At 43.5% G+C, this 71,080-nt stretch overlaps 3 protein-coding genes and 1 long non-coding RNA gene across 5 annotated transcripts; 1 reads left to right on the top strand and 3 right to left on the bottom strand.

Annotated features, from left to right (window-relative positions):
- Positions 1–1,006: 1,006 nt before the first annotated feature.
- On the bottom strand, positions 1,007–18,023 carry RAB9B (RAB9B, member RAS oncogene family). The gene is made up of 3 exons (XM_031944323.1): positions 17,699–18,023; positions 15,885–15,958; positions 1,007–4,461 (listed from the first exon to the last, which is right to left on the bottom strand). The coding sequence occupies exon 3, from the start codon at positions 4,417–4,419 to the stop codon at positions 3,814–3,816; it is 606 nt and encodes a 201-aa protein (XP_031800183.1). The 5' UTR covers positions 4,420–4,461; positions 15,885–15,958; positions 17,699–18,023; the 3' UTR covers positions 1,007–3,813.
- On the top strand, positions 16,727–31,513 carry LOC116420180. Of its 2 annotated transcripts, none has more exons than XR_004230456.1 (3): positions 16,727–17,528; positions 27,579–27,631; positions 29,044–31,513. It is a non-coding gene; the product is annotated as an uncharacterized LOC116420180 (long non-coding RNA). The 2 variants fall into 2 exon arrangements; XR_004230457.1 differs by lacking the exon at positions 16,727–17,528 and adding an exon at positions 17,632–17,685.
- Positions 31,514–52,061: 20,548 nt separating this feature from the next.
- Positions 52,062–54,688, bottom strand: TMSB15B (thymosin beta 15B). Its single transcript, XM_003775033.4, has 3 exons — positions 53,662–54,688; positions 52,826–52,930; positions 52,062–52,533 (listed from the first exon to the last, which is right to left on the bottom strand). The coding sequence occupies exons 1-3, from the start codon at positions 54,413–54,415 to the stop codon at positions 52,496–52,498; spliced, it is 897 nt and encodes a 298-aa protein (XP_003775081.4). The 5' UTR covers positions 54,416–54,688; the 3' UTR covers positions 52,062–52,495.
- A 5,763-nt stretch (positions 54,689–60,451) lies between these two features.
- On the bottom strand, positions 60,452–65,907 carry SLC25A53 (solute carrier family 25 member 53). The gene is made up of 2 exons (XM_012553468.3): positions 65,711–65,907; positions 60,452–62,170 (listed from the first exon to the last, which is right to left on the bottom strand). The coding sequence occupies exons 1-2, from the start codon at positions 65,800–65,802 to the stop codon at positions 61,219–61,221; spliced, it is 1,044 nt and encodes a 347-aa protein (XP_012408922.2). The 5' UTR covers positions 65,803–65,907; the 3' UTR covers positions 60,452–61,218.
- Between the last annotated feature and the right edge of the window lie 5,173 nt (positions 65,908–71,080).

Genomic DNA, 71,080 nt, shown 5'->3' on the forward strand with positions numbered 1-71,080 from the left:
CTGGGAGTTCTAGGACGTGGTTCACTGTCATCTCCCAGAGTTCTTTCCCTGGGTGTAGCTGGTTCAATTCATTACTGCTCTATTGGAACTGATTTGGTTCATCTCATTGTTGAAGAGGGCCACGTCCAATTGATGGTACCTTGATGGCATTTTGGTTCATACCTAGTGATCAATTAGAAAAACAAAGTGATATAGGCAAGACCAAACAAAAAACTTCACATGGCTTTTGGCTGCTAGATTGGGAGTCAGAGAACCTGGCTTTAAATCTCAGCACTGCCATTTACTATGTGACCTTGAAATATCAATTTTAATTGCCATTAAAAAAAGTCCTATGAGCATGTGAACTTTTAGGAATTAAAAAAATAAGCCGGTAGAATGTTTATATTTAATAGTGCATTTCTATTTTGTAGTGATTTAATATTTTATTTTAAATTATACTAAAGACTAGGAGAAGCACAGCTTTGCTTCCTAGATTAGAGATCTCAGAGACTATCTAAAGTTCTCTTTTTACAATTGAGGAAACTGAGGCTCAGAAAAATTAGGTGACTTGTCCAGGATGACACAGCTAGTAAGTCATAGAGGCAGTATTTGAAACAAATAGTGTTCTTTCCACCACACCATGCTATCAGTCCATATCCACTGACTGATTAGGGAACATCATAAAATAAATCTCAAATACCCCCCTTTTTGGTTTCCTTTCCTGTGGGCTGACCGATAAGTAGCTATTTGTCCCGTGTGGTAGAGTGGAAAAAGTGGCTTTGGTGTCAGAAGGCCTGAGTTCAAATCCCACCCGTGTGACCTTGGGCTTGGAATAATAGTAACCTTGTGGGGTTTCAGTTTCCATTCCTGTCAGATGAGATCGGATTAAATATGTATAAATTTTATGATTTTCAAGTTAAGGCGACGTTGCTTAGGCTTTCCTGCTGCTCAAAAAAACCGAACTTGAACAAATTTACTGTCAAAGCCTTGGTTATTTCAAATGTAACAAAAACACAAGATTGCACAATTTCACTTTAACACAGATGAATTTTAATAGCTGAATCAAAACACCTGAAACACAATTCTTGAGACTTAGCAGCACCAGCAACAAGGAGTGTGGATTGCCATAGGGCAAAAGTGAGATGGCCAAGGCAGGCACAAATTGAATTTTGAGGCCCCTGGAAGTTTCTTCTAATACAGAAAAATGAACTAAATAAAAATTTGGTGTGACATTTTAAAGGACCATTAAAAAACAACAACCAACACCTTATATGTAGTTCTAATGAGGAATGTCTCATTAAAAAATCTAATCTTCTTTCAACACAAAAGCCAAACCAGGAAAAAAAAAACCCACCCCACACCATCAACACTAAATATTCCAGGGTATATCATCAATCACTAGCCCTTTCTGCAGTTTCTGGGGCTTAAATTAGCCTTTCTTTACATTAGCCAAACTATACATAAGTAGCCCACTGGGTGTCACACAGCAGAATGCCACTGCTTGAATCACAATTAAGTACCTTTGTTAAGAGATCATGAAATGACTTGACAGGAAAATTGGTATGGCAGCGGCAAAGAAAAATGAGTCTTCAGTCGATCCATCAAGACGATTAATGTTTTTCTTGGGTAGAAAGCAGGCCCAAGAACATGAAATTTACGTGATTGTTAGTCAACAAATCATACGCCACTATAATAGAAGCAAATCCTTTGGGGAGGATGTCCATGTTGGTCTTCATAAAGGCCTAAGATCTACAAAGACAAGCGATCATAAACAGAATGCAAGTAGAAAGAAGATCCCATATCCCATGCACTTTAAAAAAATGATTAACAATGACTAGTTCTGACTACAGCAACTTGAAAATTTCCACCTTAATGTCACTGCTGCAGTCCAATCACATGACTTGAAAAACCAGCATTTATGGCTGTGGGTAAGGTCAACACAGGAGCCTAAACTTAAGAGCTGGGAGGAAGGGAAGAGGGCCGGTTCTGATTCTGATATTCAACATCAAGGCTAGTCTGGGTAATAGGGCCAGACCTATACCTTAACTGGAGATTTGCGTGTGGTCAGTTCATTCCATTTTCATGTTTTGGGAAGTCTTAGACTTTTGGGCTAGGTAAACCTTTCTGCATAGGTGAATGTTTTTGTGACTACCACAGTTGTGAAAGTTGCTCTTGGGGGAAAAAAATCCCTTTACTAGTAGTTTCTGCCAGTGTTTCACCATTTGGGATTAGATATTTATCAAAGAGAGTATGGATTTACAGAACAACAGCTACATGAGACAGATGGATCAATCAATAAAATCTAAGTTCTGGACTATAAATTTCAATAATGTGGTTTTAGATCCAGCAGCCACTGTGACCAAAAGTTGGCCAAGCCCTCTCATACTTCTGTATTTTCTTTTCATAATGCTTTTAGTAGGGCACATTAAGATTACACAGAGTTCTAGACTTTCCCCTGCCATTGTCCAAAAGCAAAAAAGAATTAACTGACCAGTTGCTGTTAAAAGACAAGCCACTTTAAAGCAGTATTTTAAGACCAAAGCAGACTAAGACATTAGCACATCACTCTCTGGGGCCTGAGCTGCCAGCCCACGACAAATCTGTAACTACATGGCACTGAAACATACATTATAGACTCAGAGGACTTTGAGTTGGAAGAGAGCTGAGAGGTGATGGAGTTCAACCTCTCACTCAGTACAGGAATCCCTTCTATAGCATCTCTGATAGGTGATTACTCGGCCTCTGCTTGAATGCCTCAATGTTACAAAGCCCTCCCAAGGCAATCCAGGCCACTGGTAGACAGCTCCCATATCAAAACCAGTTTTTCTGCTTCTTGTAACTTTTACCCTTTGGTTATAGTTTTGCCTCTTGGAGCAGCAGGACAAGTAAGCTTCCTCTTCTATGTGGAAAGATCTCCAAATACCTGCAGTTAAAGAACTTTGTGAGGGAGACTCATTCCCTCATTTCTTTCTAATGGCCTTCCCGATGAGCTTGTTCTGGTAGCCACAAGGACCACCTGGGTCAAAAAGTGAATTATGACCAAAGACACCCATCATTAAGAAGATCAGACAGAACTCTTCAGCTGATGAAAAGCTAACATAGAAGCAGCCTCTCTATGCAGCAAGGGTACAAAGTAAAGGCAGATCAACCATTTTTCTCCAAAGAAGGTTGGAAATTTGCACAGACTCTATTCATTTCAAATAAAAGGAGTATACTGTTCCCAGTGGCATGAGTCTGTCTTGCATTGAGGTGGTATTCTTTGAAAGGCTCAGAGCAGGAGAAAAATATAGAGAAGGGTTTCAACAAGGCAACATACATTGCTACAAATCTGCATTCCCAGTCATGCCAGCATCACAACTTTTGTTGAAACACAGCTCAAGACTCATGTCTTTCCTTTGGCAGAAATGTAAGAAACTACTTTCCAAAGAGTTTGATGGAAACCCTTTTCAGTTCATTAATGGATACACTTTCAGTGATACCTGTAGCTCTCCAACTCCATGTTGCCGAAAGCCTCATTTTCACAGCGGTGTCTGGGTTAATACTGCAAATGTGAAACTATTTAATTCACTCAAGACCTAAATCTTCCTTGAAGGCCCTGGTCGATATATGTGGGAAGGGGAAATAGCAGAAAATCACACACAAATACATTTGGCTTGCTCCCCATAAAGCTTTTTCTTCTCAACTCCCAACTTCAATTTGAAAGGCTCTGATTGACAGTCAACAATAACATCTAACTACCCTTTTTCTGGACACTCTTAGATGTGCCTGGAAATCATTTCTCCTTATACTATTGACAAATCGATGTTGGGGTATACTTTTCTAGAAGCTGTTGCCTTAACAGCATGAAGATCCAGCTTTGGAGCTGCTGTTTAGGTCAACGGTGTGGCCTAGCAAGCAATGCTCCAGCTGCTCCTCCACTGCCAGAACCTGCCTCACTGCTTCTTCAAAGGCCACCGTGACATTGGTGTCATCTTTGGCACTTGTTTCCAGGTAGGGGTAATCCCCGTGCTCCAAACACCAAGCCTTTGCCTCTTCAGTGGTCACTTGTCTTTCGACTTTGTCTACCTTGTTCCCTAGGACTACAAAGGGGAAGTGGTCAGGGTCTTTCACGTCTGCGTAATAGATGAATTCTTTCTGCCAGTTGCTAAGATTTTCAAAGCTCTGCCTGTCATCCACACTAAAGGTCAAGAGGCAGCAGTCTGCTCCTCTGTAGAATGGTGTTCGTAGACTCTTGAAACGCTCCTGACCTGCAGTGTCCCAGATCTGGAGGGTCACAAAGCGACCATCGACTTCTAAATCTCGGTTTAGGAATTCTACACCTATAGTGTGGAAAGCCTGAGAATCGAATTTGTTGGTTACATAACGGTTCATAAGGGAGCTTTTCCCGACTCCACCATCCCCCAGGAGAATGACCTTTAAGAGCAGGGACTTCCCACTCATTGTAGCAACAGCAGGTGGGTATGGGCTTGTGACCAAGACAATCTGAAAAAAAAAAGAGAAAAATAGGAGGGAAAATAGTTAAACCCAAGCAAACTATAAGCAATTCAACACTGAATTCCTCTGCATTGCAGTGGAAGGCTCTCTACTTTAACTGACAGATTAAAGAAAGAACGTGGACAAGAGTTTCACAAGATGGGCAGGCATAGATTGACTGCCATCTGCACCGGGACAGGGAGTACCCATGTTGGTGACATCGCAGAGCCATTGAAAGTGTCATTTTTGCATTCAGCTCTTCTAACAGTACATAGCAAAAAGAACAGACTCTTCATGACACATGAAAAAAGCAAACTTGCTTTTCTACCATTTAATGTTGCTACAATCTCTGATAATGTATTGAATATTGAAGCCTGAATATGTTGGCAAGGTAGCATTTCACCCCTAATGTGAGATGGTTTCAGTTTTGGCCCAGCCTTGGGACAGCACAAGCAGCAGAAGGAGCATTGTGTAACTTATTTGGGCTCAGAGATCTGCTGATGAGAGGTTCAAGGAAGCTGAGGGAGGAAAGGAACCTGTACTGAAGTAGAGCTCTAGTCCTACAAGGTCAATTTTGTTAAAGAATTTATAGTCCTGTGGGACTTGTTGATTGGTGAGGGATCTACTACGATATTGACTTTTCTGAAACTGATAGCATTACAGAAGTAATGAATAAGAGGCAAATAAAAATGGAATTTCTCAGTAATTTGGGGGAGGGTCCATGGCAGCTTATCTCCCCATGGAACACCCAGAAGGTATTTTAGAGTAGTTACATGATGATTGGGTCATTGTGGAAGCTAAACAAATGTTTGAGAAAAACGAAGTTAAAGGGAATATTATGATAGCAAGAGAAAAAAGAGAGATGGGAATAGAGCCACTAATTTAGTGCCTTTGCCAGAATGCTTCTAGAAACATATACATTACAAACTTAATGACACACTAAAAAGTCTTCTCCCTCTAGCCAAAACTCTTTGATATGTATATGCCATAACCAAACATTATATATAATAGTGTGTGTGTGTGTGTGTGTGTGTGTGTGTGTGTTTCATAGAAATACTTCTATAAAGGTATCTCCCTATCTGGTTCTTTTTTCATGATTTTAGTCTTTTTCTTCTCCACTCCCCCCTAAAAAACCTTAGGAAACTGAATTTCAAAAGTCTATAATAAAACACACCAGGAAAAGAAAAAAAATTAATAACAAATTCAACTTCAATCCACAGCACATATTTAATATACACAATTAACACTCCAAGACAAAATTCAAGCTCTACCTTGTCCCAAATAGATTTAATTTGTATTCTTAGTGTGATAACCTTAAAGAAAATAGCCTTTGATAATAAAATAAAGCAAAACTAGTGGAAGATATTTAGTAAAGGGAATGCCTAGAGGGGCCTAAACTATAGGGAACAGCTACACTAGAACTAGACTTCCTCCTATTTCTTTCTATTAAAAGCCCCAAGTGAGTTGGATTTTTTAGAATGGGCATTCAATGGGCATTGCTTCAGTCAAATTGAGACTAGTTAAAGACCTTAGCTTAAAAAGACCAAGGTCTCCCACCCATCCAGTTATCCTGATCTATGTCTTGTCACTGGACCCGGACAGTTCCAGAGGAGAAAGTATGGCAGGCGACCTTGTCCAGCCCTCTCTCACTTCGATCCAAATCACTTGCATCTCCCCCCAGTACCCCAGTACAGGTACCCCAGTAAAAAGTTAATCTGCTCCAGACTGTCGTGCCAGCTAATGTTCACAATTAGGTGAGGGACTGGACTGATGATTTGTTGAGACAGGGAACTCCCAGAAGAAATACAAAACTTTGTGAAATGATGACATTTTCATTTCAAGAATAATATTCTTAAGGCAAAACTCTTCAATATACAATGAGACTTAGTTGACATGAGTATAAACAAAAAAATCAGTTAGCAGATGGGTCTCATCGTTTACACTGTTGGAATATAAAGCAACTTTTTCACCCTACTGTTTAAGAATTTAATGTTATGAATGTCAGAGAATACAAGCTAAAAATAATGGATTAATTCATCAATGAAGATATTAATTGCTAAGTCACGAAGCACAGCCCTTTTTGGGTTTTGAAGAGGTAGGTGTAATGTCATCAGTGTGAGGAACTCCCTTGTTGTGGAAACTTCCTCTGCTAATCTAGTCTGGGAACATGTCTCACAGAATTGACTTGGGCACTGAGAATTTCAGTAACTTGCCATATGGATGCGAGTTCGGACTTGAAGCCATAGTGACACTATAGATTTCTCAAGCACCTCAAAATTACAAAAGCCCTACTTTTTACCCTCTTCTACTTGCAATCTGAAGCTCTTGAAACCAGCTGGATTCGATAAACGCTTCTTTAAATGGAGATAGAATAGCTGTTAGCATACTTTCTTGTTCATTGTGTGAATCTGAAAGACAATTTTAGGAAACAGGACTCTTGACATCCTATGATAGCAATCAATGGTATGTGTGAAATGAACTCGGTTGCACTTTCAGCAGACTGGTGATCATATTATCAAACTCATTAGGGATAATTTCCCGGCTGCGGATAAGCTCAGTACAATGAAGGGCCAATGGAGTGACTATGGAAACCAAACTATCAGAAAGCTACAATTACAGTAGACGAGTAGGAAGGACCGCATGGGAAAGCAGACTGCAATTATTTGTACTTTGCTTTGTGAAACACACAAATGATTTTGAACCTATACCTTTTCATTAAAAGTAATTTTACTAAGTTTCACTAATTGTCTGAGACAATTAGATCCTTACACGTTATAGTTCCTTTGCGGCAATCACTTCCATTATTTAGCTCAGAAATCCTGCTAGTATGCCGTAGGATCCAGGGCCATACAATCTTGTGTTTCATGAAGACAAGCGTACTCTCCAGACTAGGGAGGTTATAAGTCCCTCTGTACTCAACCCTAGTCAGACCATATATGGGAAATTATTTTCAGTTCTGGCATATTTTAGGAATGACTTTCAAGTTGAAAAGCATTAAAAAGAGGGTCTTATGTCACATGAAGATAAGTTGAAGGCACTCAGGACATTTAGCCTGGAGAAGAGATGTGTGTGTGTGTGTGTGTGTGTGTGTGTGTGTGTGTATGTGTGTGCACGTATGCGCGTGTGTTTAAAATATCAGCGTTTAGGTTTGACATAAGGAAAAACTTCCTAACAATTCAATTAGAACCATGTAGAGATAAAAATGGGCTCTCTGGAGTAGGGGATTCCCTCTGAAGACTGGATGGCCACTTGTTGGAGATTCTTTTTCAGACATGGCCTCTGAAGGCATATCTATCCACTTCAGATTTTGTGATTCTCATTTGATCCGCATGTCATCCCTGTGAGGTAAGAATTAGAATTAGCATTATCCCACTGAGGAAACTGAGGCTCAGAAAGTGATACCAACTTGCCCATAATCAAATAGCTATGAGGTAAAATTGATTATCCAGATTTTCTGCTTCCAGATTCAGTTCTTTATTTTCTGCACTGTTTTCTCTCCATATATGTGAAATATAGACTACTGTATAACCCACAGAATCATAAATTCAGAGGACCTCAGGGGTGGTAATCATCAAAGGCAGGGGAAGGGCTTGATGCCAGAGCCAGAGCTCTTTCCACTATACCAAGCTGATACCTGTTGTTGTTAATAATAATGATGGTGATGATGTTGACAATCATGGATTGGACTTTGAGAGGGTAATGATGAGAATGATGAGAATGATGATAATTACTGAGAGGAGGCATCAATAAAAGAGGCAAATTTGCCTTTTTCAGAGCTCATTTACAATATAAGTACCTCATGACTATATCTGAATAGAAGTTATGGATGACTTCTACACCCTGAAATTGACAATATTTTTATTCATATTTCTGGAGGATAACATTTGTATTATTAGGATATGAAACAGCTCAAAATCCTTTTAATCTCTACTAATTCCAGGTTTTACGCACTTGGTATAAGCTACATGTGTTAAGTTTTGTTTTTCTGATTGAGTTTTTCAGTAATCAACTCCACTAGGTCAGGCCTCCTCCATTTTTGTGGAAGCCTTATAGGAGGTTCAGTGGATAGAGCCCTGAGCCTGGTGTCAGAAGTCTTGACTTCAAATGTAGCCTCGGTCATTTATTAGCTGTGTGACTAGACTAGTCACAAAAACTCTGATGAATTTAATTCATTGGAGAAGAAAAATGGCAAACCTTTTTTCTAGTAACTTTGCCAAGAAAACTTGGGGATATGGTTAACCAAATAACGAAGAGCACCACATGACCGAATAACAAGTATACAAAGCCAAGTGAGGGAGGATTACCTCCTGAAATAGTGACAAAACTTCTTGTGGGTCCCAGGCGGAGGCTGGGTTTCTTTACCTTGTGGGAACAAACATCAGTAACAAACCTCAGCTCTAGCAGTACTTATCTACCCCCACCTCTGAGAGGTTATATAAACCTCTACCATAGGAAGAAGGCTTTGAGTTCACTCAGGGAAGACTTGGTGTCCTGACGGCTGCCTCGGGTTCCCAGACTGTAAGAGTCCTGCCATCGCGGCCAGATTTGGGAAGCTGACCCACCACCTACCTGTTCCTGTGTATCCTTGCAAAAAATTTTAATTCACTGAAACTAAGTCAGTCTTGTTTTGTCATTTTCTGAGCTCTGTGATCTGAACCCTATGACTGATCAGCTTCTCTGTCAGACTAACACAAATTGATATTGGAGTTGGATATAAGAAGTATACTTGAGCTAGGGTGAAGTCAGGGCAGACGGGGCAAAGGAAGAATATGAAAGGGAAGGAGAAGGAATTCCCTGTCCTTGATTGGATGACCAAGATGAAAGAAAAAAACAAAATGGTGATGTAGACAAACTCATTTCCCTCTTCATGAAGAAAGCAATAATTAACAAGGAAAGACTCCAATCTGACAAAACAGTCCATTGTGAAGATGTGGAGGAGAATGGAGGGGGCAACTGAAGTCAAGAGTTGGAGAGGAATAAAGAGAATAGTTGGTAAAGACAAAAAAGGTAGTGCTCCCTTTCCTCTCTCTTAAGTCTGATTATATTGAAAAGAGTTTGTGAGTGGGGGTGGTGGGTTGGGAGAGCATAGAGACGAGAAAAATCAAATCCAGGAAAATCAAAAGAACATATTTGGAAATACTGTTTAAAGTTCAGTGTCCTTTAAGCAACTGGTGACTCTTCTTTTCTTTTCCTTTTTTTGGGGGGGCAATCCAGCTTAAGTGATTTTGCCCTTGGTCACACATATGGTAAATGTCTGGGGCCACATTTGAACTCAGATTCTAACTCCAGGTCTAGGGTTCTATCCGCTGCACCAACTAGCTGTCCCTGTCTTTTTCTTTAGTAAGCAACCCAATGCAAAAGACCTTGGAAAAAAAAATAATTTGGCATTTGACTGTGCATGTGCTTATGTGTATATTATGTGTGTGTGTGTGTGTGAGTATGTGTGTGTGTGTGTGTGTGTGTAGGAGTACAGAAGATAATGGTTGTCAGAGAAAAGAATTTCAAACAACTCTGGAATCAGGTTCTTTGCATTAGTCATCTAAAATTTATAAAATTTTGGATTATAAATACCTGCCTTATCCCTTCACATTTGGCCAGCACTGGGGGATAAATTCAGCACAAAATGAATTGTGAAGGATTATGCAGACACCTGTGAATGGGGGTTGAAGTAACTGAATTCTGCTTTCCAGTAAAAGAATAGTTTGGAAGACATAAATCCAATCACGATTTTGTTGACCATAAATTTGATGCAAATTATAATGGGAAGGAAATAAAGCTTTCATATGATTCTATTGAAGGGCAGCTAGATGGCACAGTAGATAGAGCACCAGAGTTAGGAGTTAGGAGGACCTGAGTTCAAATGTGGCTTGGGGCACTTATGGCTTATTAGCTGGGTGACCTTGGACAAGTCACTTAATCCCAACTGTCTCTCCTAAATTAATAAATAAAAGTGAAAAAAACAAAAACTATTCTATTGGGGGCACTTCTGCAATGTCTGGCATGAAAATTGGTATCGATAACATTGCATGTACACTGAATTTTATGTTTTTCTCTGTGGTGGGTTGCTGGGTTCACCTACCATGGAATGTTAAATTGTGGGGATGAGGATATTGCCTCCAGACTTCCTTCCTGAGCTACCCCACCCCTTTTCTGCTGCTCCCTGAAACCAGGGATGGCTGAGGGGGAAAGAAGGAAGGAGCTCTTCTCTTTTGTCCTTTTCTCCAAAAGGGCAATTTTGGTGCTGTTTCATTCTCTTTCCCTGGCTTGAAGAGGAACTCAAACAACATTTGCTCCCTACTCTACCCCTTTTATTTCTCTGCGATCTTTGTCTCTTTCAAGGGCTGAGAGACTCAGACTCTGGCTTCTTCTGTCCATCCAGACCTGCCAAAGCACCCCAGCAAGACCAGACCCAGAAAACGCGTCTGTTATCTCTCTGCTAGTTCTTGGACAGTTATTGAAAGCTGCAGCTTCTGATTCTCTTCCCAATTTCCTGTCTCCAGATATTTATTCCCTCTCATGAATTTCACGTTTAGGCAGCTCCCTACTTGTCTGCCACAGTATGATGTGGATTGCCTACTGAAAGTTATTAAAGCTAAGTTCCCCAAACAAAGTACTTATCTGATGGGGCTAAGGCCTATTCTGATAAACAGTGACTTGCATATTTGTCTTTAGGCTAAAATCTCAATATGATCAGTTTAGCAATGTGCATTCCTTTTTTTTTTCAAAGAAATACCTATGAGAATGTGAGTTGTTGGGTACAATCTATGAAGACATGCTGCTACTAAAACTAAATGACCCCAAAAGTTCCTAAGACTCTTAGAATGTATATCAGAAACATGTATGCATTTGTATGAACAATGTAGAGAACACAGGCAGATAACAATCATGATTCAATTAGTTTTGCGTGGATTTGATCCAACTTTGTATTTCTGAATGTGCACGGATGCAACATTTACTTGTGTAAACTGAGAAAAGTTATGAATGCTAAGTTTGGGATGTTTAAGTTATAATCTGGAAAGCAAGCAAATATCTCCTGTATAAATGTAAATTAAATCCAGAAGTCCTAAGATTTAAAAAATATTGTATCTAGTCCCTGTGAATAAGGCACCGGAAGAATTTAGAGTTTTAGCTTTATGATATCATGTCTATTCTTCCCTCTGGTTGTACTTTTATGTACTTATGTACTTTTATGTACTTTTACTTTTTATGTAACTTATATAAGGTTAACGTAAACTATCTTGTAGCTCCATTATCTTCTCTAGGAAAGAAATCTGGAATAGCCATTGGTTTTGTAACTGAAGATTTGGATCTTGCCTGAAAATAATGCAGGTTTCTTTTTTTCAATTAATTTATCTCCCTTTTGTGGCAGTTGGTGATCCCCAAAGATCTTAAGATTATAGCTTTGAGCTGGAAGGGACCTCAGAGATCAAGTCTGTAATGGGGTCGTAGGTGCACATATAGGGCCATGGTCGTCAGGGTTACATTTCACCTTACATATGAGATTAAATAACTTGCCCAAGGTCTTCTAGGTAGTAGGTGGCAAAGCTGGGGTTCACATCTAACTCCTTTGAACCCAAATCCAATATTCTTTTCATTCTATCACCCTGATTGGCTCTAAACTTCAACTCTTCTACCTTACCATGCTGGCTTCCTTTATGGTTACTGGCAGCTCACATCTGCCTCCCTATACTGCAGGTAGGCAGTTAGACCTCATTTCCACCAGAATAAAAACTGTTTTCCCCTCCCCATGTGGCCCAGTAATCCAGAGCACACTTCAGGGAGTTTATAGTCCCCTCTATACTGGAATGGCCCAAGAGAAACCTGTATGGGAGACCCTAATAATTTACAAAATGGATAATTTGGTCTTCTGAAAAGGGAATAAAAAAGCCATACATTCTCACTTCCTTTACTCTTGCTAGCCCTTGAAGTTAAGATTCCAAGTCTTTTAATTCACAAATTTTCATGACTCTACCATGATTCTGACAGCTCCTAATAGTAGGCCCCTGTTTTTTCTCTCTCTCTTACAGGAAACCTGCAAGAGCCCTTTTTATATAAATTTTTTGGGGGAATACTAAAATTGGGAAATTTTGGGGGAAGTTCAAAAGAGGACCAAAACACTAGAAGTTTCAAGTTGTAGCAATTCTAGTCTTTAGAAAGCATTTTTAGTCACAATAATTTGGAAGTGGCAAAGTAGAAGAGTTTTTATGATTGATTTGCACATATGTAAGACTAGTTTGAAACACACATTTAGTCAAATGCTTTGATACAGAACAAAACTGGAATAGAAAAAGCTTATAGTTATAATAGCATATAGCTGAGAAAATATTAAGGCCATGCTAAAGTGCCCTCCCCCATACTACCAAAAATGAAGTTGAAAATAAATAAATGAAAAGAATACTCTTGGTGATCTATTCCTGATGCAATAATCTAGTAGCTAGAATATTTTGGTATTAAATATGGGATTATATGTCAAGCTCTTTATAAACTTTAAAGTACTACATGTTCAACATCAACTGTTGTTTAGTTATTTTTTTCTTTTCCATTGACTGAAGAATGATAGTTCTATAATTCTTATTGCATCTGAAATCATGTATTCCAAAGCATATAACAAACAGCACTAAGTCAAGGATATCTTGCCCCCTATGAAGTTCCACAACAAGAGAAAAAGTATGCTGGGCCACCTTTGAAGATATCACAATAACAGTATAGAACAAAAAGGATTTCTTGAAAACAACTCACGCTCTTTCTTCATTGCAATGAAAATATAAGATTGGAGTGGTTATGTAGCATTTAAGCAAATCTATCACCATCAATATTAAAGATGAAGTGTGGAATTTGAGTTGTCATCTGGGGTAATTTTCTTATCCAGAAAAAGTTGCGTACATTGTGCACTCAAATGAGAATAACCAGGATCTCTGTGTTTTGTTTTCTAGAAGCTTGAACATAGAATGGATTATGTATACAGAGACCATTTTTGTAACTTCTACAACATCGACTCATGAGAGTATATGGTTGGAGGATTTTATTGTTTTAATAGTTTCAATTTCTTTTAAGCACTTCTGTTTACTCAATAGTAGTGTATCTCATAATGTTAGGATTTTTAATGTTATCATTTTGTCTATATTGATGTCAAGTTTGATTTAGATTGTATCATAATTATCCAATATGACTTATTTGGATGAGATGTAGGACTGAAACTTAGATGAAATGGAAAAGAAGGAAAGTTAGAAAAGAGCTGGAAGCTTTGGAAAGACTCAGCAGGAACTTAATAGGTATTGAAAGATATATCATCCGCCGACTGGTTCATGCAATGTTATAGCTACAAGCTAATTGAGTACTTGCCAGTTTTGATGTAGAAGGCAAGATACCTGACTAGCTGTTGGCTGCGCTGTCTCTTGTGATGAGTGTAAATAGTGGAACTTACTGTGCAGGGAAGAAACCACTGGGACTAAAGTTGCTTCTTACAACTTGATTATGATTCTATTTTGATCTTCTATTACATGCCAGATCAGAAACCTGATAAAAGACTTACCAAATTATAAGGCTAGAAATTTTTATTGATGTGAGGATTTGCTGATGGATCTGTAACCAACTATCCAGGGGAGACTGTCAACAGGTTGCTTACTAGAGTGCTCATGAAAGAAGCACTGAGGACATAAGAGTGGTTCTGAATAACACATATTAACATGGGTCCCAGGTGGTTATATAGGAGTACAGGTAAAAATTGGAGAAGCGACCTCACAAAGGTGGTGGCAGGACTTTTGTGATAACCCTACTGTTTTCCTCCCTTGAAAGGGGCAGCCTCCACCTGGTTGACCACAGACCTGGCTAGCGTACCCCTTGGATAGAATGGAGATTTGTATCAAGAACTGGCAATTCAGCATACTTTACTCATTATAAAGACAATTAAAGAAACTAGGCCTAGGAAAACTATGCAAGATCAGTCTGTGATTTCTGGACCAATATCACCACAAAAATGTCTTTCTCCCCTCTTGCAGTAAGTTCCTCTAGTCCTTAAAAATATACCTAATGGTTTTATAATGATCATTTGTGTAGCTATATAACTTGGTATAAACAGAAGAAAAAAATGTTTGTAAAAGTTGCTTGAAATGAGAAGAGACATACTGTAACAAAAGACAATTTTAAGATACCCCTACTATGGGGATAGAGGAATGGCATGTGGAAGAGTGTATCACAAGAATAATCTTTTAAGTTTCCACAGTTTTATGTTTTCTTCCTACCTTTATAGCTTGTTTGTTGATAGAAATTGTTCCCATAACCCCTTAGGTAGACAATTTTTTCTTGGGGGAGGGGATAAAACACTATTCCACTTTCACTTAGGTTGAAAGTTATTTGTCTCTAATTGTGGAATTCCTTTTTTGCACCACCAGGATAAGTCACTAAAGTCACAAATGTGGTGATAAGCCTCATTGCCTCGGGGAAATGAGGGTTTTAATGATTGGTATAGTCTGGTAAACATCAATGGTAATCATCATGCCAACAAAAAACACAAGTTTATCCATCTCTATCCTCTCTCAACAAACCAATATGTTATTAAGACTTGAGTGTATTCCTTCAAAGACAGGAGATATAGAGGAAAATTGTATTATTGGTCTCTGAATCAATTCCAAAAGTCTAGATTTTATATACTGACTCTACCTTCTGTGCTAGTGGACAGCATGTCACATTATCCTTAAGTTTTTGCTTCTTGGGAATCAGCTTTTCTAGCTTCCGCTGCCCCTATTTTTGCAAATGAACTTGTACAAGCTAAGGAAAATGTCATCCTAAAATAGGGATAAGACCCCTAAAAGGATCATAGGCTCAGGCTATTCCCCCTCTGTGAAAAAAAGCCTCTGTAATGAAACCCAGATATGCTAATACTTTTCCAATAAGCCCCTGAGGGTGCTTTGGGGTTTATTCACAAAAAGGCTGGTATCCCAACTTGTGTCTCATATTTTTTTGGTTCCCTATAGTCTTCTATGTACCCTAGAACTGAGATGATTTATGTGTCTATTGTGGTTGTCTGCATCAGGGTTTGCAGTGAATGTACTTGTCTAAGGTCCACTTGATTGCCACCTGTTCCTGTGTATACTTGCAATAAAATCTCACTTATTTCTGTAACTATAAATCAGTCTCATATAATCATTTCCTGTAGCCTATGATTTGAGCCTGAACTCTAATCAGCTTGTCTACTCAGGCTAACATTATCACCTTAGTTCTCGATTCTTTCTTATACCATTATTACTTTAAAAGTGGCATGTAAGTGCTACAGCACTTTTCAGATAAAAATCCCTGGGTAGAGTTCCATTTGTGGAAGTCATAGAATCACATAGACTGTTAAAGCTGGAAGGGATCTTAGAAATTTTCTAGATCAACATGCTCATTTTTTACACAGAAGGAAACTGAGGGCCCAAAAGCAGAAGGAAACTTGCCCAAGAGGTTAGTGGCAGATTCTGTCCAAGAATTCAAGTCTTCTCACTTCTAGTCCAGTGTTCTTTCTCTAATTCTGAAACACAGAAAAATGTTTAACTGATATGAGTATTGTTCCTTTCCTAAAACAAAAACCAAAACCACCCATAATGGTCCCTGAAATAGTAGTATTTCCATTATCATGTCATCATGACTGGCAGAGGAGAGAGATGGTCTTTTAGGAATACTTTGAGAAGAAATTAGCAAAGTACAAAGGTTTAGAATAAAACCACTCTCCCTCTCCCAAGATGCACTTGTTGCAAAAATTTAAATGATGCTATCCAAGTGTAGCAACAAGTTGTCAAAAGGAGCTTATGAGGCCATAAACATCTAAGTCAAAACCTTCATATCTAGGTCCCACAATGAGAAGGGTATTTGTAGCCAGAGAATTCGGATAGTAGCCGGTCCTACAGAAAATCTGATTCAACAGGCATCTAGAAATCCTGATATTTGATTCTTTCCCTTATTTTCCTTCAAGATGCAGACTTGGAAACATCATCTAGGAATCATTTACCCATTTCATTCAATGTGGTGCTCCGACTCATTTTGTGCCCAGGATGAAGAATTCACTAGAGCAGTATTTCCCAGCAATTTGCACACTGCAACATTTATATACGTGTTGATTAAAATTGGGGAGGAGGGGCCGAAGAGGGAAACAAGAATTAATCCTTTGGAAAAAATAGATTTTATTATGATCGTGGACAGAGGAAGGAGAAACTGACACAGGACGTGCCTCGGTTGCCATAAGAGCCTCTCCAGTTGGGAATTCCGAGTTTACCTGAAGCCGATTTTGAGTGGGTTCTAATATCTGGTCACAAGAAGGGAAGGGAGGAAATAGAAAACAGGGCTGTCCTCAGAATACATGGAAGAGAGTGGCTCTGGTGGCAGTATGCGCCAAGGAGGAGCCCAGCAGCAGGGAAAGCCCGGCTTGCTGTGACACAGCAGTTAGGGATCTATCACACTGAGTGGAAAACACTGCACTAGTGAGTGGGGAGAGGGCTGCTTCCATCTCCAGTCGCAATCGCCTCCAGAAAAAGACCGGCCACCAACTGGCGATGCCTTGGCTTAGTTCACAGCATAGCCATTTCTGAGATAAGAAACTTGTTCTTAAAGTCCTCAGAATATCCTCCCCCCTCCCCTCGCCCCCACCCCTCAGGCGACAGCAGCAGCAGCAGCCGCAGCCACCGCGATGATGCTCTGGAGAAAAACAAAAGGTCTCTATTCCACTAAACTCATCTTGCAGTGTTGACAGGTTGGTCGCCGTGCCCATGCTGAGAGCCCAGATGCCAACGCTGCCAGAACAGAAGTCATCGCTGGCCCGGGGGGAGCGGTTCGCGCCACCAGCATTCCCAGCATCTCCTTTGGCTTCTCAGGTCCCGACCTCCTCGTTTGCGAGCTGAGGCCTGGGAGACTAAGGGCACGGCTGCCCGTGATTGGGCAATGCCCACAAGGCCGCCGGCTCTCTCCCCGGGGGGGAGGCAAGGATGGAGGGCACGATGCTGGCAGCTGCACAAGGAAGAACGGACCGAGGCCGGAGCAGCTGAGCCGGCGCGGGACGCAGGCGGTGGGACCCCGACCTCCCCGGCTCCCCCACCCCCACCCCGAGGGTAAGCGGGGGCTGGCGTCCCCCACTCCCCGGGGCGGCGCGCATGCGTTCCCCGCGCCAGCCGCCCCCGCCGCGCGCGCGCCCCCCCCCCTCCGTCCCCTCCCCTTTACCCCCGCCCGCTGCTGACTCCCAGGGCGGCTGGTCCTCCCCACAGCCAGGTAGGCACCTTACCGGGGGCAGGGGCGGGAGCCGGAGGCGCCGAGGGAGCTGCGGGCCCGGCCGGCTCGGTGCTGCTCGCTCTCCCGGTCCCCGTCAGCGCCGTCACCTCACCGCCGCCTCACCGCTGCCGTCACCTCCGCCTCCTTCTCTGCGCCTCGTTCGCTTGACAGCTGCCGCTCGCGCCCTCCGCGTCTCGAGCCCGCGCTTGCGCCCGAGAGATGGGGAGTGGGAGGGGGAGGGAGAAGGAGGGGGGTCGGGGACGGAGGCGGGGTTGGGCCGCCCTGCCTCGCGCCCCGGCTCCCCAGGGACCCCCGCGTGCGCATGCGCACTCCGCAGCATCTTGCTTCACCCTCCCTCCTCCCCCCACTTTTCATCTTCCAGCTAGCGGTCCCTCAACCTTCTAGAAGCATCTGGAAATCGGGTTGGGGCGGGGGGCTCCACCCCTCATCCTGGCAGAGGATGTCTGGGTCCTGGTTTGAGAGTCACAAAAACCCCTCCCAGTGTTTGGTTGAGGTCATCTACTCCAACTCTGTCCTACAGATGGGGAAACTGAGTCCTACCCAGGAGCAGGGGCTCATGGGCACAGAATGCCAGAGCTGGGAAGAATCCTAGAGGGCCAGCCGGTAAACACGCTGGCCGGAGGGGCAAAAGTGCCTTTTGCTGTTCCCGGCCCCTATCACTCCCAGTCTAGAACGTGGCCAGGCAGCAACCCGGCCAGCCGCCTTCTCCATGGAGCCGGGCACCGGCTCCGCCCTTCCTCCACTTGTCCCACTGGGAGCCGCCACCCAGCAAATATCCCCTTGTCCGTCTTTAAAATCACTAAGAGACGGTGCCATCCACAGTCTGGGAACAGGTGGGAGGTTGGGACTGGCGCTTGGGGAGTCTTCCATGGCAGAGACCCCTCAGGCGCCATCCCAGGGACGCTGGGTGGGTCAGAAGGTCACCTTTCCCCGGTGTGATGAGTTTTCCCTGCTGTTCCAGTCCCCCTTCCCAACCACGCCCACCCTGCCCATCCTTTCCCTCGCCACCTTCAAACAGACATTTCCCTGGAATGGACAGTGGGGACGTCCCCCAGAAGCCATCCCCTTTGCTGCTCCATCTTGCCACCTGACCCAACCCTACTCAGAGCATCTTGAAATGATGGCTGAAGCTAGTCCCTTCTTTCTTGCCAGGAACTTCTTACTCATTCAAACAAAATCCCTGCTACTGGGCTTTTATTTCTTTTCGTTTTTTACTTCTTTCCTCCCTGCTGGTGGAAAACAGGGCCATTATTATGACTAATAATCCTTTATTTTCTGGAAAGCTGCTATTACATTTTATTCAAGTCTCTACTTTGAGCTAAATAATCTTGAACAGTTTTTCATGTGTACTATTCTCCAAGCCTTGATTTTCCTTACTGACTCACCTTTGCTAGATAGACTGTTTGCCTTTTAGTCGGTTTCTGTTTGAAAGCTGCAATTTCATGGTGTGAGGTGTACCGGGTGTGGAAACTCTCCCGAGTTCCTTTGGAGATCCTGGCTTTCTCTAATGACCGAGGCCATCAGGAGATTCAGCATTTTGGCTTTGGTTGCTCACCTGGTATGTGCAAGTCAGGGCTTGAACTTCTCTTCCCTACTCTAAGACTGGTTCTCTATGTGCTGGACTGTACAGCATCTTGTCAGTAAGTTGATTTTTAATCAGGTCCGACTCTCCGTGATCCCATTTGGGGTTTTCTTTGTAAAGACACAGGGGAGGTTCGCCATTTCTTTCTCCAGTTCTTTTGATAGATGAGAAAACTGAGGCAAACAAGGTACAGTGACTTGCTCAGGGTAACACAGCTAGAAAGTGTCTGAGACCAGATTTGACTCTGATTCCAGTGTCCTATTCAATGCTCCACCTGGCTATTATGCTACCCAGCTATGCCGTAAGGGGGGAAACACTTCACATAGATGGGGGAAATGGGGTGCCCAGACAGGTCTTTTAGAGAATCATTGTCGTAGGAGGAGAGTTTATTGAATCCAGATGGAAATTGCATGAGCTGCCTGTCATTTGTGATGATGGACTACTATTATGTATCAAGGACTAGGTCTTTCCATCTCTTGCCAGAGGAGGAGACAGCTGCCAGCATGCAGACACTCACAAGGGGGAAATGCTGCAGCAGGAAATCCAAAATGTGGGAGGCTGGCAGCTAGCACCATGATACAGTGACTGGCTGGGAAGGGTTTAGGGGAATCTGGGAGGAATTTGAGCAGAAGCTCTAACGGCCTGCCATGCTCAACTCAGGGTGTTTCCATCAGCCAGCCCCACGTGGGGGTCACTTGGGGAGGGGGCAGTGGCAACACTAGCTTCATGACCTTGGTCTAGTCATTCTCCTTGAGGCTCATTTCCCTCACACGTAAGGTTAAAATCAGACTCCATCTCCTGACTGCCTTAGAACAAACAAACTCATATTTGGAAGAGAGTCCTCATAGAGCTGTGAATCACTATGGCCACCTACAGAGCAATAGGGCCCATGCTCCCTTTACATCTGAGTGACAAAAAGAACAGAATAGTCATTGACTCCTTTTCTGGTCTTTTGAGCCTCACATCAACCCTGGGAGGTGGATATTATTCACTCCTGATTACAGATGAGGAAATCAAACTTCAGGGAGTTTGTGCAGCACACCCCACGTTGCTCACATAGCTCATGTCAGAGGGAAGATTTGAACCCAAGCTTTATGATTTCCAATCCTTCATTCTTTCTACCACAATCCTTAGAGGAAATCCTCACACAACAGGATAATCTTTCCCCAAACTTACAAATCTCAAAGTACCCAAAATATATAGACTGTCCCTTAACTGATGAATTATTAAAGGATCAAAATGGGCAGTTCTCAAGGGAAGAAATCTAACTTGTAAGAATATTTTAAAGTAATATTTTAGTTTTCAAAATACATTCAGAGATAGTTTTCAACATTCACTTTTTTAACTTGCATAATGGTTTATTCTCATTTTTTATTATAGTTTTTTATTTACAAGATATATTAATGGGTAATTTTCCAGCATTGGCAGTTGCAAAACCTTTTGTTCCAATTTTTCCCCTCCTTCCCCCCAACTCCTCCCCTAGATGGCAGGTAGGCCAATACATGTTAAAGTATATCAACATTCACTTTTGCAAAACCTTTTGTTCCAAACTTTTCTCCCTCTTCCTCCTCCCAAGAAGCAAGCAATGATTAAACACGTGTAATTCTAAATATATTTCCATATTCATCATGCTACGTAAGAAAAATCAGATCAAGTGGGGAAAAACGTGAAAAAAAAACAAGCAAGCAAACTACAAAAGGATGGAAATCCTATTCTTTGATGCACATTCAGTCTCCATAGTTCTCTCTCTGGATATGGATGGCATTTTCTATCACAAGTCTATTGGAATTGCTTTGAATCACTGCATTGTTGAAAAGAACCAAGTTCATCACAGTTGATCGTCACATAATCTTGTTCTTACTGTGTACAATATTCTTTTGCTTCTGCTCACTTCACTCAGCATCACTTCATGTTAGTCTTTCCAGGCTGTTCTGAGATCAACCTGGTCATCATATGTTATAGAACAATAATATTTCATTACATTCATAGATAATAACCAGCCATTCCTCAACGGAGGAGAATCCATTCAATTTCCAGTTTCTTACCACTACAAAAGGGGCTGCTACAAACACTTTTGCACATATGGGTCCTTTGCCCTTTTTTTTTTTAATTTTTTTTTATTTAATAGCCTTTTATTTACAGGTTATATGCATGGGTAACTTTACAGCATTAACAATTGCCAAACCTCTTGTTCCAATTTTTTCCCTCTTACCCCCCCACCCCCTCCCCTAGATTCCTTTGCCCTTTTTTATGATTCTTTGGGATACTGACCCAGGAGACACACTGCTGGATCAAAGGGTATGCACAGTTGGAGAGTCCTTTAGGTATACTTCCGATTTGCTCTCCAGAATGGTTGGATCATTTCACAATTCCACCAGCAATGCATTAGTGTCCCAGTTTTCCCTCATTCCCAACAACATTTGTCATTATCTTTTCCTGTCATCTTAGCCAATGTGAGAGGTATGAAGTGCTACCTCAGAGTTGTCTTAATTTGCAGTTCTCTAATCAATAGTGATTTAGCAAGGTATAAGAACCTATAGCCATTAGAAAGCAAATATTCCAAATCACTAACAATGACAGAAATGAACATTAAAATAACTCTGGGTTTCCAACTCACACGTACCAGATTGGCAAAATTGACAGAAAAGAATAATGACAAATGGTGGAGGGGATTGTGGGAAAATAGGCACATTTGATGCACTGTTGGTGGAGCTGTCAATTGGTTCATTCTGGAAAATGATTTGGAACTAGGCCACCAAAGCTACTAAACTTTGCCTTACTAGTAGGCAAATACCCAAAAGAAAATTTTTTAGAAAAGAAAGAAAGAGAAAAGATCCCACGTACAAAAATTGATTATAGTTTTTTTTTTAGTAGCAAAGAACAATAAACAAAAAAATACCCTTTTGTACATGAATGCAATTGAATACTATTATACTGCAAAAAATGGAGAATTTCATAGATGCCCAAGAAAACTTTGCACAAACAGATGCAAAGTGAAACAAGTGGGACCAGGAGAAGGATTTTTTAAAATTTAATAGCCTTTTATTTACAGGTTATATGCATGGGTAACTTTACAGCATTAACAATTGCCAAACCTCTTGTTCCAAATTTTCACCTCTTACCCCCCACCCCCTCCCCTAGATGGCAGGATGACCAGTAGATGTTAAATACATTAAAATATAAATTAGATACACAATAAGTATACCTGACCAAAACGTTATTTTGCTGTACAAAAAGATCAGACTCTGAAATAGTGTACAGTTAGCTTGTGAAGGAAATCCAAAATGCAGGTGGGCATAAATATAGGGATTGGGAATTCAATGTAATGGTTTTTAGTCATCTCCCAGAGTTCTTTCTCTGGGTGTAGCTGGTTCAGTTCATTCCTGCTCCATTGGAAATGATTTGGTTGATCTCGTTGCTGAGGATGGCCAGGTCCATCAGAACTGGCCATCATATAGTATTGTTGTTGAAGTCTATAATGATCTCCTGGTCCTGCTCATTTCGCTCAGCAGCAGTTCCTGCCAGTCTCTCCAGGCCTTTCTGAAATCATCCTGCTGGTCATTTCTTACAGAACAGTAATATTCCATAATATTCATATACCACAATTTATTCAGCCATTCTCCAACTGATGGGCATCCATTCAGTTTCCAGTTTCTGGCCACTACAAAAAGGGCTGCCACAAACATTTGTGCACATACAGGTCCCTTTCCCTTCTTTATAATCTCTTTGGGATATAAGCCCAGTAATAACACTGCTGGATCAAAGGGGATGCACAGTTTGATAACTTCTTGAGCATAGTTCCAAACTACTCTCCAAAATAGTTGGATTCGTTCAAAACTCCACCAACAATGCATCAATGTCCCAGTTTTCCCTCATCCCCTCCAACATTCATCATTATTTTTCCCTGTCATCTTAGCCAATCTGACAGATGTGTAGTGGTATCTTAGAGTTGTCTTAATTTGCATTTCCAGGAGAAGGATTTATACTATTATGTCAAAAGTATGAAAATTAACAATTCTGAAGGACTTAGAAATTTTGGTCAATCAACCATGATCCCAGAGGACTGGCATTGAGGAATGTTATCCACCTCCTAGAGGAGAGATGATAAATTTATGTGCACACTTTGGGAAATAGCTAATATGGGAATTTGTTTTGTTTGACTATATGTATTTAGTACAATGGTATTGCTTTTTTCCCTTTTTTCCAGGAACAGGGAAGGGAGAGGGGAGAAAAATGTTCAATAATTGGGAAAATAAATACCTTTGTAAAAAAAATGTAGAATAACAACAAATAATCAGGAGAAGAAACTCAACTTTGGAACTAGCCCAGACTTTTCTTGATTAGGAATTGTTCATATTGCAGAATCACACATCTTGAATTGGAAATTAATATATATATATATCCAAATAATTGGGTTATTATTTTAGTTTAGGTGTTATATGTCTCAGGATTTAAAAATAAACTATCTTTAAAAAAGACAATTATGTTTCTAAACATTGAATTTATGGAGAATGCAACAATATGGAAGCAATACAGCTTAGCTTTAGTGGATAGGTTGTTCAGTTTGGAATTATTCAAGACTTGAGTTAAAATTCTGTCTCTGTCAGTTACTAACTGGATGAGCCTCTTAGGCAATAGGAAAAACCGACTATTTCAATGTTGCTTGTGAGGTGTTCTACCTTTGTCCAGCTCCCTAAGACTGTGTAGTTGAATCATAAGATAGTTATAGTTCCCCTGGTAGAGGAAGTCTCCTCATCCTTATCCACTCCCAATTAGAGTCTACAATATTCCCCTGATTGTCAGTGGGGAGATCTTAGCCCCTAAAGAAAGCCTAATCATAGAAAAGCAGCACAGCTCCCATGAGTACTACCCTTTCTCCATGTGCTTCTCACATATCCCAGTTATGAGTAATAGCAAGTCCCACCCTCTTCTTTCTATGCTATTTCCTCTTTTTACCCACCCTTCTATTTTTCTTATTCAAACCCTTGGAACAGAACCAGTATACCCCCTGGATCTCCTGTTTTTTTCTCCTTTAACTCATCCATTACTCTTTGAGGGCATTAAGATTCTGAAGGGACACTTGTAGGATCTTAGCATTGAATTCAGGGGTTTATTGCCATAAAAGATTTAATACATGGTTCTCTGGGGAGGGGGAATGTACATATGACACACTTTTAAGTTTAATCTGCATTATTAACATTTTCTCTATTACATTCTTAAGTCTAGATAATAAACAAAACAATGAATGAAATCCTGAGTTGTAACCTTTGCTAATTTTCAAGCAACTTTATTTGCTGGGTCTCATCACCCCCCTTCAGAAACTAAGGTAGTTTAGGGGAAATTCTCTCCCCCAAGGTATTGGGGAAGATGTCCATACTTTGTTTTTGCTAATTCTTCAAAGCAAATATCATTTTGTAAAAGCTAATCGACATGAATTAATTTAATTGGAACTGGGCTGTTAGTCACAGAAGCCTAACATCGCCAGAGTTGGAGGGAGTAAAGAGCTAATGGCAATAAAGAGAAATTCCCCAACCCTGAATGTATTTTAGGACTCTAAGGAGAGATGCAAACTGGCCTTGTTCTGAGAGAGAGCGGAAAACCACCTAGTTACACTTGATGCTTGAACTAATTCTGGATACGTGCAGTAGATTTTCTTTGAGGTGGGAAATGTGAATTTTGGTTATGACCTTCCTGGACCTTTTTCTTTTGAGGTTCTTTTCCAGGAAATGATGGATGTATTTTTTTTTATCTTCACTTTTCCCTGAGGTTTTATAATACAGAGGCAGAATTTTAACTCAGGTCTTGAATGATTTGAAACCCAACAATCTATCCACTAAAACTAAATCATAAGAAAAATACATAAAAGGCTCATCTGAGTAATATGAATACCTACCGTTACTGCTGGTCCCCCTCCTCCTCTGTAATCTCACACCTCATTCAGTGCTATAATTGTAAAGGTCATAAATTCATTCTTAAACAGAATAGGATCTAGCAATTTTCCCAATGTCTCCAGTTTTATTTTCTCCATTTCCTGATTCTTGGCATTTCCCCTGGCTGTCCCCCATGTCTGGAATGCTCTCCCACCTCATCTCTGTCTCTTGCCTTCTCCGGCCTCCTTCAAGTTTCTACTGAGATCCTGCCTTGTACAGGAAGCCTTTACCAATCCTTCTGAATTCTTGTGCCCTCCTTCTGTTGGTTATTTCCTATTTGTCCTGTCTAGAGCTTATTTCTACACGTTGTCTTCCCCATTAGACCGTGAGCTACTTGAATGTAGAAACTATCCTGTGCCTCTCTTTGTCTCCCTGGTACTTAGCACAGTGTCTGACACATAGCAGGTATTTGATAAATATTTATTGACTGACTCATCTCTATAGTTTTGTTTCCTTGATTGGAGCTTTGTGCCAGGACTAGATTGCACTCCCCACTGTGCTTTTGAATAGAGCTGTTGCAGTTGCTTGGTCTCACCCTAGGTTCTTGTGCTGAAGTCCACCTCCTGTGATTAGCCCCCACCCTGGATCTTTGAGTTTCAGAGTTCTGAGCCTTCAGATCCATTTGAGGACAGGACTCCGAAATCCTTGCCTTGGGTATCCTGGTCTGAGTGCTGTGGTGCCACGCTGATCTCTACTTGATTCTGCTTTCTTGCTCTTTCAGTCTTAGAGATTTCTGATTACCTGAAACATCATCAGGGGAGCCCTCTGGTCTTGCTTTCTAACTGTGTCCCTTAACATATGTTGGTTAGTTTCTCCCTACTACCCACTCTCTGCCTGGGGAGTCTGTGGGAGATTGTACTTCTCTGGCTATTGGGGGCCGAGAATGAGGCTATCCTTGACTTTTTCCTATTATTTCTTTAATTGCTGTGTTCTAATTAAATGCTTTGTTACTGGATTTATGATTTCTGTCTACTTCTACTAATCCTGGATGGAAGCTCAAACCGTATTTGTATAACTATGATTACTCCACATATGCTCCCCCACTGAACCTGGGGGGATCTAGAGTTGTGTGGAACCTATTCTACTCGACATGGCCTATACTTTCTCATGATATATTAGCTAGAATGTGATGAGGTCCTGGAATTGACAAAATGTGCAAGTCCCAGATTAACTTCTACAGCCATTTAAGACTACATTAGTATTTCATCAGTCAATATTTATTGAACAGCCACTATAATTGGAGCGCTGTTTGAGGTGCCACGGGAGACAAAGAAATAGAAGATAAAGACCGTACTCTCCAAAAATTCACTATCTAATTGAGGACATAAGATACGGAAATGTTGCTATAATAAAATACATGTTAAGTACCTACTGTGTGCTGAGCTTGGCACTGGGGGCGATACAAAATTTAGATCCGACATCTCTGCCTTCCTGCCACTTATAATTCAGTGCATGTAAAAACATAATAAGAAAGTTTCTGAGTTCCAAGAGACCAAAGAAGTTATCTACTCCAACAAAAGCGGTCCAAGGGATGTGTCAGGGGAGAAACAAAATCACTTCTGACTGCCTTGATCCCAAGTAGCTTCCTTGAGAAGGTTCAGCCTTGTGCTTTGCTTTGAAGTACAAACAGTAAGAAAGTGAGGAGGGTATTGCAGGAAGGGGAAATAGTATGGGCAAAAGGCAAAGAGGTGGTAGAATCCTAAACCTGTTTGGGATTCAGTGAGTATGGCTGAACAAGAGTTATTCTAGCAGAGTAGGTGGTGATAAAGCCAATGCAAATCGGGATCAGATTTTGAAGACCTCGAATCAAAAGGTCTTCATCTTATGGGTAATAAGGAGCCATTGATAGTTTTGGAGCAGAAAAATGGCATGATAGAATGGGTCTGTCTTAGGAAGATCATTGTGGCAGCAGTACATAGCTTGGAGGTTGGCAAGAAACCCAGGTAGGAGGCTAGTGCAACAATCCAGGCATGACATAGTGAATGTTTAACTTTGGGAGTCGCAGTGGGAATCTAAGGGAGGCCTTGAACTATTGTATTATGCCCGGGAGAATGAAAGATAGCACTTGATGATTTGCAGGATGAAAAGAATCTGGGAAAAGGGGGAAATCAGAGGCCCCAGGTTTCAAGCCTGATGCCATTGACAAAAATCAGATTCCTGATTCATTCCCACGGGTTCATCCATGATAGTGAAGCTAAAGTGGGGAGGAGTGTCCTTTCCAATAGACTCTTCCCCAGAGTTTGACCCCTTCTAAGTCCCCATAAGTATCAATAGCTAACATTTGTATAGCACTTTCATATTTGCAAAAGACATTGTCTTATTTGGTCTTCTTAGCATTTTGTTTTATCCCCATTTTACAGGTGAGGAAGCTGAGACTCGGAGATGCAGAGATTTTCCCATGCTCACACAGTTTGTAAGTATTAAAGACAGAATTTAAACCCAGGCTGTCTCCCAATTCCCTCGCTTTCTCAATTGCCTTATGATGCCTTGTTCACCACTTTCTCTGTTACGCTGTAATCCCTCTTCTAAAGAGCCAGAAGGACAGCTAGATACGATAGATAGATACCACAAGATCTAAAAGTTGGGGGAATCATTTCACTTTGTGCCTCCTTGTCCTGTGAATGAAGAGCCACCTAAAGTGTTATGTGCCCACAGAGATGTACCCACCAGCAGATGGCAGCAGTCTCCTGAGAAATCATTCATTGCTTCTCCAAGAGTAGGACACCAGGTGGTAGCAATCCACTCATGGGCTTTTCTTGGAGCCTCTGGGTGTGTTTTTGCTCAGGCGGTTTTTAGGCGTATCTGACTTTTCGTGACTCCGTTTGGGATTTTCTTGGCAGAGACACTAGAGCCGTTGGCCGTTTCCTTCTCCAGTTCATTTAACAGATGAGGAAACTGAGGCACACAGGGTTAAGTGACTTGCTCAGGGTCACACAGCCAGGGAGTGTCTGAGGCGGCATTTGAAGTCAGGGAGAGGAGTCTTTCTGACTCTAGGCCTGGCGCTCTGACTGTCTGTGGTGCCATCTAGCTGCCCACGGATATCATGGTCTTGTTAAATTTTAGTTAAGGAGAATGTGATACATTCTAAGTGGGCTGATGGGAAAAAAGGGGTTGGGTACTGTTGACAGTTATAGACAGCACTTGGTAGGACCATTATCGTTCCAATTCTTTGTTATTTTATCCCCAACCCTTAAAAACCAGCTTTGGCAATTGTGACATCTCAGACCTGTGCCACGTTCTCTCAGCACAGACCATGCAAGAGCTACAAGGTCAATAGCAAAGCACTGAACACCTAAAACAAGGTAAATAACAAGAGAGACATAAATGGAAAATAGAACTATTCTTGACCCCACCTTCAGTGTATGAAACCTGGTGGTAGAAGAAGGAATAAGCCTTTTGGGAAAAGCTTACACAGGAATAGAAACACTCCCTCTGGAGTATGAGTGGGGGGAGTGAGGAAAGCTCTCTTCTGCATGAAGAGCCTCAGGGCTCTGGCTCAGATCAAAAACCTTTCTCTCTGTGCAGTCAGTCTCCTGGGTTCCCATTCTCTAGAATCCAAATATGTTAAGTTTCAACTGAAATACTGGCACCTCATGTTGGGCACACCAATTGTCTTTACATCAAATTTCCCTGGTTTGGTTCTCCACCTAGTCAGCTCGGAAAGATCCTGGGACTTCCCTCTCAAGGTACTGACTTGTCTGCTCACTTTAATTTTTTTTTCCAGTTTGCACCTCTTGACATCATCTTTACATCTAACCAGAAGGCTCGTGGGATTCTGGCATCCTGAGCCTTCTGCTAATACACCTTTTTGCCTTTCCATTATAGGTACTTGGAATCATTCTGGAGAGTTCTAACACAGATGAGGAAGTAGTTGGAATGGGATTCTGCACTGGAATGTCTTTTTGCACAAATGGAAGATTTTAAAATCCTAGGGATTCTTAGTGATGAAAAGTATCGTACACTTTCTTACAACGAGGAGAGAGATGCGTGGAATTCAGCCATATGGGAGTATTGGATTCAGACTCAGAGCCCTGGGATTTGAATCCAGTCTCTGACTTTTGCTTGTGTGACCTTGAGTAATTCACATACTTCCCTGGGCCTCATTTTCCAGATTTGGGGAATGAAGGAGTTGGACTACATGGCCTATAAGGGCCCTTCATGTTAGACATCTCGAAGCCTAGATTTTACGCTGAATAGTCTAAATAGGCACAAGCTGATCATTAAAGGCTCTCCAGGGAGCCAGGCAGCCAGTTATCATTTGGGCCTATGAGAAAGATGGTAAATCCCAGCAGGAAAGCAGAAGAGGCCAGACATAGTACAATTTGGTTTTTGTAGTTTCAAGAAACTAAAAAGGGTGATTTGTGGCTCTCTCAGGGGAAGATGTGTGCTACAGAGCAGGACAGGAGAGCAGCAACTTCTCAGTTTTTGAACTTGGGTCACCCAGTTCCTCCTGTCTCAGGAAAGCCTTGGGTAACCCTGGCTCTGAGGTTAGAAAAGAGGTAGATAGCAAGGTTTGTGTTAGATTGTCATGTGAGAATGCTGGTGGACAAGATCCCTTATATTGGATCCAGAAGCTCTGGAACATCCTAAGAACGTGCCATGTTCTGGTCCAGAGGACCGCTAGAATCCTCAGTGAGCTGCTCTATGGTTTGGAATATGGATTTTGGGCCTTAAAGTAGCTACTCTGTGACTCTTAGGTTCACAGCTGAGTATTGACAAGAACTCCTGGGGATCAATAGTCATCGGGTGAGAAGTGGGGGGTGCGTTGAAAGGGAGAGTTTCAGCTATGCACCTACAATCGACAGAAGCTTGTAGACTATTTCAGCTTTTACTGAGTGGTATATTCTCAGTTTCTGGTCCCATTATCTGGCTGGGTTAGAAGAAGAAGAAGATCTGGTTAGCAAAATATTCTGCTGAATAGACACCGTATGCATTTTTTCTTTCTATACATAGATTTCCAAGTTTTTTGAGACTTAGAATAGCAGAAAACCTACATGCATTTGTGACAGCATTTGTCATCAGCAGAGTGAGCTGGAGAGCTGTGTCTGCCATCCCAAATCTTAGTTCCTCTATGACTGAGGAAGGCTAAGTTGGGATATGGAAATACACAGACTCAGCAGTTCCCTATTTCTTTTTTTAATTCATTTTTTTATTTTTCCCCAATTCCAACAATCATTTTAAAAAGTGAGTTTCAAAGAAATGATCTCCCTTCTTCCCTCCCAATTCCCCTTCTAGAGAATGCGTGCAAATTGATATAGGTTATACATATGTAGTCACACAAAACATATTTCCATATTAGTCATATTGTAAAAGAAAACATAGACCCAAATAAACCCCCAAGAAAATGAAATTTAAAAAGTATTCTTCAGTTTGTAGTCAGACTCCATCAGTTCTTTCTCTGGGTATGGATGGCATTTTTCTTTAGTCCTTCGGTGTTATATTGGATCATTGGATTGCTGAGAATAAAGGCTGTTCCTCATTTTGACCCCTCTCTTTGCACGTGGTCATTGGTCTGACTGCTCACATATATGTGTACTAGATGGGGAAGAAGGGTCCCTTGTCCATGGTCAGAGAACAGACAACCAGGGTGTCAATCTATCCTTGGAAGATTAAGGCTGGAGCTTCCACTGCCAATAATGGAAAAAAAGTTTTCTTGCCCCACTTGGCTTGAATATGATATTGATGGAAAATACTTGTGATATGACTATTGATAATGGTGGTTACAAGCATCCTGAATTCATTAGAGGTAGAACATCCAGCAGCTGATACTCTTTGTGAACTGGTTGATCCACAAGATAGGGAAGTTAGAGCCCGTAGGATATCTGTGGCTATTATCGCAGTCAGGACATCAAAGAAATGCTGACGAGTCAAGTCAGCAATTCACCCCACATCAATCATCGGTGCCCATTGACTGGTCTGGAAGGAAGTAGTGTACTTTATTGATCAGAACTTCATCATTAGCACAGGTGAACTTGGCAAAGATTATAGAAGTAAGGCTGCTAAAACATCCATATCTTCTAAGGCCATTGGAATTGATGGCAATTCCTTTGCCAATATGGTAATAGAGGAAGTACTTACAGCAAAAGATACAGAGGTGAAAGGTCAGCTTTGATTTCTACTCAACTCTGTTATTGCTTTGAAGTCCTGTGGCAAAAGTCAGAAGGAAAGTATGCGTATAAATGGTTATGGACCTAATTGTATGGTGGAATCATGGGGTGGGCCCAAGAAAATAATGAATGCAAAAACCCTTTGCCTTGACTTCAACCTACCAAAACCACAAATGAATCTTGGTGTGTAAATGAATTAAATTCATTCAAGATTTAGTGATTTAAGTCACTTAACCCCAATTGCCTCAGCAAAAAGCAAAAATAAATAAATAAAGTTGTTTATTATAAGCTAATTAGGAAAGAAAGAAGTTATATGTCTAAAGACATTTTATGCTAAAAAATCAAAAGTTATGAAATGCTTGGCGCTGAGAAAGAGATGAGAAAATGCACCTCCCTCCTTTTTCAGGAGAATTGCGGGGGAGGGCTATGGGTATGGAATATTGCATGTTGGCTCTGCTAGTTTTGTTAAAGTACTTCTCCCGTCCCTTAATACCTCCCCTGCCATCATTCTCTCTCTCTCTTTTTTGTTACTAAGAGTGTCTCACTGAGTAAGAGAGAGGAGTGAATGGGCAGATTTAGAAATAAAGAGAATGCAAAAAAGAAAAAATACCAAGAAAAAAAAAAGATCCCATAAGATAAATCCTTGATCAAACTAGTTTTAGCAGGTACTAGTTAATTGTTCTCTCCCTTCCTCCCTCTCTGTCTGCTGCTCTCTGTCTTTCTCTGTCTGTACCTCTCTTTTTCTCTCTCTTCCTCCCCTCCCCTTTTCTCTCTTTTTCTCTTTGTCTCTCTCTGTCTCTCTTTGTCTCTTTCTCTCCCTCCCCCCTTTCTTCCGCCCCTCTCCCTTTTCTAATACACAGACACACACACGCACACACACATGCACAAAAGTACAGGTAGTTTCAAGGAAAACTTATCATTCAACCAACCTATATTAAGCTGGAGTAGTCAAGAAAAGTCTGGCCTCACAGTCAGGAGAATGGGGCTTCTGGTTCTGTCTCTAACACATGCTGGCTGTGTGACCCTGGCCAACTCACTTTACTTCTTAGTTCTGCAATTGATGCTAAGATCATTTAGTAACCGATGAGTTACTGAGCTACGTCTCCACACATCTCAGCTCCACTGAGCTACAGGCCCAATCCAAAATAATGAGCAGAGTGCTTACTCTAGATCCCAGAGAACTAATAAATTAAGAAAAAAAAGCCCTAAACATTTTGCCTAAATGCAATTCCAGTCTCAGGGACTTTTGGCCCCTGTCCTAATACCCAGCTAGTATGATGATGGTCTTGTACATTATAAAACGTGTCGGATTACCTTGCCTCCATTTCCACTATTTACATCACAGCCCCCATTGTTTTTTTTTTTTTTATAATAGCTTTTTATTTACAAAACACATACATGAGTAATTTTTCAACATTGATCCTTGCAAAAACTTCTGTTTCAACTTTTCCCCTCTTTCCTCCACCCCCTCTCCTAGATGGCAAGAGTCCCATACATATTAACTATGTTCAATGCAATATATGTATACATATTTAGACAGTTATCTTGCTGTACAAGAAAGATCAGCTTTAGGAAGAAGGTAAAAATAACCTGAGAAGAAAAAACAAAAATGCAAGCAAAAGTAACAGAAAGAGTGTAAATGTTATGTTGTCTCCATACTCATTTCCCAGTGTTCTTTCTCACAGACCCCATTCTTGTAAATCCCCTGGACCAGGTGGATTCTTGACCTCTCCCAATCATCTGAAGTTGGACAAGACATTGATCAGCCTACATTCTTCAACTCTGTCCCAGGATCCCTGGGTAATTTTGTGAATGACCAAACAAATATACACTAGTCTCCCCGCTTCAGTGTTCTCAATGGACCCAACAAGCATTTATCAAGCACCTACTATGTGCAGCCCTGCCCTCAAACAACTTACATTTTGCTAGAGGAAACAAGATAAGTAGATGTATGATTATCACAGGAGGAGAAGGATAGAGGAAACATCCTAACCAAAGGCTTCCCATCAGAGAAGATACAATTCCTGGGCCTTGAAGGAAGCCAAGCATCTCTTTCTCATCTCTCCTGCCATATATGACAATATACTTACTGCTCCTCAAAGTCTTGGTTGAGGCTACACATTCAAAAGGAACATTATATGTGACCTCCTGGAAAATGCTAAGGGAGAGCAAGTTAGGGGAGAGCGCGTTTATTAAATCCAAAGGGAAGATTAAAAAGTCCTTTGTGTCACCAAATTTTGAATAGATTACTAAAGGGGACAGTCTTGGCCCCTCTGGCTTGCTGAGGTAAGAATCCATCTCCATCTTCTTGGCTCCCCCTTTGCTGGGAGGGAGAAGAAAGAGATGTACTCATCCAGATTCTTACAGGGGTGACTTTTTCCCAGAAAGGCTAGATACTTAAGGGGACAGTGGGTGAAATGGCTCCCCCCTGGGCACCTGAGGGTAATGTGTAGCCAGCTGGGACAATTCTAGAGATGGCCACAGGTAAAGATTGAATCAATCAGCAATCATTTTGAAGCACTTATTATGGGCCAAGCACTATACTAGGCACTTGGGAATACAAGGATAAAGATAGAAAAATTGATTCCTAGTCTCGAGGAGCTTACATTATTTCCCCCCAAGTTTAAATTTATTGACTTTAAATACATATTGTTTTATGAATCATGTTGGGGGAGAAAAATCAAGACAAAAGAGAAAAACCATGGGAGAGAAAAATAAACAGAAAAAAAGAAGCAAACATAGCATGTGTGGATCGACATTCAGGCTCCTTAGTTCTTTTTCTGGATTTTCTACCCAAAATCTATTGGGATTGCTTCGGATCACTGGCCCGCTGAGAAGAACTGAGTCTTTCATAGTTGATCATCGCACATTCTTGTGATATGTACAATGATCTCCTGGTTTTGCTTGTTTTGCTCAGCATCAGTTTGTGTAAAACTTTCTAGGCCTTTCTAAAATCAGCTAGCTGTGTGACTCTGGGCAAGTCAATTAACCCCAGTTGCCTCAGCAAAATAAAATAAATAAAATCAGGTTGTTCATCGTTTCTTACAGAACAATAATATTCCATCACATTCCGATACCATCCATATCTTATTCGGCCGTTCTCCAACTGATGGGCAGCCACTCAGTTTCCAGTTTCTTGCTACTATGCTACTATGAAAAGGCTGGGTCCTTTTCCTTCCTTTGTGATTTCAAGGAGTGTGCATTCTAATGGAAGGGGACAATGGGTATACATCTAAGTGTATACAACCTGTATTTCTTTCTCTTTCCCCCTTAATGTGAGCACCATCCTGCTGAGTTTGCCTCCCATTTCCCCTGTGTATCTCTGTATATGTACACAATGGTGTGAATGTTGTCTCCCTCATTAGAAGAGGAGTTCCTTGAGGGCAGAGACTTTGCCTTTGCCTTTCTTTGTCACTCCAGTGTTTAGTACAGTGCCAGGCACACAGTAGGTAAACAAGTGCTTCATGACTTGTCTGGAACATATATGAAATAGCTATGAGTAGGGGAAGGGAGAGAGGGAGAAAGGGAGGAGCAGAAAAGGCTTTCTGGACAAGGCAGTGCTCGAGCTGCATCTTGAAGGAAGAGAGGGATTCTGGGAGGCTGGGGTGAGTGGGCAGTACCTCCTAGGAAATAGGGATGCCCAGTGCAAAGGCAGATATCTGGGTGTTGGAGAACCGGAAACAGATCAGGTCATTTTGGCTGAATCACAGACTAGGGGAAAAGCAGCAGTATATATCCTAAGGGTGGAAAGAGAGGTTGCAGCCACATTATAAAATGATTTAAGAGCAAAATGGAAGAGTTTGTAGTGTGTCCTAGAGACAGAAAAGAATGACTGGAGTTTATTGAGTCAGAGAGTGACATGGTCAGATCTTGGCAGCTGTGACGGACTGGATGGGGAGAGGCTCAAGACAGGGAGCCCCAGTTGGAGCCCTTTGCTCCAATCTCAGAAAGAGTGGATGAAGGTCTGAACTAAGGAGGTGGCCTAAAAGTAGAAGAAGTCAGTGGACGATGTCACAGAGGTGAAAGAGCGAGATTTGGCAACTGATCAGGGTGAGGGAGAATGAAGAGTCAAGAGTGACACTGGGGCTATGAAAACTTTGGAAGGTGAGCGGGGTCCCTTCAACAGCATTTGGAGGAGGGGCAGATTGGGGTTTCTGAGATGAGAATCGGGAAGAAGAAAGGGTTCCCTTCAGTGAGGGAGAGCAGAGACACTTGAGGAAGAAGGGGGTGAAGGGAGAGACAGGACAAGGTATTCAGCTGGTTCACTAAAACTATCTTGAGTTTCATGATGTATGGATTACAAGAATTAATGGTCTTCCCGGCCTGTCATCTGAGCTCAACACATCAAGAATAGTGTGTTCACAATACTATATGATGACCAGTTCTGATGGACCTGGCCATCCTCAGCAAGGAGATCAACCAAATCATTTCCAATGGAGCAGGAATGAACTGAACCAGCTACACCCAGAGAAAGAACTCTGGGAGATGACTAAGAACCATTACATTGAATTCCCAATCCCTATATTCTTGCCCACCTACATTTTTTATCTCCTTCACAAGCTAATTGTACAATATTTCAGAGTCTGATTCTTTTTGTACAGCAAAATAACGTTTTGGTCAGGTATATTTATTGTGTATCTAACTTATATTTTAATGTATTTAACATCTACTGGTCATCCTGCCATCTGGGGGAGGGGGTGGGGGGTAAGAGGTGAAAAATTGGAACAAGAGGTTTGGCAATTGTTAATGCTGTAAAGTTACCCATACATATATCCTGTAAATAAAAGGCTATTAAAAAAAAGAATCTGGAAATAAAAGTACACTGCTAGATTCTAAAAGAAATACTTTGATTATACATTAATATTAACAACTGGCATTTTTATAAAGTTTCATAATCATTATTTTATTTGAGCCTCAAACTAATATTGTAGGATATTAATATTCCTACTTTTCAGATGAGGAAATTAAGACTTAGAAAAGTTCAATGACTTAATCATGTTCCTAGAGCAAGAGCAAATAAATATCAAAAGCAGATTCAAATTTAAAAAAAAAAAAGAATAGTGTGTTCACTTCTGAACAACCTAGTCGGTCATGTCCAGAATCTGGAGCATCCAGATCAGTAGGAGAGGAGCTCATGGAAAACATCCTAAACTTAGGGGGTCAAGGGGACCTTCCTTACTCTGTGCCCCAGTTTATTTTTAATAGCTTTTTTATTTACAAGATATATGCCTGGGTAATTTTAAGCATTGACCATTGCCAAACCTTTTGTTCCAACTTTTCCCCTCTTTCCTCCTGTCCCCTCCCCCCGATGGCAGGTTAACCAATACGTGTTAAGTATGTTAAAGTGGAAGCTAAATACAATATATGTAACCATGTTCAAACCATTGTTTTGCTACACAACAAGAATCGGACTCTGAAATATTGTACAATTGGCTTGTGAAGGAAATCAAAAATGCAGGTGTTCATAAATATAGGGCTTGGGAGTTCAATGTAATGGTTCTTAGTCATCTCCCAGAGTTCTTTCTCTGGGTGTAGCTGGTTCTGTTCTTTACTGCTCCATTGGAAATGATTTGGTTCATGCCACTGTTGAGAGGGCCACGTCCATCAGGACTGATCATCATATAGTACTGTTGTTGAATTACATAATGATCTCCCGGTCCTGTTCATTTCACTCAGCGTCAGTTCGTGTAAGTCTCTCCAGGCCTTTCTGAAATCATCCTGCTGGTCATTTCTTACAGAACAATAATTTTCCATAACATTCATATACCACAATTACCCAGCCATTCTCCAATTGATGGGCAGCCACTCAGTTTCATGGACCTGTCTTTTGGTTCAGTTAAGCCCTTCTGAACCAGTCCAGCCCCGTGTTTGGCAGAGGAGGAAATGGAAGTCTAGGGGAGGGCCTGCCCAAGGTCTCCCAGGAACAAGTTCAGAGATACTTACAATCTGGCCTGCTTTCACTGCACCACACTGCTTCCTGTTGTCCATGGGATTCTTGGTCAAAAGTGGTTGGCCTACTTATCCTCTATGCCCCCTTGCCACTCCAGGGAAATTTATAGGAACAATAACTGTGATAAGGAGCCAGGAAGAAGGCCTCAAACTGTAATCCTTCGGCCCTGCTTTTGTACCAGGCCAGGCCAGTGCACTCCAAGGATCAGAGTGCTATTCCTGTGACCTTCTCTCCCCACCAGACATGAAGCATCTCTCCAGCAGGAAACAGCCTATTGCCATCCTGCCAGATAAGCTAGCAGATAGGCCAAGGACTTCTCCTTGGACCCCACTGCCACCAAGGAAAGCTACGTGTCTGGGACCTCCCATGGCCTTCCTCCACTGTGGGATGAGGGCACTAAGCCCTAAGCATATGCCTCGCCTTGAAACTCTCATTGAGCTCCAGCAGCAGAGACAAGAAATGAATTTTACATAGAGGCCCTCTCAGACACTGGTGAGAAAGTTGTTCCATGGCAGGCTGTCTGCCAACAGAAGGGCTCCCGGGCCTGCGTCTATGGGGAAGAAAGGCCGCAGCTGGACAGCCCGCTGGGCTTTTTCTTTAACTGTCTGCCTGGGCCAGAGAGCCTTTGGCTTTCAGCCACCGCTTTTAAAAACTACCCAATGAGCAGGAAGGAGGGAGAAATTACTCACACGCAATTGACCTGAGGCCCCTTCTCCCCTTCGCTGATAGGAGAGGAAAATCATCCACACTTGACTATTTGTTCAATTGTTTGATTTGAAGAAAAGGAACCATAATTTCTTGCCACTCTGCCTGGATTTGGTAGTTAAGCCAATTATAAACCTTTGCATGAGACAGTTAAAAGGCAGTGGCCTGTAGACCCTGAGTCCTCTGAATCCTGTGCCCAATATGAAGGCTGATTGGAGAAGGGGAAAGCAGAGGGAGCCGTGCTAGAGCTCCCCCTCCCCCCCAGTATACGAGTACAATTCCTCTTGTTCTCCACTACATCCCTCGGTGGCTCCCATTGTTTTTCTGAATCCCTGAGCCAGAGAGAGAAGAGATGTGGGTATTTCCTCTCATGGCACCCTTCCACATGCACACAATTTTCTCAACCGTTGTCTGCTGTTGGTATTTCACAGAGCAAACAGAAATGGGTGCAAGTAAAGAGGCCCCTATAATTAGGAAATCTTTCCATAGGAGCAAAATCAGAGGGGTATGGAGCTTGGGGTGGGGGCGCTGCTACAGTGGAGGTGCCGGGAACACTTTGGGGTGTGTTGGAGAGGGCCGACATGGATGGTATAGTCAGAATATTTACACATCATCCCATCTTTCATCACCAAAGCCCTCTGCCTGCGGCGTCCTTCCTACTCCCCTCTGCTTTAGAATTTCATGACTTTGAAGTTCAGCTCAAATACTGTTTTCCATGAGGCCATCCCTGATGCCCCCAGTTGCTAGTGCTCTCTCCCTCCGTCCTACCTTCTATGAAGGACCTTGCATGTATTTCGTATATGTTAGTACATGTACGTGATGAAATCATAAAGTCAGCAAAACCAAATTTACTCAGTTTAATTGGGTCTGGGTTGCAGGCCTACAATATTTCTAGAACTGTGTTCCATTTGACAAGAAAAATATTAGATACTACCTCTGCCCTCAAAGAGCTTACAGTCATACCAGCATTTCATTATATTATTTATCACTCAGCCTTCTCAGCTCTCTTCTCACTCATCCTCCTTTCCCTTCTTTCCCCATTTGCCTCTTCCCATCGCCTCATTCAAGGCATAAGAATTATAATGTTAGAGCTGGGATGGTACCTTTGAGGCCAGCCAGTCCAACCTGCTCCCTTTATAGATGGAAAACTAAGACCCAATAGAAGGAAGTGACTTATATAGGGTCATGCAGCTGGTTAAGGAAAAAGCCAGGACAAGAAGCCAAGCCTCATGACCCTCCCAGGTCTCTGCATCTTCTGGATATTGAATCACAGAAGGACCTGCTGATGCATTTTCTTTGATGTTATTTGAACACAACAACAAGTACACCTTGGACTCAGGAAATTCTAGCCCTGAGTGTGGAGTTACAGCCTAAGATTCTTCTGCAGTACAGTATGGAGACTTCTCTGGGCCTTGGTTAACTTGAGCTGAGCTCTCTTTGAAAAGCTCACTGCCCAGGAAGAAATCTAGGAACAGAATTCTCACTTTCTCAGCATTAGCAGAAGATTCATTCATTGAGTTGTTCATTTATTCATTGATCTTAGGCCCAGGGTGTCCCAGAGTTCTGTTGTGCTTCTCTGGTCACTATCTCTCCCCCCACCCCCTACCCTGAGGTCTATCTCCCTGGTGGTTTTTGACCACGTGGGAGCCTCTACTCTTGCTGCCTCTGAACACTGATCCTGAAAGGCTCCAAATGTCTCTGATCAGGCTGGAGGACTCCTGGCTTTTGGCCCTCTTTCCTATTTCCCATGGGTTTCTGTCTGACCTCTTGTGCAGTTTTGGGGAAGAAGTCCCTTACTGTAGTTTCTCACTGAATTTCTCAATCATTATTGAATTGGGTGGAAATGTCAGGGTTTCGCTGCAGTCAGCATCAGGGAGCCGGGTGGTCCCACCTCTCACTGAGGCAGCCATCTTAGCTGAAAGTCTCTCTGGCAATCTTACACATCAGAAAGGGGAGAGAGGAGAGGTTGGAAGAACCGCTGAGAGGTCTTATTGCCAGCCAAGTGGGTGAGAAGGATGGCTTGTAGCAGAATATTATCAGCAGTAGAAATGGAGGACAGGAAACAGACTCCAGAGTCTGGGACGACAATCAGCGGGTCTTGTGCATGAGTGAGAGAGGGCAGAGTCAAAAGTAAGCTCTCCAGTATTAACCCATGAGACTGAGTGATAGAGGGGCTGACAGAGTAAACTTAATGGAAGGAGCAGGTTCAAGGGGAAATGAAAGCCCCCAGTTAGCTGTTGTTTAGATCAAACTTTGAGGTTTACAAAACATTTTATATACCACATCCTCAAAACAGTCTGTGACCCCACGTTCCAGATCACAAAACTGAGACTCAGGTGAATGACGTGCCAAAGACCACCCAGATAGCAAGTGTTTAAGGTGGGATTTGACCCCCACTTTTTTTTTTTGACTTCAAGTCTGCCCCTATCACCGGGAAGATGAATGCAGTTTGGCAATGGAAACAAAGCAGCTATGCCAAAGTCTAGCTGACATTCATAGAAAAAGCTCTCATCCCATATACGGACTGAGCTCACTCCCTTCCTCCTCTGCTACAAGCAAAAGGTCCGGATTCCTGGGATCTACTCCCATCTTATTTCTCAACTCCTTCAGTTCCAACAGGCTTCACGAACTTGATGAATCCCATCGGAATAACATTTCTGACATGTTTTTTTTCCTCACCTGTTCCCCAAGGTAGAGCTACTTCCTCCCAAGAACAGGGGCTCCCAGTATGTACAAAAGCATCTAAGGGTCATAGTGACTATGGTGTCAGATCTTAGTTCAGCTTTCTCAGTGTCCCATTTTGGTGGCCAACATGGGCCCAGAACATTCCCAAGAAACGCAGCCAGCCCTCCCAAAGTACCCAGGTGACAGAAAAACAGGGCAGCCAAAATAATGAAGTTTTAAGAGCGTTTATTGCTAGCTAGCGACTGAACCCCAACCCCAACATGGGAGGGGGCAGTCATGAGTGGCCTCGGGGCCATATATTTATAGAAAGAAGAGAGAGACATCAAAATGTTTCTTGATACATTTGTCATAATAAAGGAATTTCTATTTTAAATATGAGGCAAAAAGTTATCACTCTAAGGGGGTCATTCTCAGGCAGCAGCAGCAGCATTTCTTTAAACTTATCAGGTTGTCAAGGTCTCAAGACTCTCAGGATAGTACATCTGGGTTGTTAAAAATACCATCTGCATTAGGGAGTGAAGAACTAGTAATAAACTTCAAACTATAAAGATTCAAGATTATGTTTCTCACGGTCCCATTTCGGGGGCTTTCCCACTTCACTCCCAGTCCATCAATATTCCCATTGCCTACTTGGCTCTCTCCCAAGCCCCTGAATCTGCTTGTGTCTTCCTGGTGCCTTATCCAAGCTCATGGCTTCATAGTTCCACACCCGCAGACAGAACTCAGGACCAAAAAAGGAGCATTTTGTTCCTGCAAGTGTAGTTTTTCTAAATTTGTTTCTTTTTATTTTTTTTTAATTATTTTTTTTTTGCAAGCATAGTCTTAAGGCCTTTCTGCCTTACCTAAGTCTTGTTTTCAAGGTCCAAGGGTGGTCTTTTGGAATTGATTGAATTCATTAGGAAAGCTGTGCCTTGGAGAAAGTGAAAGCTTCCTGTGGAGACAACCATTGGCACTGGTGCCATTCTGCTAGAGCTGGAGCCCTGCTCCGGGTGGGCAGCTGGCTATGACTTGTTCCCCTTTTCCATATGTCTCTTTTCCTTCCTTTTCCTTTTTTCTTTTCCTTTTCACCCTTTTCCTTCCTTCCCAGATTGATACATGGCTTAGCTCTTCTCTAAAGGACAAAAATAATTCTTGCCTCCCATCCTGAATCGAGTTTCCACGCTCTCAAAGGGACCAAAAGGAGAAGGGACAAAGCAACCCAGAGTGTTGAAATCATTTTCTGGTTTTGCCTTCCTATGGATCAATCAGCCTTTGTTCTGAGGTAGCAACACTGTGACTTCCATGTTAAAAAACTGTGCTGTGTGTCTTGGCCTTTTGTATTCATGGGCTCACTCCACTTAAATGGAGCCAGATAATTAGAGACAGAGGCAATCCTAGAACCCGGGAGCCTGAGAGCCAAGAGCTGGGGAGCCTGGAAGCCTGGAGCCCAAGAGCCTGGGAGCCAGCTTGCAGCTGTCAGGAATAGAACGTGTCAAGCTCAGGAAGAGAAACTAGATCTGGAGCTGGAAAAGCCTTTTAAAATCCAATAGTTCCTCTTCCTCATTTTACAAAGGAAAAAGCCCAGCGAGAAGTGATTTTTTTTCTGAACACTTAGTAAATATCAGAGAATATTTGAACCCATCCTCTGATTTTCCCCTGGGTGACACGAGGCTTAAGGGGCCTTATTTTCACTTCCTATTTTCTTTTTTGTTGTTGTATTAAATACTTCCCCCTGCCTCCAACTCTGAAGCTAATTAATGCCCAATACTACAAGCATTTTTCATATAGTAGAACAGGAGAGGATCTTTCATGAAAATGTGAATCCCCATTATGTAAAACTTCAAAGAGTAACTTTGGAAACTCCTGAATATCTTATTTATTGTGGCCTTCCTTCTTCTTGTTTCTTTTTTTGGAGACTATCTATGGCCTCCTCTACATTCTATCTCCTTGCCCAAGAAAATCACACACAAAAAGAAAGAAAAACAACTCCCCATTGTATCACATCTGCAGAGTCAAGCAAAGTGCCACGTTGGCCGTGGCCAAAAAAAGCACGACTCATTCTGTGTCCGTGCCCATCTCCCACTGTGTCCAGTGAGGAGATAGCCTGCCTACTTCATCATCAGCCCTCTGCAGTTGTGGTTGGTTATTGTATTGATCAGAGTTCTCAAGTCTTTCAAGAATAGATTTCCTTTACAACTCGGTTGTATAAATTGTTCTCCTGGTCCTTCTCACTTCACTTTGAATGACTTCATTCGAGTGTTTCCTTTGAATCCATCCATTTCACTATTGTTTTACAATGCTGCATTAAATTCCATTAAATTCACATACCAAAATTTATTCAGCCATTTCCCAGTTGATGGACTTAACAGATCCTTGTTAGAACAAAAAAGTAGCAATAAATCCTGCTGCAGAGATTTTTCTACCTGTTAGCTGTTTCACTTCCAACTGTACCCATATTGGTTTCATTTACAAAAAAATAATCTTAAGTCAATTTATGATTTTTAAAAAAATATTGTCTTAGGCTACTCATAAATGATGCGTATTTATCCAATTATTTAGGTCCATCTTAAATAAATACTTCTTATGTGTAGCTTAGTAAGTAGACTCCCAAATATCTGATAACTCCTGCAGTGAAATGGCTCCTATCTCTTTCTGCTGGGTTTTGTTGGTAAAGTTCAGAGATACCAATGGATTGTGTTGATTTGTTTCATTTGTTACAACTCTGCTAAAGTTAGTATTTCAATTAATTTTTTAGGCCTGAAGTTTTGGGGGGGTTTGCGGTTTCTTTGGAGTTTTCTAAGATAGCAGTCATAACATTTATAAAACCCGATATTTTTGTTTCTCCTGTGCCCTCACTTATGCTATCGATTTCTTTTTCTTGTCTTGTTTCCGTACCTAGCATTAAGGGTGATAATAGACTTCACAACATTTACAGCATGGAAATAGGGAGAGAAAAACTTACTGACTGGAAAATATCAGGAAACTCCCTTCTCACTGCCTGAGAATAACTCCTGGGTAGGAACTCCCCACTGTTGCTTCTCTGGACTTGGGAGCTGGGTTCATATGCCTTGGGTTCAAATGTTGTGCCTGCTATTTATGTGGGTGCCACAGTTTAAGGAAGAAGAGGAGGAGATGATATTCTGGGGAAACTGTGTTTGGAAATTTTGGAGATTTAAGGGGTAAGAGAACTGGGGACCAGATAGAAAAAAGGACCAGATAGAAAACGTGTTGTGAGTGCAGCTGATTGTGCTTGCTTACCCTTTTCCTACTTGGAAATTGCTGACAGAAGAGTCAGGCCAGAGCCAGCCTCATAGTCAGAGGTATCTCTTTTCCTTGTTGTTCTCTGTCAGATACTGACCACTGTAGCCTTTCTCCTTCCCCTCCTCCTGCCTCCCAATGCTTATCTTTTTGGGATGAGATTTGAGGAGCTCAGGAGTCATATTTTTAGACTTGAAACCAGCAAAATCAAAACCCACCTTGAACATGTGGTGGCTTCAGGGACCTGACTTCCTGGAGCCTTAGCTGCCTCAGCTGCCTCAGCTGTAAGATTGCACTGATAATACCTTCCAGAAGGAGCTTGGAAGGGCTCTGGTAAGGGGAGCTGTGTGTTGGGCCCTGAAAACTATTTGAATCTACATGGGTCTTGCAGGGGGGTCTTCTCTGCCTGCCTTTCTCCAAGGGAGACTTTGGTTTATGTTGGGCTGGGAAGTGGGAGATTGAAGTCAAAGGCTGGCTGCTCCACACTCCTCCAAAAAATGGGGCCAGGCTAGAATTCTGTGTCTCTGCTCCCCTAAACATTGTCAGTCTAGGAGAAATTATGTCTAGGTTCAAACTGATTGCTGTCCCTTAAGAGAGAAGGAGGGTCCCAAGTTATGTATCCAAGGCTGGACTCCCTCCTTACCAAATGCCAGTTCTACAAAGAACATGAGTAGCACAGCAAACATACCTATTTATCCAAGGTGAGAGCAAACAGAAACCAGAGAGATACACCAGAAAATACGCCGGATGAATGAACCCTCCTATTGGGAGCAAGATGAGTGAGACAGAGACAGGGAGATAGAGAGACAGAAACAGAGAGACAGAGACAGAGAAGCCACACACACACACACACACACACACAAGAGAAGAGAGAGAGAGAGAAGAGAGAAGACAGAGAGAGAGACAGAAGAAGACAGAAAGAGAGAGAAGAGAAGAGAGAGAGAGAAGAGAGAGAGAGGAGAGAGAGAGAGAGAGAGAGAGAGAGAGAGAGAGAGAGAGAGAGAGAGAGAGAAACAGAAACAGAGGGGGAAGACAGAGAGGAACCCCCCACCCAACAGGAGACAGAAATACACACACACAGCAATGGAGACAAACAGACACAGAAACAGAAAGACAGAGACAGAGACAGGGAGACAGACACAGAGACACAGGAATTCCCCCCAATACACACACACACACACACACACACACACACACACACACACACACAGAGGAGAGAAACAGAAAGACAGAAAGAGACCTAAGGGAAATTTCCCTGAAGTCTCTATGATCAAAATGCTGGCTCCTCCTCTACATGGTGGCTTTTTCTAGTCTTTTTCTCCCTTCAGAGACCGAAAAAGATTCTGGAACTGTATGTCCTTTTCTTGAAGCTGTAAGCTAAAAGACCAGGATCTCTCTTCTCCTAAACTCTCCAACCTCACCCCTCATCCAAGCTTGGATCATAGAATAATCAATCCCTATAAATAAGGAGACTCCAAGAAGGGGGCTTTAAGCTTCAGGTTCCATGTCTCACAAATATGTCCGTATCCTAGTTGCCCTTGTCTGTCAACCCCCAGGACATTTGCCTTCCTTCCTCCATGACTTCAGTGACTACTTTATTGACTTTCTTTCTACAAATTGATTCCCTTAAATACTTTAATGTCACAACTCTTTAACCTACTCACTTGTCATGATTTACTCCTCCAGCCCACCTCAGTGACACACAGAGATGGCAAATGCTTTAATGGATACCCTTAAGCTTATCTGTTCCCATCTTTTCCAGAAAATTGCCCCCTCTGAACATCCCTTATCTGTCTCCGCATCTACTTTAAACTTGCCTGCTACTTACAGATATGCCCACGTGTATTCCTTATTCTTTTAAAAAAAAACAAACCCTCTGACTTGGTCTGACCATCCCCACCAGCTACCATCTTATATTGACTAAAGTCCTTGAGAAAACTGGTCAAATTTCCTTTGATGTGGACCTGTGATCTCCTTGATATTTCTTTCTTCATTCCAGTGATATTGATGACAACCCATTCAGCCTCATCTGAGATTCTTTTTAATGTTCTTCCTTAAATTCTCCCTGGGGACACGTGTTGTCTATCTCCTGGTACTGCCCGATTCTGATCTTCTAGACTAGGGCTCGATTTTTTGACTAGGTAAAATAGGCTGTTTTCTGCTTCGTTTCTTACCCAGCTTTAATCACTGAATGGGCATTGCCTCAGTCAAACTGAGGCCCATTGAAGACTTTCGCTTAAAAATGCAACTGGGACCATCGTCCTGATCTCTGTCTGGCCACTGAACCCAGATGGCTCTAGAGGGGAAAGTGAGGCATGTGACTTGGCACAGACCTGTCACACTTGAATTCAATTCCCTTTCATATCCTGGCGTATATTCTCCTTGAGAATGAAGGATGAACAATAATGGGGGCACCACCCAGCATGCTAGGGGCTTTCCTCTAGGTCTTTTCTAATTACACGGGTCTCAGTGGAGTATCCTTCCTTATCAGGAGGACTTTTCCCCTCCTCCCTGGCTCACATCTCTCAAATGCCTATATCTAGCTTGCTCCACTAGAGACTTTGGGGACTTGCCCTTTATGTGAGATCTGGGACTATCTCTTGGTTGAGCTGAGTTATCTCTCTCCCAATGGGAGAACTCCATGTTGTATTATCTACTACATATTCTCTAGCTTCTATTTTCTCGGCTTTCTGTTTTGTTAAGTATGGACTTTAGAAAGTAGGTTTCTTTGCTATTCATTGTGTTAGTTGGGGAAAGGACCACACTTTAGATATAAAGCTTGAGTCCTTCTTGCCCCACTAAGAAATAGAGATCAAAAGTTGAACTCAGCCCTGAAAGCCACATCCTTAGAAAGCCACATCCTTAGACTGACAATGGAAGGAAGCAGATAGATGCAATTGTAGCCTAGTGCCCTCTCTCTGAAGAGAACAGAGTGGCCAAGCTTCTGGCCCCAAACTCCCACTTCCACTTCCACTCCTGGTAGGAATTAAAGTCTCCCTTGGGAAAAGAGTGGGAAGAGAAGAGTAAGAAATAGTGATTCTGTCTCCTTTTAAGCCTCACTCCGCCCCATGCTGTGTGAGGGACAGCCGCGTTCCACACTCAGTCTTGTGACTCCACATATTTCCATTGACTATTCCCTGCACCGTGGGAATCTCTTTCCTATTTATCATAGTGTCCTGGCTTCTTTTGCAAGACCCCTTTACTGGTCCTTCTCCCATTTATCCAGATGATCTTGTTTGTCCATAGGTGTTTACATGCAGTGGTACCCATTGGATGAGCTTCTTCAAATCAGGAATTTTGGGGGATTTGATTCTGTCTTTTTATCCCCATTGCCTGGCACATAGTAGGCACTTAATAAATACTGGTGGATTTAAATTGTTTAACTATATGATGAGATAAAGTGCTTTACAAACTTTAAAGCACTATGGAAGTATCAGTTATTACCATTTTTATTGTTTCCCTGGGGAACAGGCCCTGTTGGAAATATCTGTACTTCACTGAGGAGCCGGTAGGAGGAACATGAGTTGGCACTCTTGCTTGCCCGTGATCCCAGAGAAGTGCTTCCTAGGTCATAGCAATTCCTGAAGGAAAAGAGAGAAGTTTGGGGGATGGGATCTGTGTCTCCCACCCCCACCTCTATGTTCTGGTCTAGCCCTGTTATTCTGCTGAGGCAAAGGTTAAAGAGCTCTACAAGTAAGTAACAAGCCCCCACATACTCTGGTATGCAACAACAGCAGTCACACTAAGGTCATGGGACTAAAAACTTGTTTCAAGCAGCCAAATTGACCTAGCTTTCACCTCTGTTTACTAGCCACAAAGGGGCGTGTATGTGTGTGTGTGGGTGTGTGTGTGAAAAACTGACTTTCAAAATGAAAAGAACAATGAAATAATTGAAATTGCATACTGCATCCTGGGAAATCATAATGTCCACCCTTGGTCCCAAAGATGAGACATTAAATGACCCTTTCCTGTCCCCCCACCCCCTGGTGCTTTGCCTTTGACGTTAGACTTTTTTGATACGCTGATTGGTTTTGCTGAACTTTCTCTTTTTTATTATTTCCTAAGTGAGATTATTACCTGGTTTGGGAAGGTGTAGACACTGAAAGGGAAATGAGAGAACCAAAGGATATCAGTAAAATTGCCACGTTGTTCTAGAACCCTGGTGAGCAAGCAATGACAGCTTTTGTGTCATCACCCCTGCCCTCTGGACCATCTGCCACCCAAAGAATGCCCCTTTCAAGAGTCATCTGGGGCCATGGAGGGGGCTAAACAACCCTGGATCAAATCTGGAAGCTGGGAGCTGGGCTTGGCTAGGCATGGGAATCATTTGCCTATATTTCTTAGAGCCCCCACGCTAAGACACTCCCAGCACCAAACAGATTTTTTAATGACCCCCTGCAAAACCCAAGAAGGTGCCCGGCAGGAGGTCTGACTGGCATCTCACCAGGAACTGATCTTGTTCCACCACCCTCAAATCTCAGCCTACTACTAGCAGCCAAGAGATGGTGCATCGCAGGGCCTGGAGGAAGCCTACTCGGCCCTCAACTCTCAGAGCAAAGAGCCAAGACAAAAGGACGGGTTCTTCCCAAGGGAGACCAGCAATGGTGCCAGTAGACTCCCGCTGGGTCTGTCAGAAAGTGCTTTGGAGTTTACCAAGTTTGGTGCCTGCTTTCTCTCACCCACACGCGACCTCCAACGACACAGACTCTGAGACTGTTTTGTCTTCAACTGGATTTCAATGCCCTCCACAAGGCATGTAGATTATGAAGCAATATGAAGATGTCAGCCCTTTTAGCAATGGTAAGATGGGCCAGAAATCTTAACTGGCTTTGCTGATCGTTTGGATTAATTAACATTGTCTCTTCCTGATTTCTGGCCCCTTTTCCGTCCTCAGTAACTTGAGGTCGCATCTCTAAATGCTGGCAATGAATGGACCAATACATAAATGACAGTTAAACACATTTGCTGTCTAATAGAGATTATGGATCGTCCCTAAAATCAATTTGCCTGGTGGAGCAATAAGATAAATGTGCTTCTGTGATTGTGGCAAAACTGATACAGATCCTGAAGCACACTTGGGTTCTGACTTCCTCTTCCCCTCCCTCCCCGTGTCTGTGGCTCCCCAGATCTCTGGCTCCCTGGCTGAGCTGCCATGGCTTGGGGGCCAGTGTAGGCCCCAGAAACACCTAATTCCCAGTGTCCTCCTTGTAGCTACCTCTGTAAGCCAGATGATCAAAGGAAGGCCTCAAATAAAAGCACCCTGGTAGTTTGATTTTGGCTAACTCAAGCTTAGTGTTCTTATTTTCCAAATGGGAGCTAATGAAACACTAGAGGGACTTGATGATAGAAAGAAGAAAACATCTTTTCTACCTGCTTCAGGGGACTTTCTTCCTCAGGAAAAATGTGCAAAAGCTCAAAAAAATAGCCTCACTTCTCTCTGCCTAGACTTTGATGTGCTTTCAGTGGTGACACAGCTGTCACATCCAATTTTATTTCAATGATAGTAAACTGCTGGGTTCCGTATATAGGCCTCCACTAGCCTATATTCTGTACCTAGAGTATATTCTGTACAATAGTATATATATTGGTATTGATACCAATAGTGTCATGCAACCCAATACACACAAAAAGGTCAAAAACCAGGGGTTCCTAACCAGGGGGATAGATGGATTCCAAAGGTTCTGTGAACTTGAATGGGAAAACGAGTGACGGGATTTCCCTCAATTATTTTTTTTAATTCTTCAGAGCAAGAAATCTGGCTTCACTAGACTGCTTGCCAAAGGGTTCCTTATAACACAGAAAGGGTAAAGAACTCCTGGCCTAAGTATTCCTTAAGCATCCGCTAGTGGCCCAGGCCTGAATGAGAACACAGAAGAAGAAATGACAAGTGTTGCTTGTGCAAGCTTAACAACACACCTCATTTTCTTATACTAACCCTCAGGATCTGAGGGCCCCGCCTGACTTGTTTGCTAGAAGTACCCTATTTGATGTGAAAATCAATTTGATGTGAAAATTTTATTTTATTAATTTTCTACACTGAGGCCTCATTAGTTAGCTTTGGATTAAGTGGAGTCTACTTTAGGAAAGTTTTAGGCAACCCCTTCATTATTTCACACTGGGGTGGGAGAAGGGGACACTCATCTGCTGCAAGGAATGGTCACTCCAACATAATTATAAACAAAGCGCATGGCCTTGTTTTCAATCTGGCAGACAACTCAATCAGGCTAGTGTGATGTAGGGAGGGGATGGTGCTGGACTTCATATCAGGAAAAGTTGGTTCAGATCTAAACTTCCTACCTGTATGATATCACCCTTTTTATGCCTGTTTCCTCCTCTATAAAATAAAGAGGTTGGAGTCAATGGCCTATAAGGTTCCTTCCAGCTATGAATCTGTTACCATGAAAAAGCAGGAAGCCCAGCACCTGCTGGATACAGACCCTCTGTCCCTTAGGTGGAAGCATCCCACTGTCCCATCCTATCCTGTCCCTTGGTTCTACTATCCTCTGGGTCCTCAGGGTTTTTGTCAGGTTCCCATGTTTTCCTTTTCAGAACCAAAGTATTTCCTGGCCTTCCCAACTGCTTTGAAAATGAACCCTTCCTTAGAGCACCAGCCCTGAAGTCAGGAGGACCTGAGTTCAAATGGGGCCTCAGACACTTAATATTTCCTGGCTGTGTGACCCTGGGCAAATCAATTAACCCCAATTGCCTCAGCAAAAAAAAAAAAAAAAAAAAAAAAAAAAAAAAAAAAAAAAAAAAAAAGAATACTTCTTTATGTGTTTTCTCCTCAGTTAAAATGTGACCTTCTTGAGCATACACAATATCTTGGTTTCTGTGAGTACATAGCTAATGGAGGGGGGCTTTAAAACTTATCTAATTTATTTTATCATTTTAAAATTATTCATATACTTTATATAATAAGTTTATATTTATTAATTTATTCTATTTTAATTTTTTATTAATTTTAATTTTATTTTTATTGTTTTAATTATTTTAATTGAATTGAATTTTATTTTTATTGTTTTAATTATTTTAATTGATTTTTATTTATTTTAATTTTGTTTCTATTGTTCTATTTTAATTGATTTTCATCTATTTTAATTTTTTATTGTTTTATTTTAATTGATTTTTATTTTATTTTTATTGTTTTAATTATTTTAACTGAATTTTATTTCAATTGTTTTTATTGTTTTATTTTAATTTGATTTTTATTTATTGTAATTTTCTTATTGTTTTATTTTAATTGATTTTTATTTATTTTATTTTTATTTTAATTATTTTAATTGAATTTTATTTATTTTAATTTTGTTTTTGTTTTATTTTAATTGTTTTTTGTTAATTTTATTTTTGTTTTAATTATTTTAATTGAATTTTCTTTATTTTTATTGTTCTACTTATTTTAATTGATTTTTATTTATTTTAATTTTGTTTTTGTTTTATTTTGATTGATTTATATTTAATTTTATTTTATTTTTGTGTTAATTATTTTAATTGATTCTTATTTATTTTTTTATTGTTTAATTTTAATTGATTTTTATTTATTCTAATTTTATTTTTATTGTTTTAATTATTTAAATTGAATTTTATTTATTTCAATTTTGTTTTTATTGTTTTATTTTAATTGCTTTTATTTATGTTAATTTTATTTTTGTTTTATTTATTTTAATTGAATTTCATTTTATTTTTATTGTTTTAATTATTTTAATTGATTTTTATTTTAATTCTGTTTTTATTGTTTTCTTTTGATTTTTATTTATTGTATTTTTGTTGTCTTTTAATTGAATTTTATTTTTATTGTTGTATTTTAATTGATTTTCATTGATTTTAATTGTTTTAATTGATTTTTATTTATTTAGATTTTATTTTTATTGTTTTAATTCTTTTAATCTATTTAATTTTTATTGTTTTATCTTTTAATGGATTCTTATTTAAATTTAATTTTATTAATTTATTTTTATTACTATTTAATCAGTGAATGCTAAACTTATTAATATATAATTATTACATATTTTATTAGATAATTATATGTAAAGTATAAAAATAAATGTAATTATATGTAATTAATAAAACCTTTTAAATTATACTTCTCCCCTGCCCCCCACCTTGTGAAGGCTCCAAAAGACGAGTTAAAAGCAAAAAATATGAAATGAATCACAACAAGATTTCCATCACAATGCATACATAACGTTTATTTCTTGCCAGATATCATATTAAGTATAGAAGAAAGTGTAATAATCGTAAAGGCAAGGAAAAATTCACTAGTTACCCTATAAGCAATTTACAGAAAATGAAGAGGGGTGGGGAGAGGGAGGGAAGGAGGTGAAATGAGGCAGAAGCCTAATATATGATAAATGGTCTGCAACATTCACAAGCTTTCTTCGTTAACGCTTTTGCTGTTAACACCTTTCTTTATTTTCCTTTCGTGAATCATCACCTTCTTCAGATAAGCACAGGATGAGGGATGCTTGGGTAACATAGGGTAAAGAGATGGAAGCAGCCTAAGAGACTGAACAACTAAGCAAAGAAAGACTTTTAAAGGCGAAACAATAAACTCTGGAAGCACTCGATTCTGTTGCTGGGAAGGGACGCCCCATCCCTAGGAAGACTTGTCAAGTTCCTTCTCCTGTTCGATGGCTGAAAGAAAATAACAGAATTAGGAAATGTAAAAAAGAAAGAAGGTCAAATTTCCTGGAGATCAACAAACTTGGTGTTAGGCTTTTGTCTTGCCGTTGACTAAATTTCTCAAGTTTTTATGTGAGCCACACGGGGAAGAGGATTTGGGGCAGCAAGTAGAGTTCCTAGCTTTTGGAATCCCAGATCCCGGGGAAGTGGGAGACTTGGCATTTCGGGTTCACTGATTCATTTGGGAAGGCATGACTTTTATGGCGCCACCGCCAATGTGATCGTGTAACCCTAAATGACTTACTTTCCTTAGAAGGAAGAGTATTCTTCTCCACCGTGGTGGTCTTTCTCAGCTTTCTCTTGTCAAAAGTTTTCACTTCAGAGAGGTCTGGTTTGTCACTGGTTTTGGCTGAAAAACAGAAAAAAATCTTTTATTCTTACCTGGCAGAGAGAAGGGGGCTGGACATTTCCCAGGACTCCTTAAAGCCAGTCGTCAATTCTTCAAAGGAAGCAGAGAAAATGGCGGTTAGACAAACCCTCATCCCCCCGCCCCCCCACTCCAATTAGTTCTCCTTGGCAATTTAGAACGCCAAAGCAAGAAGAGGTTAAAGAACCCGTTTCTTTCAGCCTTTTTGGGAGGCTGGGCTCACGCTTTATAAGCTGCTAAACTAGATTCCGTCTTTCGCGTTAGAAATGCGCCTTGTTCTTTGAAAAAGACTGGGCGGGAAAAAAAAAAAAAAAAAAAAAAAAAAAAAAAGACTGGGCCAGGAAAGGAGCGTTCCAGACCCTAGGGAAGGTAAAAAGCCCGGGGGTTTCTCCAGGGTGTAAACCCACCTCCCTACAGGACTAGAGCCCGGTGGGTGGGTGGGGGCGCCCGCCATGTTCTTGTTCCCAAGGAACAGCCACCATAGCGCACACGATGCTCAGCAAGGGGCTCTAGGGAGCTGCTTTAACGGCCAACCAGCAAGATGGCGCCTGCCTAGCCACACCCCACCCCCTCGCCCACGAGGACCCAGAAAATGGCGGCCGCAGGGGGAGAGGGAAGAGGGATAATCCCAAGGAGAGCAGAGGGCCCCAGAGAGGACGGTTGGGGAATGGCGCTAATTGAGGGGAAGGGACTCCCAAAAGGGGGGTACTCACTGTTGGGATCGCTGACAGGAACCGCGGTCTCCGGTGGGCTTTGCTCACCAGTGGGGGGGCGATCCATGAGGAGATGGCCCCAAAAGGAAGAGCTAGATGAGAAGCAGCCCCCGGGAATACTCTCCTCCCCAGGGAAAGCCATTCTAAAGGCCCCGTCAATGGAGGGGACCAGCCGGCTCTCACGCCTCCTCCCGGTACGGCCCTGCCCGGGCCCACCCCAGCTGGGTTGCTCCACCTTAGCTCGGTGCTGGGAGGAAGGGGCGGTGAGCCTTGTGGTCTGCAACATGCGGGCCGCCAGGGCCTCGACTCTGGCTCTAGCCTCGGCCCTGGCCTTAGCTCCGCCCTTGGCCCCGGTATCGATGCCGGCCCAGGCCCTGGGCTTGGGCCTGGCCCCACTCTTGAACTCGGCTTTGGTACCGGTCTTGGCCTTGGCCTTGGTACCGGCCTCGGCCTTGGTACTGGCCTCGGCCTCGGCCTTGGTACTGGCCTCGGCCTCGGCTCTGGCCTCGGCCTCGGTCTCGGTCTCGGTCTCCGCCTCCGCCTCGGTCTCGGTCTCGGCCTCGGGCTCGGCCTCGGTCTCGGGCTCGGCTACGGCCGCGGTCTCGGCCTTGGCCCCGGTCTGGGCCTTGGCCCCGGTCTCGGTCTCGGCCCCGAAGCCGGGCTTTGGCTGCTCTTGGTCTGGCTTGGGCTCCCCCGGGGCTTCTTCGGCTTTGGGCACCGGAGCTGGCCCCGACATGGGTTCACCGGCTTGCATATTGGTCAGTGGGCCCTCTGACCGTAGGCACAAGCTCAGCGATACGTCTGCCTGCACGTGAAGGCGATAGCGACCACGATGCGAACAAGACGCTAGCCTCACTGAGCAAACGACGCTAAGGTGAACGAGGCGCGCGCTACTGTTTCCCGAACGTTACCCAGGGCGCAGGCGCTAAGCAACGGCGGTGACGTCGGGTGGGGAGGGGGTGAGAACGCAGAGCGGGTCGGGGAGTAGGGCGCCAACGGAGGTCTAAGCGTGCGGCGGCGCAGTCCAACTCACCTTTTACGCTGGGTGCTGGGCGTGCCCGCTGTTACTGTTACACTGTTGCTGCTGCTGCCGTTGTTCCCGCTGTTGGTGTCGGAGTTACTGGAGGAGATAGTGGGAGCTAGGGCAGGTTCAGGAGAGGCGGAGCTGAAGCCAGCAGGCACCTTCTAGCGCAGCGGGGGTCCCCGGAATATTTTCGCCTTTCCACTTGCCGAGCTGGCGAGCCTCCCCCAGCTCGGGTGCCCCTGGACACTAGGCTGGGGGGGGGGGGGGGCGAGGCCCTGCCTGGGACAGACTTATCTGCCACCCCTCCTCCCATGAACCTTCCTGCCCACCCCCATTTCTGTCAGCATCCAGGAGCCATTTTGGTTCCCGGCAGGTTTAAGGCCAGCTCCACACTCTCCCTAGTCCCCCTTCCTCCTGCCCCCATCGTCTTCTAAAAGCCCTTCACATAGGACAGAGGGTTCCGGATTCTGAGCTGGAAGGGACCTCAGACACCACCCCTACATAGTCCAACCTCCTCCTTACATAGAAGAGGCAACTGAGGTCCCCAGAGACCTGATGACGCCCCCAAAGCTCACGTACTGCCTGTGCCCCCGTCCCGAGCTCCCGAGCCACTCTAGTGCCCCGGCCCCTGCACCGCCACCCCTCGCCCCCAACTCCTCTCCTATTTCCTCAACATACAAAGCTTCCAGGCACCCTACAGTCCCCCATGCACAATCCACATCCTAGCCCAAGCCACATCTTCCATAATCCTGTCAGCCAGCATGGAGACCTCCAGCGAGGAAGAACCTGCTTACTCAGAGACAAGCCCAGTACACTTGGAGGCAGCTCAGACCGGGGAGCTTTTTCCTGGCTTCTCTGCAGCTTCCTCCATCCCGGTTTGGCACAACTACTCTCGACTCCCAGCGAGTCTTCCTTTAGCTAAACTCCCCAGGTCCCCTTCGCTATCCTGGAGGCCTCTTGCACGGACACTATCCGGCCTCTCGTGGTCTTTCCTAGAACTGAACTACACTACTCAGGATGAGGTCTGCTGAGAGCAGAGGACTCTTGCCTTCCCATTGCTAGAAACCATCTCTCTTTTAATACAAATCTAGACCCCTCTGGCATTTATAGCTGGGATGGGGGTGCTTTGTCCCTGTAGAAATTTTAAAAGCATGGCTGCAAAGCAACAATTAAGAAACCCCATTAAATTCTCAAAACTTTTCTTTAAAAGTAGGACCTGTGATTTCATCCCTGTAGGCAACTTCTGATCCCAAACACAGTTTATCTCTAATAGCCTAAGAGACTCTGAAGAGCCCTAAAAAGTTTAAAGGATTTGCCAGTGATCACAGAGCTAGCAAGTTTTGAGAATCAGGACTTGAACACAGATTTCCTAGGCTCTGAGCCCTTGAAAACTCTGTCCACCAACCTGTTATTTGCAAGGATGATTATAATTCGTGAAAAGCATACGCTTCCAGGTGACCCACTACTTCTGCACCCCCAAATGAGCTCCTCACTGAACTGTCCCTGGATGGAAGTGATCTCACAGGATCTCTCTGCTAGGCAAAATCTGGCTTCAAACTGGGTAGTACAGTAGGGAGCCTGGGAGCTAGGATGCGGGAGATGGGGCTCCCCATCCACAAACCACACATCTACACACTTGGGATTTCAGTCACAGTGTCACAGCTTCTTAACCTACTGTCTAGGAACTGGGAAAAAAAAAACTATGGGTAACTGTATTTCAATATAATTGGTTTCCTTTGTAATACCCCATCTTTTTTGGTAAGCATTTAAAAACCTTTTTCTGAAAAGAGGCCCATATACCTTACCACGTGGCCAAAGGGATCTGAGACCAAAAGTCTGCTCTTGTCACATGCTGGCTTACCAACTTGCCATTCCTCAGCAATTGAACTCCACGGAGGAAAAGATCCTAAATGTACAAAGATACTTATGGCAGTTTTTTTTGGTGTGTGCCCACAAACTGCAAGCTAAAGGGGCAGCCACCTACTGAGGAAGGTTGAACAAATGGTATATGAATGTAATGGAATACTATTGTGTCTAAGAAATGATGAAAGGGATGGCATCAGAGGGATCTGGGAAGTCGTATGAACTACTGATGCGCAGTGACATGCGTAAATAGGAGAACTATTTAAAATAGATCAACACTGGAAGAATGAACATTTTGAATGAATTCATGACTGACCCGACCGTGATTCTAGAGCACCTGTGACAAAGTAGGCTACCCACCCACTTCCTGAGAGAGGTGATTGGCTGAAAATGCAGAATGGGACACACATTTTTGGACACAGACAATATAGGAATCTGTTTTGCTTGATCGAATGTTTGTTAGGAGGGCTTTTTTTTTTCATCTTTTTAGGGGAGCCTTCAGGGGAAAAAATAAATGCTAGTTGAAAGACAATAAAATGTAATGAAAAATAAAAGCCTGATCGCCATGCCGTGTGAGATTGTGAAATGAGATCAGGGAATGGGGTATTTCTTCTTCCACAAGGAAAGGAATAGCACCTGTTAAAAAAAAAAAAAATAAAACAAAAAAAAAAAAAAAACCTTAACACAATCATCCAAACTCAAGGTGGAAACCTTTCTATAACAGCACCACCCAGTGCCTATTGTAAAGAAGTTAAATTGAAAGGTAGAAATTTACCCCTGGGAAAGCTGTGACTACAATCAATAAGTATTTAGTAGGAGCGCCAACTAGATACCAGACACTGTGCTAAGCACTGGGGATTTAAAAGCAAAACAGTAGATTCCTAGATTGTCAGAGCTGGAAGAGAGCTTAGCAATTCCTGGAATGAGGGACTGAATGATTGAGAAAATAATTCATGAATGAATGAATGCAAAACTTCTATTAAGCACTTACTATGTTCCAAGCATTGTGCTTTGGAAATATAAAAAGCAGAGCACTCCCTGCTTTTGTGTAACTCATATTTTAATCAGGGGAGACAACATGTAGAGGGGGTTTCGACAGTAGGGCAGATGGAAAGGACCGGTGATGTTAGGGTGCAATGGCAAAGCAGGTGGTAATACACCTTCCTTAGTGCCATTTCTACTGATAAAACCACCTCCTTCGATGATGCTAAGCTTTTGTCTAAGGATTTGATGTTAAGGATTTGGTGATGAGAAGCTTTTTTAATGATAGTGGCAGGGAGTATCCCTCCACAGATGATGTATCCTGAGATGATGACTGGACTATGTGTATGTGCTGGAAATAGGGTTAGTGATCTGGGGTGGGGGTGGCTCTTGGATGCAATCAGGGCCCTGTCTCCACGTGGGTCTGAGGGAAGGTTGAGGTCAAAATGATAATCTGAGGGACTGTGACGTTCCTAGAACATACTACCTCAGGTATACCAAGAAACTCCCTCAACAAGAAATGGGTCATTTGGTGGCTTGACATTTTAACTAAGCACCAGAGAGGTAGCATCACTGAGTAGCTAGAGCACTTACCTTAGAATCGACAAGTCCAGAGTACAAATACTGTTTCTGAATCAGTGATTCACCTCCCAGAATTGTCAATTATAAGGTCAGTTCTAAAAGCCTGATTTTAATGGAGATTGGCAGTGGAATGTGAAATGGTAACCCAACAAATAGGCAGATGCTTGCGGTAAAAGAGCTTTCGGTGGCGTCCCCAAATCATGGATCTGGAAGGCCAGATCTGGAAGGGCACCGAGAGCTGATTTCCTAGGTAAGTCTTTCCCCTTTAGTGCTGTAGTGAAGCCTGTGGTGGCAGAATAAAGTTGTTAAATGCGTGCAATGTAACAAGTGATTACAAAGGAAACCAATGATACCTACTTACAGTTGTCACAACATTAAAAAAAAATCAAGGCCATAGACAATACGTTGGGAGCCCTTGATTCTAGTCCAAGTCATTCATTTTTAAAGAGAAAATGGGAGGGGGGGTGACTTTAGCCAAGGTTACAGAGCAAAGCTTATTTAAGTCTTATGGAAATTGAGCTTGAGCAAAAGCGGGAGTTAAGAGAACTTAATTTTCATCCATTCAACATAGATTTTAGAGCCGGAAGGGGCCTCAGAGAGGACTTTTGTTTAAATCCCTCATTTTCTAGAGGGTATCTTTAAAAAGCATGGACTAAAACCAAGTCTCTTTTTCTCCCACCCAATCCCAGGTTCTTTCAGTCAGGTTGTTGAAATTGAAATTGAAACCCCTCCCTCCCTTCCTCCCTCCCTCCCTCCCTCCCTCCCAGACCTAGAGCAGCACTCTCATGACTCAGGACAAGCAGTTTAGCAGGACCCCCTTATTGTTTCCAGGACCACCCTGCCCTTCCCCTTTCTGAAGACACCAAGTGTAAGTGTCCATTTCTGCAACTGCTTGCCACTGATCTGCCCTCTGGCCAGCAGTCACGATGCCCTCTGTCCCAGGGAAACCAGAATGGAATATAAAAGACCATTCCTGCTGGCATTGAGGGGATCATGACTGTCAGCCACTGCTGCCTTCCTGTTTCTTCTTCCCTTTTGATAGAAACGGGACTAGAGTGAGAGCGAGCGCCTTCTTGCCCTCACTGTCCCCATTCTGGCAACCATTCTGCCCCCTCCTCCCCAACACCATCCTTCTTCCTTACAGGAAGGAGTCCAAGTGGTATGATCCGGCCTGGGACTGTTCTTCAGTTCAGTTCTGTAATCTAAGGGATGCTGAGCAAAGGATTTAACTGATATTTGTCTGATTAATTAGATTGAATTAAATGCCATTGTCCTTAGGCCACCTCACCAAACTGGATCTAGTCAAAGTCCTTGGCCCTCAGATGCAGCATCGCCAGTGTCTTTGTGTCCAATCTGCATCACGTGCAGTGCTCCCCTGATGGAAGTACACAGGTATTTCTGGGGATCCTGTTGAAACTTGGGTGCTTTAATAGGGAACACAGCAATGCCAGAGTCCTCCTAGTAAAGCTGCCTGTGAGATGAGAGGCTGCAGATGTCGAATGTGGTGCTTGTGTGCTCGTGGCGGGCTGCTAGGTCAGCAGTGGTTGTTGAAATCTTCTTCTCCCAAGGAAGGGAGGAGGGAGTGACGAGAGAATGAAAGGCAACAATGACATTTTCGGAAACAGTGCTCGGCATCCCTGAATTGTGGATTTAGAGCCAGAACTTCGGGCGTCATCCACTCCAGAACTGAGAAACGATTTGCTCCACAAGTAAAAAGCAGCAGAACACTGGGAAACAGGACCCAGGTATTGTGACTCCAGACCAACAGTTTTTGGCAAATAAGATTACCTTGTCTTATTTGCATGTCCTTTTATATGACAACATTTACAAAAAAGAAAGTTTTTAAAATGTCCCCCAACTATTTATTCATTTACCCTCTAAACCCCCAAACCTGACTATTTCCTCTGGTGAACACTTCTTTCCAACCCTGATTGTCCCTTTGGGGTCCAATCAATTCAAGTAAGCCCAGCCTGGAAAGGCTGTGCTGCCTTCAGTGCCCAGCCTCTACCCCTAGTGTGGACATTAGGTCCCACAAGCGGCACCTCTTTCTAGATCTCAATCAGCTTGAAGCCAACCCCGAGAAGTGATCCCAATGACAAATACTTGTTGTCTATCTACCTTCCCCCCCCCACCCCCCGACCCCCATGCTTCCCCTCCCCTCCCCCCTCCCCCCTCCCCCCATGTAAGCTTCTTCAGGTCAAGAGACTATTTTCTTTCTCTTTGTATTCTCAGCCCCCAGCTCAATGGCTGATACCCAAAGCATGTTTGTCGAATGGGTCGATCTGTTTATCTCCGAGTAGGGATTGTTATATTGTCCAGGGTCTTCTTTTGAAACTGTGGGTTTTGCTCCCCTAGCTCCTTATTTGGACTTGTAGCAAGTAGAAAGGAAACTTGCAGTTTTTTCTCTCTTCCCAATGGTTTTCTTGAAAATCCTTGAGACCTCAGAGCACAGCCTTCTTTCCGGCAGCTCCCGAGAGTTGGGCCGAAGTCAAGGGCAGGGTGGGGATGAGGAAACTGACGCTGTGGCTAGAAGGGTGAAATGCTTCTATGACCCAATCGATGCCGTGAAGCTTTGGTGAGAGCAGAAAGTGAACATGGGTGTTAATGTCACTCTTCCTTGGACTCTTCCTCTTTTACCTCTTCGTGGTAATGGGCCTGAACTCTCGAAGACTCTTCCAAGGTCCTCCTCCGGGCTCCAAAGGCTTTGGGTAGGGACCCGGCAATAGACTCGCAGTCTGTTGTTCAAGCACCAGTCTAGCTGTGTTTGGGGAGGCCCATTACCAGGTTGGCAGCAGTGTGATTGATTGTTTCGGCCAGAGTAGATCTGAAAGGCCATCTACTGAGTTGCTGGGAATCTTCGTTCTGTGTTGGTGGTCCAAGGGGAGAGCACCCACAGTGGTGACTGAAGTGACATATTGAAATTACTATCTGACGATAAAATAATTTGATAATCTAATTGCTGGGAACTCATCTCCTGACTGAATGACTGCTCTTAGTTCTCTAAGACCAGAAGAAGCAAATGGACCCAGAGGTGAGTTCTTGGCCTATTGTAGACCCAGGCTATAAGAACACAGTCCTGAAACCCTCTGGGATGCCTCTGAGGCTACTCAGTCACTCTCCTCTACCTTGGGGCGGTTACTTTCCTGCAAGAAATCATGGATAGCAGTGGTAAGTCCCCAGGTCACACAGGAACGTAGGATGACTAAAGAACCGCCTCGATAGAGCAGAGACAGCTTTCGTCCTCTATCCTCCCAAACGGCCTGAGCGGAAGCCCGCAGGCCGGGTGCTTCCTGCCAACCTACCTGTGACTGCATGTTGGCAACTAGGACACTGAGTGGGTAAAGCAGTAGACATGTGAGGGTCCCATTGACACTGCCAGACACGAGAGCCGGGACCCAGGAGGGCAAATCTTGTTCCATCAGGCTGTCTCGGATGGGATCTTTGAAAGAGAAGTAGAGAGCGCTTCCCAGACTGTTTCTCAGAAGGACAGGAAAGAAGCCTCGATAGTAGCCCATGGCTAGCCGTTCCCAGAAGCTGTAGGAGTTGAATTCCTGTAGAATGCTGGAGGTGCTGGGGAAGCGGGCATCCTTCCTTCCATCTTGAAGCACATTCTGGACTCGTTCGAAGGGGGTCAACACTACAGCTTCCACTACCCCTGATAGGGACCCAGCGACCCAGCGCTGCCACAGCCTGGAGTGTCCGGTGGGAGAGAGATATTGGAGCACGTTGTTGTGGGTGCCGAAGAGCAGGGTCCCCTGCAGGGTCTTGGCCAGAAGGGGTGGGTAGATTCCTCGGTAGAAGCGGCAAGGGCCCTCCTGGTGCAGCTGATTGACGGCCTGCGGCACAGACACGGCATGGATCTGCTGGCGGAACACGAGCTTGTAGATGGGAAAGGTCACAAATGTCGACAGGAAGCTGGAGATGGCTCCGAGGGTGTAGCTTTGAGAGTGCCAACGGTTGTCTTCTGAGCTCTTTTCTGTTTTGACTTCTTCCGGTTCTTCGTGGGAAACCTCAGGCTGCTCCTCCATGCTGGTAACCACAGGCTTGGGCTGGAGATAACTGACAAAGAGGGAAAAAGAAAGTTGAGTCGGATTGGCCGTTAAATGGTTTGGCTACAGACAAAGCTCCTGAACTTTAAGAGATGCTGAATCTCCAAGAGAACCCGTGAAACTGTAAGCAAGACAGAAAAGAGAGTTTGTTAGGTTTTCTAATAGGATGTCAGCGTTTCAAAAAGAATCATGAGCCTTCATCTTTGTCCTTGCCTTTTCTTTGAAAACTTCAAATAAGTATAAGAAATCTCTAGTTTCTAAAAAGAAGGTCAAGCATGAGTGAGGAAAACGAGGGGGGAGCTCGGCAAGCTTTGGCGATCGAAATTGTTGCCCCAGGGAAACACCTTGAGGAGCCTCCTTTTCTGAGCTAACATTTCTAGCCATTTCCCTTCCCTTCCCTTCCCTTCCCTTGTGACACAGGTCCCTAGAGGCCAAAATGTATATCGCTCTTCCTACTGGTCTGCAGTGAGCAGAGGGAAGGGGAGGAAATAGACATTGCTATGGTGCCTACCATGGACCAAACTCTGTTTAGCCATCGGAACTCTCTCCATTCTCCTTCGGACTCGGGTCTTTTGTGCGCCCCCTAGCAGCCACACAAGCTGCAAAGCTTTTTATTGTCTCACCCGCAGATCTTCCTTATTACATCATTGCCCTTCACTGAAGACGGGGCTGACCCTCAAACCATTAAACTCCATCCGCTGCTCTTCAAATGTGGCCTCTTAATTAGTGCGCTAGCTGCATCTCAGGCCTTCAGACTGGAAGGCACCAGCCATCTACACAGTAGCCTGATTATAATGGATGTTCTGTCTCACTTATGATAAGTCACTCTCCTACCCTCTGTAGAACGAGCTTCTTTGCTTTAATGGAACCACTTAGAACTCTTAATGTGTTCTATTTTCTTTCAATAGCTCTCAAACCAACGCCTTGTGTGCCCCCGAGCCAGGGTGAAAAAGCCAGAGTGGACCCCTGAGCACGTATAACTGTTGTGAGTAGGACTCTGTACTAATGGGCTCCTCGAACAAGCCACAGATTGCTAGAAATAACTGGGGAGCAGGGAACTCCAACCCGAGACTGGGTGTTCCCAGATTCCTGAAGATGACTGTAGGTCCATGTTCTAAGTTGGCTTTTAGCAGAAACAAAGGATGGAGGGATGCCTCTGGTCCAATGGAAAGAGCTTAGATGGAGAGTCAGAAGACCTAGACAGTAAACCTAGCGCTCCGACTCGCAACTTGTGGAACCTTGGACAGATAATTTCAGCCCTCTGAACTCAGGTTCTCCTCTGTAAAATGAGAGGGCTGGCTTCGATGACCTTTGAAGTCCCTTGCAACTTGAAATCCATGAAGCTACCAGCACCGACTGAAAAAGATAAGAAATCCAACTTCCTTCATCCCAACTTCAGACCCTCACCCCAAAGGGGACCCCAAAGGGGAAGGCAAGGAGCCACTCCGTTCTCGCTGAGGGCTCTCGGCCAGTCTCTGATCTCCCAAACCCGAGGAGTCAAGAACAATAGGTCCAGCAGTCTAGGGGCTGGTTTAAGCCCTCCCCCCTCCCTCCTTCCCCAAGAAAAGGCATCCTCAGCTGCTTCCTTTGGGAAAGGCGCAAGTGCCACGCCTCTGCAGTTTTCCAGACAAAGGCCAACTCACCTTCCCTGGGAGAGCCAAACCAGGGCAGGGCAGCCAACTCTCCATCAGCCCACCCACCTCCCAGTTGGGTTCCCCCCACCCTCCTTTTAGGAAGAGAAGCCCCTCCTCCTGCGCTAGGAAACCCAGGGCCAGCCACGGGGGAAAAGGGGGGCAAAAAGTTCCATACCAGACAAAGAGAAAAGCAGAAGCTCTTTGTACTTGGGGGCCAGGAAACTGAGACAACAGGCGCTGTGGTTTGGCTTTTTGCTTCCTCCTCCCCTCCCCCAAGCTAGTGCAGGTTGGGAGCAGGGGAGGAAGGAGTCTAGAAAGAGAACTCTTTTTTTTTTTTTTTTTCCGAAAAGCAATTCTGATTGCCGGATCTCTGCTACTTTTTAAAGTGAGGGAGATGAAGGATGGGGACGGGAATGAGGGTAATTGAGATGATGGAGATGATGGAGATGGGAAGGAGATGGAGATGATGGAGATGGGGGGGGGAGAAGATGGCGGAGTAGGGAAGGTGACGACGTGAGGGCTGAGTGGGGATGGAGAAGGCAGAGCGGATGGGGATGGGGGATGGGTTAACGGTAGAGATGAGAAATTGGGGTGTGGTGGGTGAGGGTGGTTGAATGGAGGTGCGGATAAGTGGGGGATGGTGGGCTCGGGCGAGGAGGGGTGGGGGTGGGGATGGAGAAGGCGGGGGTGGGGATAGGTGGAGGTGGAGAATATTGATGTGGGGATGGAGATGTCGGGGGCGGATGGGGAGGGGCAGGGCAGCGAATGGGGGGCAGGAGATGGAAATGGCAGAGTGGGGATGGGGATGTCAAGCTGAGGGGGGATGGGAATGAGGCGGGGGATGATTGCAGAGGAAGATGGGGGAGATATGAGGTGAGCTGTTATTAGCCCGAGGTCCCAACCGATGGGCCGGGAGGCTTGGATAGGGAGAACCCAGGCTAACACCTAAGTCTCTGGGAAGCCCTCACGGGGCGGAGGGAGGAGGGAGGAGGGAGGGGCGGGAGGGGGGGGGGGGGGGGGGGGGGGGGGGGGGGGGGGGGGGGGGGGGGGGGGGAAGAGAGGAATAAAGAGTGGGGATCGGGATAATGGGGATACGGCAAGAATCGGGATGGGGATACGCATGATTTGGAAGGATAGAGCTGGTCTCTTGGGGATGGGAACAAGGATAATGAGCGTGAGGGAATGAAGACGGGCAAGTAGAAATGGGGATAATGAGGAAACGGGAGGGAACAGGATAGTCGGATGGGGACGGGGATAATGGGGAAATGGGGGATGAGGAAAGTCGGATGGGGATAATGGGAAAAGGGGGGGGATGAGGATAGTCGGATGGGGACGGGGATAATGGGGAAATCGGGGGATGAGGTTAGTCGGAGGCAGATGGGATTAATGGGGAAATCGGGGGATGAGGTTAGTCGGAGGGGGATAATGGGAAAATGGGGGGGATGAGGATAGTCGGATGCGGATGGGGTTAATGGGGAAATCGGGGGATGAGGTTAGTCGGATGGGGATAGTTGAATGGGGATGGGGATAATGGGGAAATGGGGGGAGGGATAAGGATAGTCGGATGGGGATGGAGATAATGGGGAAATCGGGAGATGAGGATAGTCGGATGGGGATGAGGATAGTCGGATGGGGATGAGGATAGTCGGATGGGGATGGGGAGAATGGGAAAATGGGGGGGGATGAGGATAGTGGGATGGGGATGGGGATAGTGGGATGGGGATGGAGAGAATGGGGAGCCGGAGAACTGGGGATGATTCGACGGGTCAGGCTGGGATGGGGAGAATTGGGAGATAGGAGGGGGTTGAGGATAGTCGGGTCGGGAAGGGATGCAGGAGATGACCGTGAGGGGTAGGGTGAAAAGAGCCAGCGCCACAAGCCTGGAGCCTGGGGTGGGGGGGCGCGGCTGCTCTTACCTTGACCCGGACCTCTCCCCTGCAGCGCTGTCCCCGCCGCGGCCGCCCGGAGGGAGAACGGGAGCGGGAGCGCTCTCCTCCCGTCCGTCCATCCTCCGGGCGGCCACGGCGGGCCCTCCCTCCGCCAGATCTGCGCCTCTGCTTCTCCCGCGTTCTGGACCAAGTACCCCAGGCAGGAGGCTGGGGAGGGGGGGGGGGGGGGAGGCCGGAGAGTCCGCCTCCGCTCTCCTCCCCGCTCTCCCATTGGCTTCTCGGTCAGCCCGTCATGTTCTTTGTCTTGCCAAGGCAGCGCCCTGATCTGCGGCTGGGGTGGGCGCGGCGGGCACGCGCCAGGCTGGGGCTGCAGTCCTGGCCAGCCGGTCAGTGGCAGCGCGTCGCGTCCCGCAGTCTGTCCCTTAGTCCTTCAAGCGCCCCGGGCGCCGAGGCTCGGGGCAAAAGGCCGGCGAGCCCTGTTTCCGCGGTCCCGAAGCCCCCGGCCCCGGGCTCCCCGGGGTGCCCGCTCCCGTCCGGGGGCATCTAGCAGAGTGTGCCCGCGGTCCCCCCCGCCCCGCCCCCCCCCCCTTGGCTAACTAGAGGTCACTAAGGACTCTCTTCTCCCGATGCCGCTTTGGGGCTCTGGAGGCTGAGGACTGAGCTCTCTCCCTTCTCCAGCCCCAGAAAAGCAGCCGTCAGAAACGGTGCAGACCTGGGGGGAGAGGGAGGAGACCCATGCAGAGTCACATCTCAGTTCTTTTCTACGCCTCTAAACTGGGCTGATTTGGTCTAAAGTGATCTGAGCCCGTTTAAAGTGGTCTAAACTTGCCTGAACTAGTTAAAATTAGTCCAAACTGGCTCCAACCAGTAAAAAGTAGTGGAACCTGATCTGAAGCAGTTTAAACTGGTTCAGACTGGCTAAAACCAGTTCTAACTGGGCAGAGCCAACTCATTATGTCTCAACTGGCTTAGCTTACGCTGTCTGAAACAGTTTAAAGTGGTTCAGCCTGGCCCCAAGCAGTTAAACTCATCTCAACCGACCTGAACTAGTTTAAACTGGTTCAAACTGGCTAAAACCAATGCTAACTGGGCATAACCAGTTCTAAACTGGCCTGGACTAGTTAAAAGTAGTCTAAACTAACCTGAACCAGTTTAAACTGCTTCAAATTGGCTAACGCCAGTTCTACCTGGGGATAACCAAATCATTATGTTTTAACTGAATTATACTGGTCTGAACTGGCTTAGTTTACACCATCTGAACCAGTTTAAAGTGGTCCAAACTGACCTGAACCAGTTTAAAGTGCTCTAAAGTAGCCTGAACCAGTTACAGCTATTCTAAACTGGCTTAGACTGATCTAAACTGGCTGAAAGCAGTTAAAACTAGTCTAAATTGACCTGAACCAGTTTAAACTGGTTCAAACTGGTTAAAATCAGTTCTAACTGGACATAACCGATTCATTATGTCTGAACTGGCTTAATTTACAGTCTGAATCAATTTAAAGTGGTCAGAACTAGCCTGAACCACTTTAAAGTGGTCTACACTAACTTGAAGCAGTTAAAACTAATTTAGACTAGCTGAGACTGCTCTAAACTGGCCTGAACCAGTTATAACTAGTCTAAACTGGCCTGAACCAGTTTAAGCTGGTTCAAACTGGCTAAAACCACTTCTACCCGGGCATGTGTGGGACAGCACCCTGAATCTTAGGACAGCAGTGAAGGAGGAAATGGCTGTTGTCCCAGGTCTGACACCAGATTTTCAAAAAATATTAAAAGATATATATATGGTCTCCCAACTGCACGAGGGAAATAATAAGATTTTGGTTGTTGGAAGGGCTGATTTCTGTCCTACGAGGAACATTCCATGTCTTTACAGTTGCATCACACCTAGAATGTTCCTTTTTCCTTAAGGCTATATTTCAGAGCAGTTTTCATTTCTTCCAGAGAAACATTTTGTTCTAAATTGCATGTTTGATCTAGGGAAAATACCAAGGTAATCGCCAATTCAGAAAAGATTGAATCTAATGGGCTAGAAGTAGGGCTGCCACTTTTCATGTTGCATTTGCAAAACAACGGGAAAAAGAGTTTTGATACAGGAACAAAATATAGTATGAACTCTGCCTCATCTGTATCATCTCAGAGTCAAGTTATGTATACCTGGTTATTTTTTTCCTGTTTATCGTACATATCAAACCCATACATACAGCATCAACAGTGACCCAAATGAATCCTTTCTTACAGACAACCTGCAATCATCCCATCAAGACATTCATTTCAAGTGAAAAAAATTTCCATACTACTGTCTCTGTTCACTTCAAAGGTATTCATCTTCCTTCCCCTATGTACTCCACGAATAGCCCCCGTCCCCATCAAATGAATAATCTAGATATTCACTATTATACTATTATATTATATATATATACTATATATATTATAGTATTATATTATACTATACTATTATACATCCACTATTTCAAAGATATACATTTCAAAGAAATGCATCCACTATTTGAGAGGAAAGAAAAATCTCTTTTTATTGCAATGAAACCAGTGGGAGAAAAAGATCACGAATGTTTCACATGTTAACAACTAAAAATTACAAAAGAATTTGCAAACCTATTTTAATGGAAGGGCTGATTATTTTTTGTTACTAAGATTAATGAATGTATGTGTGCCATTTATTCTGCCTAATGAGGTTCAGTTATTTCCATATTCCATATATCCATGATTCCATGATCAATGCGTATTGTAATTCTGCATATTTGATTTCCTCTACGAGGCAGTTCAGTACCTTCTGTCTGGCTGCCATTTTAATTGCCTAAGCAGGATCATGTGACTTGCTCGGGATCATCAGCAGGGCGTGGACCCAAGTATTTTTGCCACCAATGCCATGGCTCTCCTATGCCGCATGAACTCTCACTTTATTAATAATTGATTAAAATCCTTTTTAACCGTTAAAAGCTGATAACTTATATGCATTGTGTCTCTACATTAACATGAACATTAAGGCTGCACCTGTTCCAAAGTGCCTAAAGGCTGTTTATTTCTTTTATTTGCCTTTTTTTCCCCAATCAAATCCAGATTTTTTGGGTGCATTTGCTGCTAAATGTAGGAGTGGTTTTATGGCAAGCCCGCACCATGCACACCAATAAAGGAAAAAGAGTCTGGCTCCAGAAAATATATGTGTCCAAATAAGATTTGTTAAAGGATATATTTTTACAGTCAATCAAAGTCTTAGGAAGGCTGAAGAGGAAGGATGCTGTGAATTTTGCAGGTTGGCCTTTGCTAACCATTTGGGCTCATAAGGAGTCGACAAGTCAGCACCTTTCCAGTGCACTTTTTTCCAGTCCAGTCTAGAGGATTCCTATGGCTGTTTGCTGAGCCCTACAATTCATCATCATATGTAATAGAAAGACCTAGCTCTTCTTTTCAAAGCATACCCAAATAATCTGTTTCCTGTCTGCCTACCATGTGGTGAAGAGAAGGTCTTTTGGTGAGCTGCTCTGTGAGAACTGAGAATGCAGAGAAGAGACTCCGGCCGGCAGACTTTTTCCTGTCTGCTGGTCACAGGCCTAATAGGGATAACTTGAACTCTAGAGGGCTGATGTGGGTGGGCCATAACCTTCCCCCACTACCTCCAACCAGGCCTCCCATTTGCATTTTCCTTCCTTTGGTACAGGGTCTTGTAAGACTCAGAAGTCAGAGGAACAGAAGTCCAGAAGAGGAAGTAGCCAATTCTAGTACGCCAGTGTCTCCCTACTTGTTGTTCATCCTTTGTTTTCCAAGAGGACCCTTATGGGAGGATTTCTTGACTTGCTCATAAATTGGATTTAAACGACACACAAGGTTGTCAATCTCACTCTCTGAGTCATCAAAGTCCAGTGGCAAGACAAAGAAGTCAAGACAACTGGCAATGAGTGGGAAGCGGTGGTTGACCTCGGGGTCTTCGATGTCTGACCAGGCTCTACGCACCCCACAGCGCCCGCTTCGGCCGCCTTCGTGACCGTTAAAACAAATTATTGTCGTCCTTCCATTCGGCTGGTGGAAGTCTTTGTCCATTTGGGGTAGACGTCCCCCTTACTCACTGTTGAGTCTGAGGCCTATTTTACTGATTTAGTCTGGTTCAGTCTCCAAGATGGTTTACTGGGGTGTGACCACTGTGCATAGAGCCACAGGTGAGAGTTGGGTGAAGGTGAATGAGCAGCGTTGATGTGCTGGTCTAATGGTTTGGACTAGTGCTAACTGAATAGTAATGCAGCCTAAGCTTTAAGCAATGCAAAACTACAGTCTCCTATCTCTGTGTCATTGATTGGCGATTGGCAGCCGTCCCTAGTCAGCAGACTCTCTGGCAATTTTGTCACAATTGCTTACCAGTGATGCTGAAGAGATATCAACTGGCAAATGATATTGGAGTGATAATCACTTGGTCAAGAACAGTTATTGTGCTGGCATGGCCCATTGCACTGGCAGTTTATATTGGGTGGAACATCTCAGAATGGGGATGGGAGCCAACAGCGTAAGAAAGACATCTCGATCCCTCAGGGTGGAACCCCTAGGGCCCTGAGGGGCTATAATAATAATAACAACAATAATAATAGCTAGCATTTGTCTAATACTTTACGGTTTTGAAAGTGCTGTACAAATATCATTTCATTTTATCCTCACCACCACCCTGAGAGGTAGATGCTTTTATGATCCCCATTTTACTGACAAGGAAACTGAGTCATAAAGAGATTAAGTGTCTTACCGAGGGTCACATAGCTAGTTAATATTTGAGGCTAGATATGAACTCTGGATTTCCTGGTTTCAAATCCAGCATTGTATCTGCTGTACTCCACATAGCTACCTCTGGGTCTCTGAATAAATCTTATAGAAGGAATCTTGTAATTCTCCCTCTCCCCCTCTCCCCCTCTTTTTGTCTGTCTGAGTCTCTCTGTGTCTGTCTGTGTCTGTCTGTCTCTGTCTCTCTCCATCTCTGTCTCTGTTTCTGTTTGTGTCTCTTGGTCTGTCTGTCTCTTTCTTTGTCTCTGTTTCTGTCTTTTCCCTCCCTCCCTTTCTCTCTTTCTCATTGTCTCTGTCTCTGTCTCTGTATCTCTCTTTCACACACACACACACACACACACACACACACACACACACACACACACACATCCTCTTTTCCTCAGCTCCAGAGCCACTACATTCTCTTGCTTCTTCCTCTTTCCAACCATGATCCCTTTTTCCTGTACTCTCAGTCTGGGGGCTCCCCAAGAATCTCTTCCTCCTTCTGTCCTCTCCTCTTTCTTCTTCTCCCCACCTTTGGCATCCTCATCCATTCTCACCCCTTGAATTACCGCCTCAATGCCGATAACTCCCATATCTGTATGTCCAGCTTTGACTGCTCTACTGAACTCCCAACTT

This window comes from Sarcophilus harrisii, chromosome X (genome assembly GCF_902635505.1).
Source record: "Sarcophilus harrisii chromosome X, mSarHar1.11, whole genome shotgun sequence".
In the NCBI taxonomy this organism is placed as follows: domain Eukaryota; kingdom Metazoa; phylum Chordata; class Mammalia; order Dasyuromorphia; family Dasyuridae; genus Sarcophilus; species Sarcophilus harrisii.

What these genes read in the sequence shown, in the direction of transcription:
- RAB9B (XM_031944323.1), bottom strand. Translation starts at nt 4,419, where the DNA reads ATGAGTGGGAAGTCCCTGCTCTTAAAGGTCATTCTCCTGGGGGATGGT.
- TMSB15B (XM_003775033.4), bottom strand. Translation starts at nt 54,415, where the DNA reads ATGCAAGCCGGTGAACCCATGTCGGGGCCAGCTCCGGTGCCCAAAGCC. An exon ending in TCCTGTCAGCGATCCCAACA is followed by an intron (nt 52,931 to 53,661) that starts GTGAGTACCCCC and finishes TCTGTTTTTCAG; the next exon opens with CCAAAACCAGTGACAAACCA. An exon ending in TACTCTTCCTTCTAAGGAAA is followed by an intron (nt 52,534 to 52,825) that starts GTAAGTCATTTA and finishes ATTTTCTTTCAG; the next exon opens with CCATCGAACAGGAGAAGGAA.
- SLC25A53 (XM_012553468.3), bottom strand. Translation starts at nt 65,802, where the DNA reads ATGGACGGACGGGAGGAGAGCGCTCCCGCTCCCGTTCTCCCTCCGGGC. An exon ending in GGGGAGAGGTCCGGGTCAAG is followed by an intron (nt 62,171 to 65,710) that starts GTAAGAGCAGCC and finishes CCTCTTTGTCAG; the next exon opens with TTATCTCCAGCCCAAGCCTG.